The sequence below is a fragment of the Pinus tabuliformis genome, chromosome 3_1, assembly GCF_031772625.1.
Source record: "Pinus tabuliformis cultivar Carrire ecotype Pingquan chromosome 3_1, CPIR1, whole genome shotgun sequence".
Taxonomy (NCBI): domain Eukaryota; kingdom Viridiplantae; phylum Streptophyta; class Pinopsida; order Pinales; family Pinaceae; genus Pinus; species Pinus tabuliformis.
The window spans coordinates 89691185-89763273 of NC_142301.1; the positions used below are offsets into that span (position 1 = coordinate 89691185).

The 72089-nt window shown below is 35.6% G+C and overlaps 1 protein-coding gene and 2 pseudogenes across 1 annotated transcript; 1 reads left to right on the forward strand and 2 right to left on the reverse strand.

Annotated features, from left to right (window-relative positions):
- Positions 1-20193: 20193 nt before the first annotated feature.
- On the forward strand, positions 20194-22978 carry LOC149185925 (uncharacterized). Its single transcript, XM_089409177.1, has 4 exons — positions 20194-20251; positions 22141-22253; positions 22366-22489; positions 22815-22978. Exons 1-4 carry the CDS (start codon positions 20194-20196, stop codon positions 22976-22978), a joined length of 459 nt encoding a protein of 152 aa, XP_089265303.1.
- A 352-nt stretch (positions 22979-23330) lies between these two features.
- On the reverse strand, positions 23331-24259 carry LOC149185926 (germin-like protein 1-1 pseudogene; annotated as a pseudogene).
- Positions 24260-56717: 32458 nt separating this feature from the next.
- LOC149185927 (germin-like protein 1-1 pseudogene) lies at positions 56718-57878 on the reverse strand (annotated as a pseudogene).
- Positions 57879-72089: the final 14211 nt, after the last annotated feature.

A 72089-nucleotide genomic window follows, 5' to 3' on the forward strand; every position in this document is an offset into this window, starting at 1 on the left:
ATAAAAACAACTTCATCTTCACATCTTGATGAATGATGCCATGTTGCTCCATGCATTCATGAAACTCTTGGAGGTGCTGAGCTGGATCTTCATTTTCCTTTCTACAGAATTTTGGAAGATACTCATTCTAGGCATAAAATCCAGGCATATCATGAGGATAGCCGGTGATCCCAGTAAAATCAAATGGATCAAATTTATGTACTAAGAATGCAGGGAGAGCCATTAAAACCCAAAAAAGAAAATTTCAAAGTGCAATGGAGTCGCCAATCAATGTTGTAAGTGAAAATCACAAGTGTGGATGTACAACCAACTGCTGAAACTTGTCATTCTCAAGAATCAACTTCAAACTTAATAAACCCAAGGAAAAGTGCTCTTATTCAATTACTTTTATTCAAAATAGCCAAATATTCCCTCCTCACTGAACAACCAGAGGAAAATATTGAAAACCCAGGGAAAATTATTCTTGTCTTCTCTCCCCAACAATAGTGCCAATTAATCTTGTACCTTAAGAAACCAATTTCCTGGCTATGGAGAAATTGTGCTTAAGACATTAATGATTATTGTTTATTGTCACTTATTTGTCACTTTATTGTTTTTTGTATTCTTAAATGAAGGACCTAGAAAACTTGGTCTTTAACCCTTAATACATATGTGACCAGAAAGTCTCAAAATGCCATTTGTTGCTAGATATAAATGATGAATGAAAAAATCTTGAAGGAGAAGTTTAAGATAATATGATCCTTATCACAGAACCTACTATCTGTCACTTAGAAGAATTATGAAAATGAGAACTGAATCATAGGTAATATGTTGCTTAACACATAAACTATTATCTGCGACCCTTGGAGAAGTTGGAGAACAATTGATTTTTAATTGATTAAATTTTTGTAAGAGGTATTTTTCTTCTTATTCTTTTTCTTCTCTTTTTCTCCACTACTACTATTATTGATATCTCCTTCATGCAGGACCTACAACCTACCCCATATATCTTTTATAAATTTGAGATCTATTACCTTATCAAACTCCAGATTATGAAGTTTGTTGTAAGTTGTACATTTAACCTGGGTATTCCACTATTGAACTTATTTTGAAAGGGGATATTTACCATAACATTAGTAACTACATTTTAGGTTTCAAATCCATGAGTAATTAGTTTAGATTTTACTTTTTGTCTCCATTCATGAAAGTTTGTGGTACTGAGCACATGCACACCTTGATGACCCATCATTCAAACATGATTACCTTCCAATGTTCAAGATATACTTGAAGTAACTGCGCTATGATACTAATTATTGGAAGCTTGACTATATTGAGAGGGGGGGTGAACCAGTATAGTGCATTAATGGTCATCAATTACCGAGTTGTACTTTTCTATATGATAGTTATCCAAAATATAAGATAAGAATTATTACATCATATGAATAACATATATAACATATAAGCAACATTAAACCATAGCATAAGAATCAACGCAAAATAGAAACACATGTAGACACAAGATATGAGTGGAAACCCATAAAGGGAGAAAACAATGAATTTTATTCTTATAATGTAAATGCAAGCACCCACTCCAATTTTATATTAGCTTTTGTAGGCACCCAAAAACAAGAGGCTTCAAACACTCTTTTATTTTGCAAGATACAACTTGTTGAAACACCAAATCCCACTTTCTAGAAGCTCTAACTTGCTCATTTTTAGGCTACTACCTGAAAGGAGACACAATCCCCTAAACAGTAAAGTTTTATTTTTTTGGCTTACCTGGTCTTTAAATTTTGAATTTTGAATTCTCTTTGACTATGTTATGTACTCTATGTATTCCCCCTTTGTAGGTTTTTATCCCTTCTCCTCTTCCTCAATTGTGATTTACATCCACTCTTTTTCCTTTTTCTCTCTTTACCAGGAAATTCATGAACTAGGACTCACAAAAACAAATCCTCTAACAACTCTACATTCAAAAATCTATTTTTATATAATCCATTGTCTCTTTCTATTCCAACATAGGGATTTGAAATTGAAAATTTGTCTCTTTCTATTCCAAATGTATCTCTTTGTGGTTCACCCATTCGTTTCTCATTTTTTCTCAAAGTATTTGTCTTTTGACATAGTTCGAATCAATATCTGCATAAACAAATTCCTAGCAAGAAAATGAATAGTCTTCAACATTTGAAATTTGCAACTTTGATAGTTCCAGGATTGGATTTTCTTTCAAGTTAATAACAAAATAATCATACACTAAAGGAAAAGTAAAAGAGGATTTGCATTTGTCTAGCAACCTACCGTTGGATGTTTGTTGTACCAAATTCTACTTTCTATCCTTATCTCCATGACATGACTTCCTTCTCTTGTTTGCTTGCAATGCATGAACCACTCATCACATATCCATTGACTTCAAAAGGAGGTAAAGAATATTTGCTTTCAAGTTGCAACATTGTAACAAAAAGGGGGATCCTTTTTCATTGCATTTCATAAGGTTCATGAAGTGAATTTGTCACTAGAGAAACTCTGTGCTCCTTTTCTTTCTATGAACAACCAATGGCTAGCTTTTGATTTCATTTCTACAAAACCTTTATAATTTAATATTCAATATTTAGGTCACCATTTCCCATCCAGGCCCTATGGCTATTCTTGATTAAAAGAAATTGAATCTAGGTAAACAGGTTTGCTCTATCTCTAGACTAGCATCATCAGATTGGAATGTATTTGCAGCGGGGGCTTGGAATATAGGAACCTACTATGGATCCCATATTGAATACAATAATTTCTTGTAACATAATAAATTACAAGCTTTTGAAGATTGTCATGTCGAACCATTTCTTAGCTAGTTCTGGTTTAATAATGTAAACTTTGAAATGGGAAATGATACGATCACCCATTTTTTTGAGGTAGCAAAAAAATCAATCGATTTTTAAAGTGTTGATTCAGGAAAAATCTTTTTTCTTTTTTTTTTTACCATATTTCTGACACTTTAAATTTTTTTATGCATCAAATATGAACAATTTTTTTAAAACGTGGTGATTTTCATGTTGAATTTGAAAAGTGTTGATGCAACATCAACCACTTCTTTTATAGGGTTTATTTTTAAGACTTTAAATTTCTTAATGGATTAATTGTGGATAATTTTTTTAAATGTTGGAGATTTTCATGCGGATTTTGAAAAACATTCAACATAAGCATTCACATTTTTTAAGACATTTTTGACCCTTTAAATTTTCTTATATCCTCAGTATGCACAAAGTTTTTTTAAATGTTGATTATTTAACAATTTTTTAAGTTGTCTTATTTCTCTTCTTTTTTTTCGTCCTAGGATTTTAGTTTTTTAAAGGGTTTTCCAAACATGTGTTTTTTTTTCTTTCAATGTTATTTTATAATGAAATTTTAATTTATTTTTTCAAAATAACAAAAATAATAACATTAAAAATATATTAGAAAACAACAAATAGAAAAATATCTATAAAAAAAGACAAAAATCATAAAAGAAAAAACACAATTAAAAAAAAACATAATAAAAAATTTTAAAAACATTAAAAAAAACCATAATTAAAAAAAATAAAAATAAAAAAAATAAAAAAATTGAAGCCCTAGGCTTGGCAGCCCAATTTCGAGAATCGGCTTGGGCCCTAGGTCGATTCTCGAAATTAGTCTGCCAAGCCTTCTCGGAATTAGTCTGCCAAACCTAGGGCACGACATTGCCAGCTGAGCGTAGCAGCCAAGGCAGCCCAACCCAAGGCGCGACTTTGGCAGCTGAGCACAACTGTGAAGACAACCCAGCGCAGGGCCCCTCGGCCACTGGGTTGGGCCGCCTTGGGAGCTGAGCGCTCAGCTACCAAGGCCGCCCAGCCTAGCGGCCGAGCGACCCTAAGCTTTGTAGGTATATTCTGAGAATCGGCCAAGGGCCCTGGTCTATTTTTGGAATCGGCTTTCTAAGCCCAGGGCTTAAAATTTAATAATTTTTTTTTAATTATGTTTTTTTTAATGTTTTTGATTTTTTTTTTTAATTATGTTTTCTTTTCATGAATTGTGATTTTTTTTTTTTTTATGTTTTTTTGTTTCTTTGTAATGTTTTTCCTTTTTATTTTATCTTTCTAATTTATTTTTAATGTTTTATTTTTATTTTTTTGTTGTTTGTTTTTTAGTATTTTTTTTAATTATTATACATTTTTTCCTTTAACTGGTTATTAGTTTATCTTTGACCAAAAATTTATAATGCTTATCCATAGTTTAACATTAGGAATTCAATTTTTGTTATTTTTTATTATTATTTAAATTTATTTATTTGTAAGGTGATTGGTTGAGGTCTTATTATGGGTTGTTTAGTAACTTCCATTTCTATTAGTTACTATTTTTATTTTTTTTTCTTTTTTATGTTTTTTTTTGAATGATAATTTTTTCACAATATTTTCAGTTTAAAATGAATTATTATTATATTAAAAACATATTTTAATAAATTTAATTATAAACAATTTTATATATTAATAAAAATAAAACACACACGCAGAAAGAAATAAAGAAAATAATTTTAACTTCCATGAGGCTAAAGATAGCCTATGAGACAGATTGCTTCGTCATCTTGTTGATTTATTCAACCCTTTTCCTGTGAAGTCTCACAATAAATGCTCTCAACTTCTCGAAAATCTCCTCGTTAAATAGATTATCCCAAGAGCTAGCTGCAAGAATATCTACATGATTTTCCATGTTGTCTTTGAAGGCCTCACATTCTAAAATGAAATGCTTTTCTGTTTCTCCTTTTCCGAATGAACAAAAAATACATATTATTTCCTCCTACATTTCTTTTGGCCTTTTCTAGCACCTTGTTTCACAACGGAGTTGATGAGAATTAGTTCTTAACTGAGAAATAAGAATTTTGGCTCTCCAAGAAATATTGGCCTATATGTTCATTTTTTGTTGATGATTATGAGTGGGATTAAACACTTCAATATAGTACTCTTTCTTTCTCCCTAGCTCCCTATCCCAAGTACGCTTGTGAAACTTATCCAACAAAATTTTTTATCTCTTTACTGGTTATGAGACACGTGTGTAAGCAAATACCCCATTTACTAAACCATTTTTTATTTTGTTGCATCCATGTCTTTTTCCTTTTGCACAATATGTCATTAAAGACAACCTTAGGCATTATGCCCACTTCCATTTGCTCAATATTTTTTAAATACATTATGACACATGCCATAACAATTGCATCAATAGGAGCAACCCCTCTTCCACTTATCAAGATAGCATAAGGAACTGCACTTTCAATTTTGAATTTGTTTGTAATCAAACGCTTCCAAATATGTATGTTAATATAAACAATATTAGTTAATCATATTTCTTAATTTTTGGTGATGACATTCAACAATACAATATTTTATTAGTTATTTTATTTTTGTGATGAAACCTTTGTCTTTTTTATTTTTTTGTTTAATTAAGTTATATTTAAGCTAAGCGGCAGGTACTAGCTACTATGTAGTCTTTGTTTAAAATTGTTTTCGTTTTGGATTAAGTTTTTTATTTTTTAATTAAATTATGCATGTTTCGATTTTTTTTTTTTTTTTTTTTTTTTTATTTATTTATTTGTTTTCACAAGTTAATTTTGTTAATTTTTTATGTTTTTATATATATGATTTTATATTTGTGTTTTTTTTCTTCCATGTTTTTATATTTGTTTTTTTTCTAAGGTTTTTTTTTTTTTTTTTACTTGCTATTATTTTTTAAAATGTTTTGTATTAAGCAAAGTGTTTCCGTAGAAATTGCATAAGAGAATTTTTTTTTATTTGTTTGAATGTTTAATATTTTTGTTTTCTTTTTTTTCATGTTTTTTTAATTTTTTTATGGTTTAATATATACTATCTTTTACTTATTATTATTTTTTAAACTTTTTGTTTTTTTTTCAATGTTTTAACTTTTGTGTTCTTTTATATTTTTCATATATATATATATATATATATATATATATATATATATATATATATATTATTTTATTATATTTTATTTTTTCCTACAGGGTATCAATCCATGACTAGTCACCCAATCTCATTATATCTCAATTTGATTGTTGATTTTAAAGTTTTTATTATAAAGGATCGAGTCTGCCCTAACAATGTGTCAATTTTAGGGTTGGTATTTAAGTTTTCATTACAATGGGTCGAGTTTGCTTACACTGTCTGTAAATTTGATGGTTGACTTTTAAATTTTAGTTGTGATGTGTCAAGTTGTCTTAGGCTAATATTTTAAAGTTGTCATATTTTTAACATTTAGAAAAGAAATTAGTCCTAGTATAATGACTATTTCATTCAAGTTTTCATTTTTAGAGTTTTTTTAGTCACAATTTTTTTCCATAATGTCATGGTTGAATTTTTTTAAACTTTCCAACATTCCAGTATTCCACATCAAAATTTCTCATTTTTAGGTTGTTTTTTTATGTTTTTTGGGGTTTTCTTGCTAGAGTTCTCATTTTGACTTTATAGTTCCTGTCTCAAAGTTTACATTGTTTTTTCATGATAAACATTTTCAAGATCTACAATAAAAATACATTTGTGAAAAACCTACCTTAAGTGAAGGGAATAACCAAAAACACTTATGCACTTGGTATTAAACATTTAGATGTTGGTGTCTAGTAGTACAGACTTACCATCATATCAAAGTGAGAACAATTCCTCCAAGGCATAACAATAATGTTTTTGGGATTCATTTCTTTCGCTAAATGTACGAAGTATTGAAGATTTATATTTTCCCTCTCCTAAACGTAATCCTTATCAAGCAAAACTTCTAACTCTTGATAACTTACCTCAACAACATTCAACAAGTTTCTTCATTGTTGTAATTCATGTCCCTTTTTTGAAGTCTTTGATTTTTGTATTCTTCAAGTACCTAATCCACCCCACATGATATTCATCATGAAATGGAATGATACAAGCTAGCCATAATATTATTGTCCTAAAAATGTGATAAGCATTTTTCATGTCAATTGGATCCATATTAGATCATATGGAGAACAAGGTATAACTTGATCTTGTTGGCATATATTGGATGACCTGCACAAGTGATTACATAAACTCAGTAAAGGTGAGATGTGTCTTTGTCTTTTCTTTGCAACAATGTGGTGTCAAATTGGAACATGGATCCAACATTCCAAAAGATACGAAAACGTCCTCTTACCATTCATAGATAACATTGCTCCAAATGGATATGCCATATTTACCTCCTCAACAATGTTTTTCTCATTGAGATGAACTTCATGAGTTTCAAAATTACAAGAATAACAATGTAAAAATTAAATATGTTGTTTCTATCAGTTAGTTAATAGGTTAAGTAGCTTTAATTGGAGTTGTTGGAACAAATGCTCCCATATTCACTCCTCTGTGATGGCAAGAAAACTCATAATTTCCTTTCACAATAGAGGATATAATTAACTTCTTAATGGTCAAGTGCCCTAGCTCTGGTGTCCTCTATTTGCTTCATTTACTTGAAGTTTCATCAAGTCTACATAGTATTTCTGATAATGGGAGATCCTTTAGTTTACAAATTTGTAAGGTAACACAAGAATGTTTACGCAAGATTCCCTATAAAATTACATTGAACTTTATCATTCTACATGTGTCTTCAAAGCACTTCCTCCACCTTCTTTACAAAAAAAATATACCTTTGCAAATGATTACCCCTGAGAAACAAGCTTAATCTTTAGTTGGTTGAATGCTTGATCATTGTCTTCTTTCTAAACAATGTCAATTCTTCCTTTGACATCAATGGCGACATTACCAACAATTAATTGGATTGTAATTCAACAATTGTGATATTTTTTAGACATAGAGTGATCCAATGGTTAACATTCTCATCTATACTAATGTATATTGATCCATGGCTTAACACCCGATTGGTCCATGATCTCTATCTAATCATGGATAATGACTTATTATGAGAACTAACTTATTAAAAATATTTACTTTCGTATTAAGAAAAATTTCATCAAGTGGTCGCATTGGTTAGGGTCATGGATTGTTTCCCTCTTTGTGTATTTTAACTACATAAAAATATTGTTGTTGTGATCTTTGATCTAGTTGTATGAGTGGTTATCAAAGGTATTTGTTATGTATGGATTATCCTGTTTACTCTAATGTTCTTTAATACATGTGCTACATCACATATTCATTAATTGAAGACTCTGTATTAAGCATTAACATCTTTCCCTAATTACAAAACATCACATTGTGACTATATAACAATTAATAAACATGATTTTTATATCAAATGGACTTTGTAAACCTTCATTTACTTAGGAAATTAAACTCAATATGAACACCATGGTTCACCTACCAAAATAGGGTTTCCAAACCAATGAACTATATTTGATAGAGTACTCTCTACAATATTTTATCAAAAAATTAATATAAAAAATGTTATTAAAAAATAAAAAATAAATTAAAACATCTATATATATATATATAAACCATTATTATTTAAATTTATTTTAATGTCATATGTATATTATGATTTTTTTCTCAAAAATGATTTGAAACTTTATTAATAAATACAAAATTACAATATAAGAATTTGAATTGAAATGATGTATTATTTTTATTACTTTTTAATTTTTACTATTTCTTAATTGAATTGACATTATCATTCTTTTTTTGCATTTAACCCTTGATTTTACAATAATTAGAACATTTCACTCCTATTACTTTGTACAACATCTTTGATTTCAAATACTTTATATTTGTGGCACATCTTAGAGTCCATTATTAGGGAGAAGTGTAATTCCTTCCTAGATTAATACATGTACCTTTTAAAATAAGTATAAAATATTCACTAAATACTAAAAGACAAAAATAAATATACATATCAATATATTTTAGTTAAAAACAGAATTATTAAACAACAAATTCTTTACAACCTAATATGAAAAAGTTGTTGTAGTAATGCTTTAGATGAATATTAAAAAAATAAAAGATAAAAAATGTCTAGTGAGCAATGTATTATATTGTAATTTTTTTCTTATTAATAAAATGATAAACAATAAAAAAATTACAAAATGCATATCATAATAAAGTAAATTTAAATTATAATAATTCATCTTTATAATTATGATATTTCAAAACATATGATTAAAATACATATAAAATTTAATTAATAAATATATAATTAGAAACAAAAATATATTTATAAGTAAAAATATATACAATATATAAATAATAATTATAAACTAATAATTATTTTATCCCATACGAATATATCTTTCCCCAATTTTATATTTAGTTTTTTTTTACCTTCTATCGTGTAAGTAAAACTAAAATTAAATTAAATCTATGTTAATGTTAAATTATTATTATATTTTTTAATTCTTAATAACCTTTTTATACAACATATCAAAATTACACAACTCTCTAAAAACACCTTTCTTTTCCACCGACAAAAACTTCATATTATATATAGAAGTTTATAAAATAATTGCAATGATGTTTAAAATTTAATAGATTTTTGCATAGTTACCCAATAAATTTAATAGATTTTTGCATAGTTACCAAGATTGGCAGTACTGGCAAAAAAACATTTGGCAAATTCGCATATTCCGTTTGGTAAAGTTAATAATTCGGTACGGTTTGGTACCGTTAATAATTCGGCCAATTTGAATTCGGTACGGAGCATTTCTTTGACGGACGTAATTTTGGATAATTTTGGAAGCAATAAGTATGCCACAAACGTGGTCCGGTCTTGGGAAGATTACAAGTTTGGGCTGGACAATATATGGAAAGGGAATAATTTTTTTATCTGAAAAAATAATATAAAAAAATATTATATTAATAATTTTTATATAAAAATAGTAGAAATAAATTATAAAATGAGAAATTACAGTATAAAAATAATAAAATTATTTTAATAAAAAATAAAAAATAAATAATTGATTAATTTTTATGATGATGATGATGATGATGATTAACGTCCATTGAGACCAAATAATGGTCTATCGGACCTAAAGAAACAAATTATCTATGTTGATTTAAGATTTTATTCCTATGCTCAAAAAGCTTGGAGAGAAGCCTCCCGAGCTCACTATAATTGTGACATTGTAAAAGGTTAGGAAGGTCAGTATTGTAACAAAGATTGTGAAACTGAGATCTAATGTGGTTATACGCAGGGCATTCTATGAGGAAGTGGTTTTCATCCTCGATGTTCCTATTCTCACATATATGGCAAATCCTTTCCGTCCATGGCGTTTTAGGAACTGCCCAACGACCTGTTTCACTATGGAGCTCATGAGAATTCGTTCTAATCTTTGCTATATTAGTTTTCTTCTTTGAGCTAGTTAAAATAGAGAGATACTTTTGATCTTCTAGGGTGGGGTTGATGACTTTCTTATAATAACTTAATTTTCTTTTAGCCGCTAAGTCTTTCTCACACCACATTTTTTCTTTGAACTTAGAAGTAACAATATCTTTAATGTTATTTATGTTTTGCAATGCATCATTTTCGTTGATCTCCCAATAGTTTAACCAGGCCCTTGTGTCTTTATGCCACCCTCGATTGAGCCTTAGGTGGTTTTGGCTAGAATTTAAAGCTAGCTTAGGAAGTCTATGATCGTCTATGTTACTGATTTTGTGCTTGTACAACAGAAACCTAAGCATAGCTACGCTCTCAATAGGGGAAAGACCTGCTTCTATAAGGAGAATAGGATAGGGTGTATTACTTTTAATTTTCAGGTTATAAGTTATAAAACGCTTCTGGATTTGCTCAATCTTTCTCCATGATTCTCTGGAAATGCTGCAACCCCAAACCTCACAGCCATATAAGATAACAGGAGTGACTAAAGTTTCAAAGAGGAACTTCTTTTTATCCCACATTACAAGGTTTGCTATTTTACAATTATTTTCAAGACCAAAGTAAGCTTTCCACCCCCCATTAAACCTTTTCTCAATGCTATGGTTCCAGTTGAGCTTGTGATGAATATCAATTCCTAGGTACTTGTAAGAATACACTTCCTCCAAGTTATTATTGTCATACATAAAATTAGCATAAGTGTCCTTCTTGGATTTGATAATCATAACTTTTGTTTTGTCAGTGTTAACAGTCATACCCATGGTAGAGCAGAAATCCTCAAGAAGCCTGAGTTGCTTATTAAGATCAGACGGGCACCTTGCCAAAAGAACAATATCGTTAGCATAAAGAAGAAGGATGACGACTATCCCAGCTAAGATCGTGCCATCACATCCTGCTTCCTCTAAATAGCCTTCATTATATTAAAAAAGATTATAGAATAATTTAATTTTTATATTCAATTTAATTTTTTATCTATATTTCGATTTTATATTAAACTCTAGTTTTATGTTTTGTAGTTCAAATTATTAGGTTTTAGTTTTACATGTTTTTCTAGTTTACAATAATAAAAAATTTAATGTATTTTAATTTTTATTATTTCAAAACACTATGTAGTTTTATTTGTTGATTTTGATGCAAACACTATGAAAATTTCTACAATGCATGTATGGGTAAGATTCCATAATCTCTCTCTACATTTTTGGCATAACAAAGTTTTAAGAGCCATTGGCAATTCCTTGGGGAAATTCCTAAAAATTGATGAAAACAGAGTAAGCAGGGGAATTTTCACATTTGCCAGGATTTGCGTAGAAGTGGACCTGAGTCAGGGACTGCCTGAACACATCACATTGAACTACAACAATTCTCTGAGGATTCAACCACTCAACTATGAGAAGACTGCATTTAGATGCCGTAGCTGCATGCAAACTAGACATCTCCAATTCAACTGTCCACTGTCCAGAAAGGACCCCAAAGGAAAAAAGAAACAACAAAAAAGCCCAAAGGCTGGCAGCAGACTTATGGAAGAAGAGGACATGCAGACAGAACCTACAGAAAACCAAACAAAAACTAATATTTATCTGGGGCAGAAAAATACTCAAGAGGAAATTACCCCGTCTCTGGGGCCAAACAATATACAACAGCATCAAGAATCTCAGATGGAAGTAAGCGGCATAAAAAGAACTCACGGATCTGAAGGATCTGAATCCGACAAAGAACTTCCATTGAATGCACTGGAAAACTAGTTGGCCACTATTACACCCTCCCCCGACAAGGAACTTCCATTGAATGCACTGGAAAACTAGCTGGCCACTATTACACCCTCCCCAGACTCGGAAGGTTGCAGGAGGGTGGAGAAGAAGAAGGGTAGAAAAGCATAGGCCTACTAAATTTTATTTGTCATTTATTGTAACTTTTGTTCTCTTTATGAACAGCCTATCTACATATGCTTCTAGCGTCTACAACATGTAATTTTTTCATATAAATAAAATTACATCCTTTTTTCTAAGAAAAAAAGAAAGACATACTATAATTCTTAAATTTAAAATACAAAAATATATACATATATGTCTAAAATACATTTCTCTTATAACTTTTCCCATTTAACAAACCTATCCGTTCTCTTTCCACTCATTACGCCGTAAGGCGTTCCCTTATGAAATGAACTACCCAAACTGCTTGCGTGTAAAAATGTGTGCCATTCGATTTTGTTGTTAGACGATTAAGTAATCGTTAACCGTTGATCTGAATTGAACCATGCCAGCCGTGACGCTTGTTACTGGGTCGTTCAACATTCCACGATGTTTCGTCTCTCTGGCTCACTCTGTATCGGAATATGCAAGGAAAATTATAGGAAGACATCCATTCAACTCCTGTACCAGGGGTTGCCAATGGTCTGGGTAAATTGTTCTACTACCTCGGATTTTCTTTTGGGAGACGCTAGATGCATAGAAGATGGTTGGCTGTGGATAGAGCCCTCATCATTCAACCATTTTTATTCACCGTGTCACTGTGCAAGATTGTAAGGGCTTTAACCGTAGAGATAATGTTTTTTTTTGGGGCGGTTCTTGCTTGTTTGGTTTTGACGCGATTTTTATCCGTATCAATGTGTTGCAGTTACATATTCTGAAGGCATGCTTGTTTTGCCCTTGCGATTTTATTTTGTATTTTGTGGCTGTATGGAGGGCAGAAGAGTCGTTAGAGATAAATTCTGTGTAGCCCATTGTGAATGGAGGTGAAGATATGAATTTGTTTTTCAATTTATAATATATTCAGATATGTTAGCAGTGGCATTGTCCTGAAATCGATGCTGGGTGATTTCCTCTTTGGCCTGAACAAGTTTTCCCATTTCAAGGTTCAAACTGGAAGCTCCAGGATGGATGATTTGAACTATCTCGCCAAGGATGGCAAAATTGGCAGAGCTCTGCTCATTTTTTCCGGCCTTCTTGAAGTCATCGAGCTCTGCCAAGAGGGCAGATGCCCACGATTCAGCACAGCTCATTTCATCTTCGTTATTCTCATCCATATGTACAGTAGATGCCACGCTGCTGGCATTATCTACTGAATGGCGAGAATGGGAACGGCGGGGAGATTTCAAGGTGGGTAATTTTGATGCAGAGAGCTGGAGGAGGTCATGGTCCAACAAGTTTTTGCTTGAATCAGGTGAGGCTGGACACGGCTTGGTTAATGATGATCTGCTTGGCTGGGATATATTCTTGCCCTTCTTGCCCACTAATCCTCTCAGCCTCTGGCATTCTGATTGGAGCTGAGCAATCTTTCTGACATTCTCCAGGTATTGCATGTGGGAAACCTCTGCAGCTTTCATGGAGTGCTCCCTCTCTTCGCTCCGGATTTCAATTTCCTTGTTAAGCAAGTGAAGTTCATACTTCAAACGAGACTTTTCCTTTTCTGCAATCTCCAGTTTCATCTCCATGGTGCGTAATTCATCTTGGGATCTCCTTTTGGAGTGGAGGACGTCTTGGTATGATGTGAAGAGAAGATTCTTTTCGGATTTCACCTTATCGATCTCTTCCCTGCCCAATTGAAGTTCTATCTGGCATTCATTCAAGGATCTTTTCAGTTCAACCTTCTCTGCAATTGCGACCTCCAGCTCACGCTTTGAAGTTGCCGCTTCAGCTTGAGCAGTTTCCCATCCTACCTCGAAAACAAAAAGAAAAGAATGTATTATCAAATTTCAAGGATTGTTTTTTCACTGGGTGGGGTAATCTACAATAGAACGCCACTGGATGCATGAAATTGAGTATGATCCAAACAATCTGGGGCTCATAAAATACACCACAGGATAATTGGAACTTAGTGCCATGTGAAGTAATTGAAGGTTATGTGGAAATAAGCAATTGAAACCCACAAATTCTTAATTATTATTTATTCATGTGATGCAAAGGGGTTTTAGAGAAATAGGTTCGGTTTACCTGTATATTTTTATATGCATTAGATAATGCTCGTAATGTTGGTAGTGATAAATATACTTCATAATGTTGGTAGTGATAAATATACTTCATCTGTTATATAAGGTTTTCTCTATAGTCTAATTTGTTTAAAATTTAATAGAGATTTATTGAAATTATATTTTAAATTGTGAAATTTTTATAATCTAAGTACTTAAAATTTTTCAAAATACTGGATTTATATATACTATCACAAACTCATATTAAAAAATAAATATCAAAATTTAACATATTTTTTTTTTTCTAACCAAATTCTAACTAAAAACTTTAAATATTTAAATAACAAAATAATAATATGGTCGACCCAACTTACCTACATACAACCCATACCAGAGTAAGGCATTTGTCCAACATATTTGGTTAGCAATATCTTATGTTTTCTCTATTATTTCTTTTGCCTGCCCTCATATATATAAAAGAAAGTAGAATCGATTCAATTGGAAAAAAAAAGCATATGAAATTATTCAAAACCAACCTATATGATTTATCTATAACAGGTGAATTTATTTAAAGATATTATATATGATTTATCTAATTGTAATATTCAATATTATTCATATATTTATTCACAAAAGTTAATTAAACTTTTAGATTTATATGGTTTATGGTTTTAACTAAGTTAAATTGTGTAAAGTAGAATAAAACCTACCATGTTTAAGATGAACACTCTACCTATTATCAAAGATAAAAAAGCGTTTTTAGAAAAATGAGAAAGTGGATTGCTGAGAAATAAAATTTTATTCCTTAATACTCTCTATTCTCATCTTAAGCACTATCTATTTTTATTTGATACTCTCTATTCTCATCTTAAGCACTCTCTTAAATTTAACATGGAGAATCAAAGAAATTTCACAACTAGGCGAAGCATTTGTGTTGGTAAGTGAGACTCTTTCTAAGAAGCAATTCTGACAGCCAGGTGACAAACTACTGGGTCAAGGAGAAGATATACAAGGTCTATAATCTATTTTTCGAGGCATCAAACTTTGCCATCATATTCAAAAACACTCGCACATACTCACTGACAGAAACACGTTACACATTGTGGAGAAGAAAACTCAGAAAACATATATATTCAGCTCACAAGTAAACAACCACAAATCATCACCTAGAATGAATCTCAATCGAAGAAGTTACACAACCAGGTCAACCAATTTGATATTGACTAAACCATTTTGACACAATCTCTGGAACGTGCTTGCTTCTTCAGCTCACTGATCGCATAGTGAAATTGAAGATATAAACAATCCTGAGGTGTATCCTAACCCTGCCTGTAAATGGGTAGAAGATTGTTACCTGAAACTGCCTCTTCCAAAAGTTTTTCACGCTGCTTCACCATATCTTCTTTGCTTTCTGTTGCCAATTCTTCCTCCAAGTGCACTTCCTGCTACACCAATAATATAGAACATCAAAAATCATTTCAAAGCATTAAATCTATATAAAATGAGTTCTGATATATAAGAAATTAATGCCCCACCTCATGAGTCTGACCAGACGAGCAGGTAACATTAGGCTTCTCTTCTTCCCTTTCCTCCTGCTTCTTTTTCCATGGCCAATTTTTTCGACCCATCTGGTTATACAAACATGAAATACAAAAAAAGCTGGTTCATCTACCCAATTTCTTCAAGCTTTGTCACAATGAAACTTAACATAATAAAATTAAGGAAAGCCAAATTCCTTGTGCTTCGTTGCAGCTTTGTCTATCTAAATGTAATAAAGTGCATCATCCATAGTTACCTGCACTGCACCCTGATCAAGTACTGTTGCAGAATGTCAAATGACAGGACAGTATTGTTATTTTTGTTGGAAATATGTCATTATAGTTGGATTCGATTCATCTTCTTCAAGAAATGTGTAGGCAAAAGTTATTTATTCCCGGGCTGACGAACTTTCAAAGGATCGCTTCCTCTGGCTAAGGTTGGAAGAATATCATAAAACAAAAAAGCATGGAGGTCCAACACTAAAGTTGAAAAAAAAAAATCCAAAGATACGCTACCCACAGGGAAAAAATGGCAGGGGAACCAAACAGAAAGAGTTCATCACGCATCTGCCACCTTTTTATGACTTTACTTCATCTCAAGGGACCTGGAAGACAATACACATGGATACTTAACCAAAAGGCAAATCTTTGTTACTATTTTAATGGAAAGTTTGGAAGTTGGTTTAATCAAACCAAAATCTTAGAATGCAGTAAGAAGCACACTAGCTTACAATTAATTAATAAGCACAAAAAGAAAAAGAAAAAAAAGTATGTTATGTATTCTTCCTTTGCCGAAAGCAAAAATTGTGAGTTTTTCTCACAACAAAGCCCCCACATGTTATAAAATTTTTTGTTTGACATGAAATTTATGTCAACGGAAGTGGCTCACCATGCTCACAGTTTCTCCTGTGACATTTACAGACTGTCACAATAATTCTTCATACATAGCATCCATTAGAGCTTCTCCCATTATATATATCTTAAGTTTTGTCTTATTTTCATAGATTAAGATTTGAATTCAAGATTTCTAATTCGGTTTCGGTTTGGTTTCATTTTTACAGACATTGCCAATTAAACTACACCAAACTGACATTTTTATATTCAAATTTTCAACTTCACTCCAGTTTCATATTCTTTATAGCGTTATAAGGTATATATTTTTACACTTCTCTTCAGTTTCATATTCTTTATAGCGTTATAAGGTATATATTTTTACACTTCTCTTCAGTTTCATATTCTTTATAGCTTTATATTCTTTATAGCGTTATAAGGTATATATTTTTACACTTCTCTTCAGTTTCATATTCTTTATAGCTTTATAGGGTATATATTTTTACACTTCTCTTCATTTTCATACTCCGGTTTTCTTTCTTAGACAATGTGACACTCCGAAGTCAGTTTTCATATTCAGATTTGCATTCCTGTGACACTTTCACTTCAGTTTCATGTTCAAATGTGCACTGTCAACTCAGTTAATCAGATTTGCATGTTTAAATAAGGTTTGAGTTGTAATATTTATTGGTAAAGCATATAGAGTATCTTTGACTCACCTATATTTAACATTTCAATGAGCGCAATTCCAATTAATAGAGAAAGCATAAAACTTTAAGCATCTATCTTATTTCTATGTGTAATATTATAAAATGGTGAATCATTTTTTAAGTTTATTTATATGTTTATTTAATTACGCTATAAGGCGTTCTCTCTGAAAGGAACTCTCCTCCATGCCGCAGTGTCTCGTTATTGTTGGGACTCTGGACACCACATATCTCCACAATGGTATGATATTGTCCACTTTGGGCCTAAGCCCTTATGGGTTTGTTTTTGGGCTTTACCCCAAAAGGCCTCATACCAATGGAGATATTTGTTCATCCTTATATACCCATGATCCTTCCCACTTCTACCACTTCTAATCAATGTGGGACTTTGTTCGTATACCCAACAATCCTCCCCTCGAACAAAGGACCATCGAGCCTCCCCTCAAACCATCCGCAGGATTCTCCCCTCTCTACCAACCAGGATTCTCCGCTCCAATGCGTTGGAAGCACACGCCTTACATGGTAGCACCACCTGTCTCGAGAGCTTGCTCCATCCCAGGTCAACTCCTCTTCACCGTGTGTTCCCCAACACGTCCATGAAGAATCCGGAGCACACCGCCTGTTTAACCGAGCTCATCCACAGGCTTACGGGGGCTCACCATCTTTGTTCGGCATTCCGAGGATTCATCCACTTGGGTAACCTCGAACTTGGCTCTGATACCACTTGTTGGGACTCTGGACACCACATATCTCCACAATGGTATGATATTGTCCACTTTGGGCCTAAGCCCTTATGGGTTTGTTTTTGGGCTTTACCCCAAAAGGCCTCATACCAATGGAGATATTTGTTCATCCTTATATACCCATGATCCTTCCCACTTCTACCACTTCTAATCAATGTGGGACTTTGTTCGTATACCCAACAGTTATGAGCCCTTAGATCGATTGTTAGACGATGGAATAAACTCCAGCCATGAGATCATCAGTGAAAAATGTTGTAAACGGTTTAGTTTATTGGAATGTCGTCAATGACAATTGTCACTCAATGATGGGCCTTCCCATCAATTCTGCCATCCCTTCTTCATTTCCATTCCCCCTCTTCTTCCATTAATTCCCTCGCCGCTCTTTCCGCTTCCTCTCTCTTCACCAATGCATCTGCGCCCTTCTACGCTTCAATGCCCACCTTCATCTCCTTCACTAGAAGGAAGCCATTCATTTTCAGCCATTCATTCTCTGTTCAGCAAAGAGAGGCCAAGCGATCATCGGCACTCCATGTAAGATGCTTTCGATCGTTGAATTCCAACCGCAATGAAAAAAGAAACCGTCTGTGGATGGATGAGAGAGGACAACAATCTGAGGTGAGAGATCCAAGGTGAAGGCCTTGGAAGTTTTTTCATATTCCCAATAGCAGGATTACATACATAGAGATTATGCTCCGTGCAATTATGGTAACAACATAAGATTTCACTGACACAAACACAGCAAACCCCAGATTTAACAGCCATACCCAAGATATTATCACTGGAAGGAATCTCAGGGAAAAGATTAAAGTTCTTGAAACGAAATGGTTGAAACTCCATCGGAAGTTTGAACAAAACTGAATTTCTTTCCGCACACCACAGCTCTGCAGCCCTCCCACCATTGTAGCATTCACGTTTTATTAAAAAAACAGGGGCACGGAATACCTGGTTTTGGTTGGAGAGCAGATAATTCCAGCATTTGTACGTTTGAACAAAACTGAATTTCTTTCCGCACACCACAGCTCTGCAGCCCTCCCACCATTGTAGCATTCACGTTTTATTAAAAAAACAGGGGCACGGAATACCTGGTTTTGGTTGGAGAGCAGATAATTCCAGCGTTTACAAACAATCCTTAACCTGTTTATGCTCAGAAAAGGTAAGCGTGAAAAAATTTCACTCAACAAATCCTCCGGGAATTCTTTACCTGTATCTCCAGAAACAGTTAATTTTTCCTCCGGGAATTCTTTACCTGTATCTCCAGAAACAGACATTTTTCTCTCTGTATGTCTTATTTCAGAGTTGTTGTCCTTTTTCACCTCTTTTGCAATTGCAACTGTTAAACTATATAAAACTCTGATATTGCAAGGGTTACAATTATTAGTGTTTGACAAATGCAGAGAAAAAGCGTGGAGGTAATGCAATGGCAGTTTGTAGCCAATTGTAGCCATTCCGAATTGCAACAGAGAGATTATCTACAGCCAAGTCGCTTCCACCTTGCGTTAATTAGGCAGTTACGACTCAATTCGGCATGTTGTTCACCTGAGTTTTCTCCATGTTCATTTGAGGCGAAATCCAACATGGGTGTACCGTAAAAATCGATTATGAAAGCGCAGACAATAAATGAAAAGGATGTGAGAGCATCTTGCACTAATATTTTAGCTTTCTCCAATAGTAAGGGCATGCGTACAAAAATGTTCATCTCGGCATGATCCCCTTCGATCTGAACATCAGGGAGCTCTATGAAGCGGATCATGTCCCTTGACGAAGATGGTAGGGTGTGGTGAGGACAGCCGTCCATCCATATGGCGGTGAAGAAGGTGACAGAAAAGCCATGGTACACAGTCAGCCGCTTTGCAAGCTCGAGCAGTGGGATGTGATGGCCCGACCCAAACCCAGGGAAGATTGCGACATGAGGCTTTTGGCTCCGCTCTTGCGACTCCATGAATGTCTCTATATTCCAACAAGCAAATGCCAATATTTGAAGGGTGGGTTCTATAATGATGAAGCAGAATTTATAGTTATAAAACAAATGTATGACATTCACCCATTTTAGCACAACTTGTCATCTCATTTCAGGCCAAAAGTTTGGAGGTTTAATCCGAACTTGCAGGAGACCAGGAGGACGAAGAGGAGCATGAGGAGGACGAAGAGAAGCATTGAGGTCCATGGCGTCTGATTCATCTGCAACCTTCAAGCCTTTTGGAGTTCTCTTTGTTTGCCTTGGTGAGTATCATCCATCCAATGATTCAACGAGTGAGTTCGGTATCGGTCATTGTTCGAAATAATGATTCCATAACGTCTACCGTTATTGTCAGCCATCCAATTGTAGAAGCTTATAGTATATTGTACACTAAAGATCCAAAGCCTGAAGCCAAGCATAATTCTCTGTATCATGCCTGACTTGAGCTAACTAAATTTTTGTAGTCCTATTCAATTCAACTAAAGGAGCTAGGTTCTTTGTAGCTTCTATATTATTAAAAACCCAGACCCAATTTCTCATCTATGTTTCTATTAGAACAAATCATAATAAACTGGCACTCGAGATTTTTACAGTCATAAAATGCACCCAATGATTACAGAGAGAAAATTTTAAGGACCAACTGTTGACAAAATCCTGACATTTTTTTACGATAAAACCAGATCTGATCTGAGTAAAATTGCTAGAGAAATTAACATGGAGTCTAGGGGCTAAATGCCAACTCTTTATTGGGTGGAAGCTGCGGGGCAGCTGAGGTTGTTAGTTAGGGTACAACTTTTCCATGATGACACAAGATAAAGAAATGGTACATTAACGGGGATCTAGGTCCTCGTGAATAAGGAGGGCCTAATTACTATATACAAGAGATTATTATAGCCATTCTCACACAGTTGTGTATGATTTTTCAATATTTTGGTTATTAAGAGATATTTTCCTATTTCTAAAGAGATGTAGATGTGTCTCATCATTATTATACTTTTGAGCCACACTGCCTTTCTATATTTGATGTATTTAGTATTTTTCTAGTTATTTCTGGTAACTTGGAGCATTACATCAAGGCCCAACCTTGGATGTGGAAGAGAGGGGAAGGGAAATCTCACCTCAGAAAGGCCTTGGCTTTGTCTCAACTATTTTCCCCATCATACAACCCCTGAAAGTAGATGCTTTGATGATCAATCTTAATGGACTAGGGCTTATCCTTTATCAAATAAGCCTTCTGCTTCTAAGGAAGAAATCAAATCAAAGGCTGTCGTGTGCGGAGGGCCATTGAAACAAGGGTCCGACTCTTGACATGATCACTTTGTTTGCTACTTCCAATTGCCTGAACTTTCTAAGTTCAATGGTCAATTTACTGCTTCCATAAGGTCTCTCCATAGTATGTATTTTCTAGATTATTTTTGTGTGTTTCTGGTTGTCATTTTCATGTCAAAACAGAGCTGGTCACCAAGGAGTGTGGCTCATTATGCTCTCTGCACTCAATGTTTGTGTCTCTAGTCATTAAATCTAGCTGAAACATTTTAGTGGAATCCAGGGCCAAGGATTTGGTTTCCATCTTTTTGTTTTTAGTGCTGAGTGATGCATTTCAGTTTTATTTAAACACGTGAGCCTGCTTCATGTTTACATAAGTTGTTGAGTTTATAATGATACACATTTTTTAATATTTAATCATGAGTTCAACTTACCAGTAGAAAATGGAACAAAAAGAACAATCACATGAGATAGTATCCACTATAAACTTCTTCATAAAAACTTTGTAGAATAATTACCAATTCATGGTAACTAAATATTTCATGTAGAGTTATGCATTACTTCAGTCCTTTAAAAGCAGAAATTCTAGATGCATTACTTCATTCCTTTACAAAGCAGAAATTCTAGTAACCAGTTACCGTTGATATCTCAATGCTCATGATTGCTTTTTCAGGGCCGTGATGCATATCAATGTCAAGAAGGATAATGATTATTAGCTGTGGAAAAATTATTATCTGATTTGTCAAGGATAATGATTTGTTATCGGCTCCTATTGTTGCAATTGGGGATGATAAAAGCATTGCAAGTTTAGATATCTTAAGTAGTTGAAAAAATATTTGCTAATCTCTCCAGGAAAATAATCTCTTTTTATTCTTGTTCTTGGAAGGCAACATTTGTCGGAGTCTCATTGCAGAGGCTGTATTTCGTGATGCTATGCAGAAAAGGGGATTGACATCAGCATTCAAAATTGACTCTGCTGCAACTATTGACTACAATGAAGTAGGTTCCAGCTTATCATGGGTCAAGGCTAATTGAATTGGTATTTTAAATTTTTTTGTATTATACTGCAATAAATAGGTATCACGTATTAATATGTTGAAATTATTTGAAGGGTGATCCTGCAGATCCCAAGATGAAGAATGTAGCCAAGAAACGTGGAATAGAGATAACTTCTATATCACCTACAGACTTTAAAGAGTTTGATCTAATACTTGCAATGCACAAGCAGAACAAAGGTAAATAAAAAGCATAAACCAATCCTTGATGTTGATGGATGCCATGAGTGTTAATTTTGTGCTAGATTGGATTAGATGACTGAAATAGCAAAATATGGGAGGATCCATACCTGCAAATTTAACCAATCCATGATGTTGATGGATGCCATGAGTGTTAATTTTGTGCTAGATTGGATTAGATGACTGATTTACTTCTCAATAATTGAAATCATTTTTACTGCTTCTGCCAACATGAGATGATAGAGACTCTGCACCTATATCTAATATGTGTATTGCATTTAATGGCGTTCATAGAGACTGAATTGTTTTTCCATGTGAATTCCAGTGGTGATTCTGGTTATACCGGAAATGAAGGAAAATACAATGAAACGTGCTCTCCTGGACAGCTGGTATCCAAACTGGGTGTACGCCATGAAAACAGTTTTAACTCAAACAGAAACAAAGAATTTTTCTAGGTGGCTCTTTGTTGTCAACGCAATCCTGAACTGAAATTTGGTACAAGTTGTATAGGCTTGCATGTGCACCATCGTGACAGAGCTTTTATTAAAGGAGGTGCGACGTGGGGACAAATGTCCCCAGATGTTGATTGTTACATTTCTGCATCTTTTTTAGATTTGCCTATCCCTATGTCGCCATTGCTCTTCAATTTATGCACATTTCTGCATCTTATTTAGATTTTCATATTCCTATGTCACTATTGCTCCTCAATTTATGCACATTTCTGCATTTTATTCAGATTTTCCTATTCCTATGTTGCCATTGCTCCTCAATTTATGCCTTACGGCGTTTCCTTTGCAACATTTGGTGCAAATGCTAGTTGTAATAATTGCTAGTTTATTAAATCAAATGAGACATTAAACGATTCATGGCAAAGGCGTCAGGCGTTACATGTTTGTCAGCTAATTTCTGTATTCAAACGCATAATTCAGATGCATAATTCAAACGTCTTATCCCAACGAAAATAATCATATGATCCCACACCAACCTACACGGCACACTGCGATTATTATTCTTATTGTTATATATCACTGCTTCAGTTGCCTCCAAGGAGCTTTCTGATCTGCTCCACCTCCTGTGAACTGATGGCGAATGACTTGGCCAGCACTTCCTGGGGAACGGCGGGACTGGAAGCGAAAGTGGCCAACGGGATGTTAAGAATACCCGGATTTTGACTGTTGAGTGCATTGATCGTAATTGCGGGCTTCTCTCCAATGTTTTGAGCGAAGTGCAGTGTTCCCTTGGGGAACACAAACACATCGCCAGCTTCCAGATTATGAGAGAAGAGTTTGTTGGTATCTGAACCTACGAAACCAACGGAGAGTTTCCCTTCCATTACGTACAGTATTTCACTGGCTCTGGGATGGATATGAGGAGGTACTACCCCTCCCACAGCCATGTCTATGCGAGCCATGAGTATTCCGAGCGTGTTGAGGCCTGGCATGTTCTGTGTATTAGCCGCAACGATGCTGGCTCCCAGTGGATTGGCTGATGTGTTCCCTGGCGTGCGCAGAACCGATGTCATGAAGTGTTTAGGAGAAGCTTCATTGGGTTTAAGGCAAGGCAACCCGTTCATAAAAACAGAAGAATTGGCGTCAGCCACACAGAAATCCTGCAACGCATCTGGATCTCCATTGATGCTCTCCGTTGCCATCAGAAAAGCTACGAGGAAGAGGAGGGGGAAGCAAGAGGGGATATTGAGGGCCATTGCAACGATTCTAACGATCGTTTGATAATGCTCTGTTTTCTAAAAGGCAGTAAAGTCCAGGTGAACCAAAAAGATTGCATAGTCGGTTGTTACAACATTTCGCTATTTTCAATTGCATGACCCTCACATGCGAGTTTTGGTTGACGGGCTCTGCTTTCAAAAAAGGCGGTAACATCGAGGTGAATCGAAAATGATTGGACGAAATTCATGCTTAATTTCACATGAAAGAAGCATTTTTCTCGGGGAATTCACATGAAAGAAGCATTTTTCCAGGGATTTCACATGAAAGAAGCATTTTTCTCGGGGAATTCACATGAAAGAAGCATTTTTCCAGGGATTTCACATGAAAGAAGCATGTTTTCAGGGAAGAAAGGATTTCACATGAAAGAAGCATGTTTTCAGGGAAGAAAAAACACAGGTTATCCTATTAAAATAGGAAAACAAGCTAAATAAGTTCAGATGTTGACGGTTCACGTAGCATCTCTTACATGTTTAGAATCATAATTGATAGAGGATTCATCATTACATATCCATCTAAATGAAACAAAACTCTCATGTAAATTATACTTAGTTTGTAACATTTATTTACTGGTTATACATAAACTAGAAAGAAAAAGTGCGGATAGTAGCAAAACTACTTGTTTAGCAGTGCCATTCCGTAAAAAAAACTGCAACATAAAAGCTAGGAATGACATGTAAAAAAAAAAAAAAAATATTGATAGAAACGACTCAACATTCCGCAACAAACCGTGGCTTGGAATGTTGGTAGAGACATCGAAGTGAGGCCCTCTTTAGAAAGAGCATCTATTTTCCCTGTAAACACGTTGAAAAGATATATTATGAAATGAAGTCTTCAATACTTTAATCCTGAGCATCTAGTTGGACAGACAAGGGAGGCCAAGGAGGACTTGTCATTGATCTAATCAATGAAGATCCGAGAATCGTCAAAGATATGAATAGGATCAATATTAAGTCTCTCAGCATAGTATAAAAGCCCCACAGTGCAACCACCTCTGCTTTTCTGTTCATACCAACGCCACTGCTCCGAAAGAAATGGTACTGGGTAACTGTGACACCTCGCTGAGGGCACTTCATCCGAATTGCTCACATTGAGCATCTCATAAAAAAACCAGTTGAAAATAGATCATTTGGAACACCAACCAGGGATCTGTTTGGTTTGGTTTTTCCTTGGTTTTTTCAGCCATATTCTCTATATGGTGCATAATCTACATGAAATGTCAAAATGATATTCCTAAAAATAAAAGCATTTGTATACTTCCATAGGCCCCAAATAAAAAAAAGCAAGAGTCCATTGTTCTCTTCATTGAAACATCCATTTGCAACGCTCCTCTATAGAAATAAAAAACCATCATGCTTTTACATTTAGACATTGTAAATCAGGGATCCAAGAGGGCACCCTTATAGAGATAACATGCCCTCTTATAGAGATAACATCTCTTAGGATCTTCAAAACCTCTCTTACACAGGTTTTCCCAAGTGAGGATCTTGTTTTTCCAAACAAGTCATCCAAAAATTTTAATCTTTAAAGGCATATTCCAAGACCAAACACACCTACACCAACATAGTTCCTTTCCGAGAGAGAGTGATATGACTATATGCCTCTAAGACCACTAATTATCCTTGTCCAAAAACACCATTCCAACTAAGATTATGAGAAATCCCCTCCATTTCTAAATCTTTTTCCAGACAAGCCATCCAAAAATTTTAATCTTTAAAAGAATATTCCAAGACCAAGCATAGTCGAACCAACATAGTTCCTTTTAGAGAGAGAGTGATATGATTGTATATCTCTGGGACCACTAATTATCCCTGTTGAAGGACACCCTTCCAACTAAGAGTATCGTCATCATCACTATAAGAAATCCCCTCCATTTGTAAATCCATTATATATCGCTCCCAACATATGCATCCCAGACCCAACCCTCCAACATCTTTTAAAATGGGATATAGTTGCATAAAACCTTAGTCTTCTAAGATCTAAGATATGAAAAAAATGTCCTCGTCATGTTATAATTTGATAATTGTGATAGGCAAGATGTGGTCTCCTCTCATCCTGTTGATGGGATGGATTCCCACTAAAACCTTTGAACCAATCTCAATCTCCCAATGGATATTTCCCAATAGCCATTGTTTTTACTTCATAAATCTATTTCAAATGTATGATTCATTATGTTTGGGAAATTGTCCAAGCCTAAACCATTCCAAGGAAGTCATATTGTTCATATAGTTTTCCTTTAAAATGATATGGCAAATGGCACATCCAAATATGAATCTCCAGAAACTCTTTTCCTATAGTGCCAACCCGAAAATATTGATATCTGTTAATCCTCATCCACAATAATCTTTCAGATTTATAATATCATCCAACCATAGCAAATAATTTTTATTCCCACCCACCGCCCTAGACCAAATGAAATTCGCCATAATAACTTTGTTTTATGGATGATTTGGCTGTACAACAAGACTAAATGCATCCAATAAATTAAAATGCTCTGTAGCACGGATTTCACAAGAATTAATATCCTACACATAGTTAGTCATTAGCCATATGTGAACCTTGTAAACCCTGTGAGATAGTGTGCATTCAAATTTGTTAATAAGCCATTGCTTGTTTATTATAAAATAAGCGTTTGGCTTCGTTTTGAAACCAAGGTAGGTGAAACCTTTTTTCAAGAGTGATTAATCCAACCATAAAGATGTTTTCGCAACTGCTAGAATATCTGATTTGTTGAAAGCATGTATAAATAAAGACGGGCTCTTATTGCATGTTTATACATGTAGAAGCACTTGCAAGTTGTATATCCGTTCTGTCTGTGACTGGATCATAATTGTCCAATGATCGATTGATGAATTTCCTCAAAACATAGGGATCCCTCTAATGAGTACTTAATAGCTAGTAATTGAGTTAATTTGTTTCATCTCAACGAATTATTTTAACATTGTAAAATAGATCTAGATCATCTCAACGAATTATTTTAACATTGTAAAATAGATCTAGATCATCTCAACGAAGGTTAATATGCGTAATAGGCGTAGGTCATTGTGGGTGACCTTTAAAAAATTTGAACGGTTATAATTATAGAAAAATTTCTAGATTTTTTATTTATTTTTTTAAGTCAAAAACTTTGAACTTAATTGTGAACATTAATATATAATTCTTCTCTCTAGAGTATGCTCCTTTTATTGCAATGGATGACGTTGATAGACCACTTCCACGTAATTGTGTCGGAACACGGCAAATACACTGTTGCACCTAAGAAGATGACAAATGCATACTCAATTGAGAAATGAAAGCACTGTCCAGCTACTTGTATTGTAACCATTCTAAGCAACGATCCCTTGATAACGCTATAATTGAAATGGAATGTCATCGACTACGTGAGTAGTGATTTTATAGAGACAGATACGTGCACATAATTTCCTGACTCGATTCCCCACGTCAATAGGGATATTCAAACTTTCAGTCGCAACTCGCCACATAAATTATTAAAAGTCTGCTAACTTGGCGGACTCCGCCTTTGAAATGGTGGTGGTAAGGTCCAGGTGAACCCAAAAGGATTGTGGAGTCTATCGTTACAATATTTGAATGGCATAATTTTCAATTGCGTGAGCCTCACATGCGAGTTTTTATTGATATATGACGAATTGAACCTAAATATAAAAAAGTATGCAGATATATGACGAATTGAACGCATTCAAACCATATTAAATGGGAATTATTAATATTTCATACATTTCAAATTTATTTTAAACTTAAATTCATAATAATTTAAACTTTATTTATAGCGGAAAAACTAAAATATTTCTAAATATAAATTAGAAAAGATAAACAAGGATAAACTTTATTTATGGCGGAAAATGTTTGAGGTTATACATTTTGACAAGGATGTAATCTATTTTATCTATATATTATACTAGCAATTGTTTCAAAATTGTGCAATAAGATTGTTAAATTGGAATAAATTGTAGTTTGGTTTCATAACCATGTCACAATTCTTAAATGCATCGAAGATTTAAATTATTTCACAAAAATGAAATCTACTAAATAATTTTCAGAAAAAAAAAATAGAAAATACTACAAAGTTTCTAAATTTATAGTCTAATAAGAAAATGAAATTGGTTTCATATTCAAGCAAATGATATTGATATATTAAATTTATATATATATATATATATATATATATATAATAAAAAAAAAAAACCAAACAAACAAACAAACTATAAATATAATATTGAAAATGTACTTTTCAAAACTCTCATATTTTATGAAATAAAAACCATAAATAATGCTGTGAGAATAATGCAGAAATAGTTAGTTATGAGTGGTTGAACTGAATTAGTTGTAGGTGGTTGAACATAATTAGTTATGAGTGGTTAGGAATTAGTTTGTGTTATTTCCTATATAAGTGTGATGTAATTGAGCAAAGAGATTAATGAAGTTATGTGAGTTTTTTGTTTTAAGTTGGTATCAGAGCATCAGGCAAGCAGTGGATTGTGCATATGTGTTGAGGTCGTGTAACAGAGAGCTTGTGCGCTGCTATGCGTGTGAGGCCGCTGAGTCAGGCCGACTAGTGAGACTGTGTGATGTTGCCTTAACTGTATTGAACACTGCCAATTGAAGACTGCTCCAAGTGCGTGTGCTGTCAAGAATCGTCGACTGGTGTGCTGTCAAGAACCGTGAAGCGAGACAGTGAGGATCGTGAGCAGTCGTTGGTGTGCTGTCGAGAACCGTTGCTGGTGCTGTGTGCTGTCGAGAACCGTAACCGTCGCCCTGTCCAGAACTCTGCGTGGATCGTGCTGCCAGAACTTTGCTGGTGTGTTTGCAAGCTTCCGCCGTTTATACTGCCGTGGTCATATTTTTTTTCAGTCGGCCCGGTTTTCTTTGTTTTGTTATAATTCCTATCTCCGCTTCTTGACCCTTGACGTTACACAACTAGTTTCTTTGGTATTCTGTTGAAGCATTTCTCAGGCAGTGAGGCCTGCGGTATTCTTGTAATTTGCAGAGCATTTCTCAGGCAGTGAGGCCTGCGGTATTCTTGTAATTTGCAGAGTTTTATTTATTAACCAGTTTTCCAACTTTAAGAAGCTTGAAATTTTTTGTTTGAATTTGGTCATTGGTGGAGAGATGGCTAATCCCCTTGCATATTCATATTTAAATGAGTCTTCAAGACTTGATGGAGAAAATTATGTCAATTGGAAATTTAAGATCATAACAGTACTAGAGGCATACAATCTCTGGCCGATTGTCAAAGGTGACGAGACCAAGCCTCAACCTCCTACTAATACTCAAGATTGGGAGAAGCGTGAAATGAAAGCAAGGGTGCTGCTACGCATGTCAGTGAAGGACAATATTATTCCTCACATTCGGGACTGTGAAACTTCGAAGGCGACATGGGACACTCTCAAAGGTTTGTATGAGACTACTAATGCAAACCGTATTTTATTTTTAAAAACAAAGCTGCTATCTATCAAAATGGATACCAATGAAAGCATTAGCAACTTTGTTTCCCGAATTAAAGACTTTAGTGATAAGCTTGGTGATATTGGTGAAAAGTTTTCTAATACAGACTTGGTAACTGTTACTTTAAAGGGGTTAGTCCCAGACTATAAAGTCTTTATTTCAGCTCTCTCAGCTAGACCGACACCTCCTACATTTGAAGACTTGGCTGGAATTCTTCTTCAAGAAGAAGAGCGCATGAAAACTTTTGAACTGGAGTCAAATGGTTCTGATTTGGCTTTGACTGCAAGAGGCCAAAGACCATTCCGAGGGAGACCATGGGACAGAAACAGAGGCCGTTTTCAAGCAAAGCAGAAAGGTATGGCACCTCCTGATTCTTATGTTAAAAGGAACATTGAATGTCATTATTGTGGAAAACCTGGACATCTGGCTAAAGATTGCTATAGGAGAAAGAATAATGAATCAAATCAAAGACATAGCAGGCATAATGGAAATTACATAAACAGAGACACCTCAGTGAATGATGGATTTAAAAATCTTAAGTTATTTCTTTCTGATGCTGCATTGTCTGCTGAAACTGATGATGAGAATGCTTGGTTTATAGATTCTGGTGCCTCGGCACACATGACTTGTAATAAAGAATGGTATGCTAAATATTATGAGAAATCTGATGGTACACACATTTACCTAGGAGATGATAGGTCACTTAAAGTTCAAGGCTATGGCATAATAAATGTGTACTTACCTAATGGACAAATGCGACAGATTCATAATGTGATGTATGTACCTGCTCTCAAAAAGAATTTGCTATCTGTTTCCACTATCACTGATAATCATTTAAAAGTAGAATTTGGTAAATTGGGGTGTATAGTGAAAGATGTTCAGGACCACTACAAGGTTGTTTCTACAGGTACCAGGGTTGGAGGATTGTATAGATTGGATGTGACAGTCAAGCGCCATGTTGCATTGACATCTCAAGAGACATCGACAGCAGAATTATGGCATCACAGGTATGGGCACCTAAATTACAATGATTTATCATTGTTACAAAGGAAATCAATGGTTGAAGGTCTTCCTGTTATGAAGTGTGAACATTTACCATGTGAAGCTTGTGCACTTGGTAAGCAGCATAGAGAAGAGTTTCCTGTTCATACTGAGAAACGAAAGTATGATATACTTGAATTAATTCACACTGATGTATGTGGACCTATGCAAACTAGGTCTCTTGGTGGTGCTTCATACTTTGTTATTTTTATTGATGATAGATCTAGATATACCTGGGTCTATTTCATTAGAAGGAAAAGTGACATATTTGAGTATTTTAAAGAGTTTCGAAATATGGTTGAAAAACAAACAGGAAAGTGCATCAAAATACTCAGATCTGATCAAGGGTTGAATATAAATCAAAAGCATTTAACACCTATTGTAAATCTAATGGAATTCAACAACAGTTCACAGTTCACAGTGCCACATACCCCTCAGCAAAATGGTGTTGCTGAGCGATGGAATAGAACCTTGGTGGAATCTGCTCGTAGTATGCTGCAAGGTAAGAACATCTCTAATGGTTTCTGGGCAGAAGCCATTAACACTGTTGTTTATCTGAAGAATCGATGTCCCACTAAGAAATTAGTTTTTCAAACCTTTTGAGGTTCTTTATGGTTATAAACCTGATGTGAGTCATTTCAAAGTCTTTGGATGTACTGCTTTTGCTCATATTCCTAAGGTTAACAGAAGCAAACTTGATGCCAAGTCCATCAAGTGTGTTTTCATTGGATATTGTACGAATCAAAAAGCCTATAAATTGTTTGATCCAAGTTCCCATAAACTATTTGCAAGTCGTGATGTATTGTTTCATGAGCAGACTGATAAAAGTAACACAAAGAATGATACATGGCATATTTCTAATGATGCACATCTCAAGCTTGATACTTTGATTAAGCAGGAACAGGAACAGGTCCAGGTACAGGTACAGGATCAGGATGATAGCAGTAGTATGAGCACATCTAGCAGCAGTGAGTCATCACAAGGAGGTGATACACCTCAAAGCCAACGAATCATGGATGGAACACCCACACCAAGAAGGTCGTCCCGACAGACTCGGCTTCCTGAAAGGTATAGAGACTATGCCTTAATGTCTAATATAATGAATGTTGAAGAACCAATTGATTATGAGCAGGCTAAACAACATGAACCATGGATTAATGCTATGAATGATGAGTATGCTTCTATTATGAAAAATCAAACATGGGAATTAGTGGAACTTCCTGAAAATAAAGTTCCAATTGGAAGCAAATGGTTGTACAAAACAAAATTTAAAGCAGATGGTACAATTGATAAATTTAAGGCAAGATTAGTAGCAAAAGGATATGCTCAACAAGAGGGAATTGATTATGAAGACACTTTTGCACCAGTAGCTAAGTTGAATACAATTAGATTACTGATTGCCTTAGCCACAAAACATAATTGGAATATACATCAATTGGATGTCAAATCTGCTTTTCTAAATGGTGATTTAAAGGAAGAAGTTTATTTGGTTCAACCTGAAGGGTTTGTCAAACAGGGACAGGAGCATCTGGTTTGCAGGTTAAGAAAGGCATTGTATGGTTTGAAACAGGCACCAAGATCATGGTATGTAAAGATTGATACCTTCTTTCTTCAGAATGGATTTGTGAAAAGCAAAAATGATCCTAACTTGTATTTTAAGAAAGATGAAAAAGGAAATGTTGCTTTAATATCTTTGTATGTGGATGATCTCATTATAACAGGCAGTGCTCACAAGTTAATTGAAGAAATTAAAGTTCAGTTGTCACAGGAATTTGAAATGAAAGATTTGGGTGAAATGCATTACTGCTTAGGAATTGAGGTATGGAGAGAACCTGGTAAAACTTTGATCACTCAAAGCAAATATACAAAGGAGATTCTTAAAAAGTTCAATATGACAGATTGCAAAGCTATGTCAACTCCCTTAGAACAGAATGCAAAGTTGTACAAAGAAGATGGATCGAAAGAGGCAGATGGAACATTATATCGTCAGTTAGTGGGAAGTTTGAACTATCTCACCACTACCAGACCAGACATTGCATACTCAGTCAGTATCCTTAGTCAATTCATGGCTAAGCCTTCAGGAAATCACTGGATTGCTGCAAAGAAAGTTCTCCGATACTTAAAGGGAACAGTGAATCTTGGTATTATGTATACTGATGTATCTGATGTTGCACTGACAAGTTTTTCTGATTCAGATTGGGCAGGAAATCCAGATGACAGACGATCTACCTCTGGCTATGCATTTCATATTGGATCAGGGGTCGTATCTTGGAGTAGTAAGAAACAGCCAACTGTTTTTTTATCATCAACAGAATCAGAGTACAAAGCTTTGACCAATGCCACCTGTGAAGCTATTTGGTTGTGGAGAATTCTTGCAGATCTTGAAGAAGCACAAAGTGGTGCAACATGTATCAATTGTGATAATCAGAGTGCTATCAAATTAGCACATAATCCAGTTTACCATGCTAGAACAAAACACGTTGAGTTACAGTACCACTTTGTACGTGAGAAAATTGAGTCAAATGAAATTGGATTGATATTTTGTAACACCAAGGATAATGTGGCTGATATATTTACTAAGCCCCTTGGTAAAATCAAATTTGAAGTTTTTAGAAGTCAGTTAGGTATTGTAGAAAATCCATTTCTCCATTAAGGGAGGATGTGAGAATAATGCAGAAATAGTTAGTTATGAGTGGTTGAACTGAATTAGTTGTAGGTGGTTGAACAGAATTAGTTATGAGTGGTTAGGAATTAGTTTGTGTTATTTCCTATATAAGTGTGATGTAATTGAGCAAAGAGATTAATGAAATTATGTGAGTTTTTTGTTTTAAGTAATGCAATATCATAAAACCATTCCTCATTCCTCATGACATAAAAATCATAAATAATACAATATCATAAAACCATTCCTCAAGACAGTGATCTTAATACATTCATAAAACCATTCCTCATGACAGTGATCTTAATACATTCATATTGTGTGAAATATAAACCATCAATATTAACTACTATTTGAATATGCAACATCATAGAACCATTCCTCATAACATTGATTTTAATCTATTTACTTGCTTTCATATCTTACCAGTATAACATTCGAGTGGACATTATTTTCAACAATAAAATGGTGTTGATTTTAATCTATTTACTTGCTTTCATATCTTACCAGTATAACATTCGAGTGGACATTATTTTCAACAATAAAATGGTGTTATAAGATTACTTTATGCCTCCTAATATGGTATGTGTGAACTTTCCGCGCATTCCCAACAACAAAATGTTACTTTGTACCTCTTAAAATGCTGTGTCAAAACTTTACAGTAACTTTATGGTTAAGTTCTTTCGCCGGATGATACATTGGAAACTATAAGATCATTTGTTTTCCAAAATAGATTTTACGGTGAGAACTTATATCCATGCAGAACAAAACAAAATAGATTTTACGGTGAGAACTTATATCCATGCAGAACAAAGTCTTGATATGTTGTAATCCCATATCAAAACATATCAAATCAACATTAAAATGTTAAAAAATTAATGACAAAAATGAATATACAATAAATTTTTACAGCACATATTACACTCAGGAAAGTCCCAAAATATCGACAATAATAATAACTACACTGGATCAAACAGAAATTATTCACCATATGCTTTTAGAGCTACATTAGTCAATCATCATTCTTTTCTTCAAATTGTCCCTATTTTATTGTATTTAAGCATATGAATGACACATGAATACAGAAAATATATGTTTCTGGTATGTGCTTGGAAACCCCTCCATAATTTGATTCGACTAATTTGAAGATTTTATGGTAGATATTTTTGAGTATTCACACTTATTTGGAAAATTTTAGCTTCGTTTCTAGTTTAATCCATTCATTAGTTAGGAGATTTTTATAGAATTTAGAGATTTGCACATTTTGACACATTTTCAGGAATTTAATGTTTATTTTAATTGGTTTAATTTTAAATTTTAAATTCGCTGTTATAATGTTACGATAGAGAAGGTTTATATAATTATTTTAATACATTTAAACCATTCCTAATTTTTAATATATATTATATTGAGATATTATATATATAGATTTATATATTTTGAATTTATAAAAATAAATTGTAAATTCAAGAGTATATATATATATATATATATATGTGTATATATATATATATATCTATATATATATATATATATATATATATATAATAATCTTAATTATAACTATTTGTTTTTCTGTTAAGTTGTATTTAATTTCAAAAAGCATATTACACAAAGTAACATTTTCCCTTTAAATAAAGGCATATTACGATTTGGTTTTCCGTTAACTTATATTCAATTTGAAAAGATATTACACAAAGTTGTCAACAATTGCATATGGAAGACATGAATTGGCAAACAATGCAGGAAGATTTCACAGGTGTGGATCACCAGGAGCTCCTACCAGCAAATAAACCACTTCGGTTTCACATTAAACTCTCATAATAAATAGATACACTTAGTTAGGGATAGTAAATCAAATCCCTGAATGATAGAAACTAAATGTCCAAGAAAAGCACAATCATAATTATGTAACAATAATTACTTAATCTCCATTAATTCTAACACTCCCCCTTAATGGAGAAAGGGTTCTTAAACACACCTAATATGTCCCTAAACAAATCAAACTTCAGTCTTCCCAGAGGCTTAGTAAATATATCAGCCATATTATCACAAGAATTACAATATTAAACACAAATCTCTTTGGACTACACCTTCTCCCTGACAAAATGAAATTGAGTGTCTATGTGCTCAGTGTTTTTATGAAACAAAGAATTGTAGGCGAGTTTGATGAAACTTTGATTATCGCAATTGATAACTGTAGCTTCTATTTGTTCTTCTCCTGCATCTTGGAGAAGTCTGCGCAACCAAACTGCCTCACATGCTGCTGCACACATAGCTTGATATTCTGCTTCTGCTGAGGATAAGGCTATAGTATGCTGCTTCTTGCTGCACCAAGAGATGACTTTAGACCCAATGCTGAAGGCATAACCTGTAATTGATGTTCTATCAACTAAATTTCCTGCCTAATCAGAGTCTGTATAACCTGTCAAACTAACATCAAATGAGTCAGAATACAAAATACCAAGGTCTGAAGTTCCTTGCAGATACCTCAACACTCCTTTCGCTACAATCCAATGGTTCTCATGAGATCGAGTCATGAACTGACTCAAAACACTCACTACATAGGCTAGATCTGGTCTCATTGTAGTCAAATAGATAACGCTACCAACCAACTGTCTGTACAATGTTGCATCTGCATATTTCGAACCATCATCCACCTCAAGTTAGTTGTTCTATTGTAAAGGCACAAATGCAGCCTTGCACTCATCCATTTTGAATTTAGTTAACAAACTCTTAGCATACTTACCCTGGGACAAGAAAGTTTGGCTTGAATCTCTCCAAACTTCTAGACCCAAACAGTAATGCATTTCTCCGAGGTCCTTCATCTCAAATTTTTGTGATGACTGCTGCTTGATTTCTTCAATGAGATTGTCTGCACTCCCTGTCATGATCAGATCATCTACATATAATGAAATCAACCCTATCTGTCCCTCATCATTAAACACAGTATACAAATTGGTATCATTTTTGCTCCGTTTATAACCATGCATGAGGAAAAATGAGTCAATTTTTTCGTACCAGGATCTAGGAGTCTGCTTTAAACCATATAAAGCTTTCTTTAAATCTACATACTAAGTGCTCTTCTCCCTTCTTAACAAACCCCTCAGGTTGCACTAAGTATACTTCTTATTTTAAATCACCATTTAAGAAAGCATATTTAACATCTAATTGATGTATTTTCCAATGATTCTTAGAGGCTAAAGCAATAATTAGTCTAATGGTATTTAGTTTTGCGACAGTGGCAAATGTTTCTTCAAAATCAATACGTTCTTTCTGGGAATACCCCTTTGCCACCAACCTTGCTTTATGCTTATCAATAGACCCATCTGCTTTAAATTTCAACTTAAATAACCATCTGCAACTTATGGATTGTTTATCATTAGGAAGCTTTACTAGATCCCAAGTATTGTTCTTAATAATAGATTCATATTCCTCTTTCATTGCTTCCTTCCATTCAAAACTCTTACTAGCTTCATAAAAATTATAATGTTCTGCAATGTTTAACAAACTAGTCATGAGCGCATAATCCTTATATCGAGCTAGTAACTGTTTCGGCCTGTTAGATCTCCTGAGCAGTGGGGGTTCAATTATTTTGCTGTGTTCTTCTCTTTGTGGATTGAACTCGATTTCTTCCTCTTTATCCTGCTGCTGCTACTGCTATTCCTGTTGACTAATCCCTGATTCACTATTCTCATCTGAAAGTAAGGGTACATGCCATTCTTCATTGTTTTGAACAAGATTTCCATCATCAACCTGTTCATGGAATACTATGTCTCTACTAACAAACACCTTGTGAGTAGAAGGATCAAACATTTTATAAGCCTTATACTCATTGCAGTATCCAATGAAGGTACATTTAATGGCCTTTGAATCTAACTTCTTCCTGTTCTCTTTGGGAACACGCGTAAAAGCTTTACAACCAAATACTCTAAGGTGACTTATTGTAGGCTTGAAGGCAAACAATACTTCAAAAGGAGTTTTATAATAAAGACTTTTAGTAGGACTCCCATAATATACTGCAGTATTGACAACTTTTTCCCAAAACCATTAGTTAGATTCTTACCTTTCAACATACTACGAGCACACTCCACCAATGTTTTGTTTTTCCTCTCAACTACTCCATTTTGTTGAGGAGTGTAAGGTGTTGTAAATTGCTGCTGTATCCCATGCTCATTGCAGTATTTGATGAAAACCCCTTTCTTGAATTCTCCGCCTTGATCTGATCGAAGAATCCTAATGAACTTTCCTGTCTGCTTCTCAATCATGTTTCCGAATTGCTTGAAATATTCAAAAGCATGACTCTTATGTTTAAGAAAATATACCCATGTGAATCTTGTATAGTCATCAACAAAGATTAAAAAGTAGTAGGCCCCACCTAACGATCTTGTCTGCATTGGGCCACATAAGTCAGTGTGTACAAGTTCGAGTATATCCCTCTGTTTCCTATCTTTAATAGCAGGAAATTCATCTCTATGTTGTTTACCGAATGCACATGCCTCACAATCAATATGCAACTTTTTCAAAACAAGAAGACCATCTACCATACCTTTGTTCTGCAATAGAAGAAGGTCACTGAAATTGATATGCACAAGTTGCTGATGCCACAAATTTTCAGCAGACTTATCCGATGACATCAAGGCTCGCTATGGCATATTCTTCACATCCAATTTGTAGAGTCCTCCTATGCGAATACCTGTAGCAATAGGCTTCATCTGGTCCAGCAAGTCTTTTATAATACAATAAGATTTAAATAATTCTACCTTGAGATCTTGATCTGTAATCTTTGATACAGAAATCAGATTCTTCTTAATACTAGGAACATACCACACATCAGATATATTCCTGATCTTTCCATCAGGCAGAGTAACAAGAACATGACCATGTCCCTTGATCTCATACCCTCTAAAATCTCCAAGGTATACTTTTACTCCAGTGTTGGATTCTCTAAAATTTCTGAACCATTGCTTTTTACCTGTCATATGTGAGGAGGCTCCAGACTCTACGAACCAAATATTTGATTCATCCTCCTCAGTAGCTAAAGCAGTCTCAGCCTTAGCCATAAACAATCTGACATCCAGATTCTGATCTACATCTGCATCAGCCAAATGCCCTGCATGTCTTCTCTGCTTGTACCTCTCCCCATCTACCTTTTTCTTATGGAAAAATTTAGCAATATGGCCTATCTTACCACAATAAAATCATTTAGGAGCAGACTCATGTTTATGTGATGTCATACCTTGGTGTCCTTTTTCTTGATGTGCTACCTCTTGGTGATCAGCCACTGCTTTCCCTTTTGGCTTGAAATTTGTCATCAATGCAAGATCTAGATTTTGAGGTTTGAGAGACAACCTCCTTTCCTCTTCTTGTAGCAAAATCCCAGTGAGCTCTTCAAAGCTTGGAGGCTTTTCTCTTGCATTCAATCCAGTTATAAACATCTGATAATCATCCGTCATGCCGTTCATGGTAATTGTCACCAGATCATCATTTGCCACGGTCTAACTGATATCAGTTAGTTTATCTTTAACTTCCTTTATCCGGGATATGAATGAAGAAACAGACTCATTCTCCTCCATCTTGATTGAGAGAATCTTCTTCCTGAGGTACAAGGTTCGACTGGTGTTCTTGATCTCATACATCTCTTTGAGAATTGTCCAGATGTCATTCGCTGTCTTGCAATCCTGAATGTGAGGGATGATGCAATCTTTGACTGATAACTTAAGTAGCACCTTTGCCTTCATCTCCCTTTTCTCCCAGTCTTGAATTGTTGTATTCGATCCACCAGTTGTAGTAGTTAGCTTGACTTCATCATCGGTGGCAATGCTATAGGCATTTTGTCCCTCAAGCAGAGTCTGAAGCTTAAATTTCCAATTTGTGTAATTGGAACCGTCAAGCTTATTACTCTCATTGAGATAAGGTTCAGCAATTTGATTATTCATCTTGAATGAATAAGACCTTCAACAATTTGAGCAAACCTCAAATGTTAAAAAAATACTGTGTTCACTGCAAATTTCCTTCACAAAAAAAAAAATTACCCTCCAATTTCACTTAAAATAATTCCAGATCCTCTTTTTCTTTTTTAAAAAATGATCACTCCAAAATACACACCCCTTTTTTTAAAATAAGGATCCCTTCAAAAAATAATGAAATTCCTTTTTGTTTTTAATTAAAGAATTAAAATATTTAATTAAAAAAATTCCCAAATTCAGAAATCCACATGAATGTGAAGCTTTAATGTAAAAAAAAAGTGGCTTTTAAAAATTCCACGTGAAGCTTTAAAGTAAAGAGTGGCTTTAAGAAAAATGGATAAATACTTTACAGTTTAAAAAAAAACTTCACGTGTGGCAATGTGCTGTGAAAACACAACCATCGTTAATCTCCTTCAAACGCAGCCACAGATTTAATCTCCTCTCCTCAAATTTAACGCAGCAAACAAATGCAGTCTTTAACCACCATAGCCACTGCTTTTCCACGCTTAGATAACACAATCATCACGATTGTTCACCTCTTTTTCGTGACTAGTCACAAGTGTACACCAGAAACCTGCAACGATGTCGGAATATAAAAAATTACGTAGTCTCAAAGAGCATTGTCATGATTACTCTTCATTCAACCTGCGATGACATTGTGATTTTATATTCCTCAACTCAACTTATAGGCCTCTCCTTCTTGCAGCTCTGATACCATGTCAACAGTTTCATATGGAAGACATGAATTTGCAAACAACACAGGAAGAGCTCATAGGTGCGGATCACCAGGATCTCCTACCAGCAAATACACCACTTCAACTTCACATTAAACTCTCATAATAAATAGATACACTTAGTTAGGGATAGTAAATCAAATCCCTGAGGCACTGAATGTCCAAGAAAAGCACAATCATAACTACGTAACAATAATTACCTAATCTCCATTAATTCTAGCAAAAGTAACATTTTTCCATTGAAGATAGTTACACATAAAATGACAGTTTTACATTCAAGTAATTGAAGGATCGGGTCCCGTACACACTAGTTTGTCATGATGAAAGTTAAAAGGTGGAAATCCACCACCCTCCACATGCATGATGCACATGGAGCGGTGCACTCGTGCATGCAACCATTTAATGTTAATAAGGTGGAAGGGTGATAACAAAGGTGAGGTTCTCTAGATTTTTCACTGGTGAGGTAAGTAAGTCTCATGTCTGCAAAGGTAATTCAGAAAGGGTGTGGTATAAGACAAGGTGCGACTCTGGTTAGGCACTCCGCATGGTCCTTCACCAGGTGTTGGTCGATGTATAGTCTTCTCTGGTCACTTTTTTTGGGTATGTTCTTCATCCCAATTCTTGTTACCCTGCACCAATGGATAACTACTTAATACTGCTTATTTCCTGGAGGACCGACTACGTTTTGAAATGGAAGGTTTGGAAATACATGATCGAGATTTTTTCATGGCAACTAAGGATTTTTATGAGGGTTTCTTTGTCTTCTGTACTCCTGTCTCTGTGTTATATGGTATTTTGTTATCTCACGTGGGCGATATCTGGGAAGGGAAGATATTTTATTCTCGGTCTTCCTTTTGCTACTGTCTCTTGTGCCATGACTTTGTTTCTTTTCTGACAGCCTGGTATTATGGCTCTAAGTTTACCCAATTCTGGAATGTGCGTGGCTTGTTTCAATCCTCCACCCTCATCCATTCATGCTAGGGTCGAGAATATGTGTTAGAGCTTTGGGACTAGCCTCATTCTTGGTCTGTTGTCTACAACAAGGTAACACGATGGTTTATTTATAAGTTTTGGCACTCATACATTTATAATTTGAGAGGTCCTTTGTGTTGAAATATAATTCCAACTGCAGTGTTTATTTCAGAAAACCACCTGTTTCTTTTCTTTCTTGCGACGCGATCTGATCGCAGATCGCAAATCGCATTTATACCCACTGCCTCCGTCTGTTCCCTTGAAGTCTTCCGACGCGACGTTGCGATGCGATACTATCACATATCGCAAATCGCGTCCGCACCCAGTTGCCTCTGCTACGTCCTGTGTTTTCTGCCGATTGCGATCCCGCGATGCGATTTGTTCGCAAATCGCAGATCGCATCCATATGTGTTATGTCTCCGCCATTTGGTCTTCCGCCGACGCGATATTGCGATGCGCTCTGATCGCATCGCACATTGCCTCACCTGCAAACAATCTCCGCCGTCCATTCATTTGATCCGACGGCCCATATTTGTTCCCATCATATTCACGCCTCCACCATACGGTCTTTACGCCTTAACCTGTTTTGTGTTCCCGAAGAAGGAAGAATGCTAGAACCAGCACTTTGCACCATTACTATGGAATATAGTAATGAATATAGAGTGATCCAATGGTTAACATTCTCATCAATACTAATGTATATTGATCCATGGCTTAACACTCGATTGGTCCATGATCTCTATCTAATCATGGATAATGACTTGTTATGAGAACTAACTTATTAAAAATATTTACTTTCGTATTAAGAAAAATTTCCTCAAGTGGTCGCATTGGTTAGGGTCATTGATTGTTTCCCTCTTTGTGTATTTTAACTACATAAAAATATTATTGTTGTGATCTTTGATCTAGCTATATGAGTGGTTATCAAAGGTATTTGTTATGTATGGATTATCCTGTTTACTCTAATGTTCTTTAATACATGTGCTACATCACATATTCATTAATTGAAGACTCTGTATTAAGCATTAACCTCTTTCCCTAATTACAAAACATCACATTGTGACTATATAACAATTAATAAACATGACTTTTATATCAAATGGACTTTGTAAACCTTCATTTACTTAGGAACTTAAACTCAATATGAACACCATGGTTCACCTACCAAAATAGGGTTTCCAAACCACTGAACTATATTTGATAGAGTACTCTCTACAATATTTTATCAAAAAATTAATATAAAAAATGTTATATTAAAAAATAAAAAATAAATTAAAACATCTATATATATATAAATCATTATTATTTAAATTTATTTTAATGTCATATGTATATTATGATTTTTTTCTCAAAAATGATTTGAAACTTTATTAATAAATACAAAATTACAATATAAGAATCTGAATTGAATTGATGTATTATTTTTATTACTTTTTAATTTTTACTATTTCTTAATTGAATTGGCATTATTATTATTTTTTCATTTAACCCTTGATTTTACAACAATTAGAACATTTCACTCCTATTAATTTGTACAACATCTTTCATTTCAAATACTTTATATTTGTGGCACATCTTAGAGTCGATTATTAGGAAGAAATGTAATTCCTTCCTAGCTTAATACATGTACCTTTTAAAATAAGTATAAAATATTCACTAAATAATAAAAGACAAAAATAAATGTACATATCAATATATTTTAGTTAAAAAAAGAATTATTAAACAACAAATTCTTTACAACCTAATATAGGAAAGTTGTTGTAGTAATGCTTTAGATGAATATTAAAAAAATAAAAGATAAAAAAATGTCTAATCAATTGAAAAAAGAAATAATGGATTCAGTTCAATGTGTTATATTGTATTTTTTTCTTATTAATAAAATGATAAACAATAAAAAAAAAAATTACAAGATGCATATCATAATAAAGTAAATTTAAATTATAATAATTCATCTTTATAATTATAATATTTCAAAACATATAATTAAAATACATATAAAATTTAATTAATAAATATATAATTAGAAACAAAAATATTTTTATAAGTAAAAATATATAAAATATATAAATAATAGTTATAAACTAACCATTATTTTATCTGGTAAATTAAAATAATTATTCATATTTGAAAATTTTATATTTAAATCTAATCAATAATTATAAAAAATTTATACGAATATATCTTTTCCCCAATTTTATATTTAATTTTCTTTTCCCCAATTTTATATTTATGTTTTTTTTGTTACATTCTATCGTGTAAGTAAAACTAAAATTAAATTAAATCTATATGTTAATGTTAAATTATTATTATATTTTTTAATTCTTAATAACCTTTCTATACATCACATCAAAATTACACACCTTTCTAAAAACACCGACAAAAACTTCATATTATATATAGAAGTTTATAAAATAATTGCAATGATGTTTAAAATTTAATAGATTTTTGCATAGTTACCCAATAAATTTAATAGATTTTTGCATAGTTACCAAGTTTGGCAGCACTGGCAAAAAAACATTTGGCAAATTCGCATATTCCGTTTGGTACAGTTAATAATTCGGTACGGTTTGGTACTATTAATAATTCGGCCAATTTGAATTCGGTACGGAGCATTTCTTTGACGGACGTAATTTTGGAAGCAATAACATTGTTGAGGCCGTCAGAGTGTGAAAGATCCAAGTAGGTTCATCACTGGTTCATCAGGAGTTGGCCACCAGAGAAATACGAAGAGACACAGAGAAAGAGCAAGCTCGTGACAGGAGCCCCTGCTAGAAATTGGTATCAGAGCCAGTAACGTCTGGTTCTAAAGGTTGGTACTCAGATCTATACTGTTTTAAGTAAGAATGGAGTCATTCAGAAAGTCTGTTTCATTTCGAGAGCTTGAAGAAAATGATTCCCATCCAGAAGAAAATCCTCTTAAAGAAATGTTTGAAAATAGTTCAAGTAGAACCTTAAACTCTGCTGAACTTACTTATGAGGAATTTCAGCCCTCTGCAAGATGGGCTTTACCAGATATAACACCCTCTGAAGTCTATAGTGATTTAGCTCCTTTCCATTTAATTGTTGCATCTAGAATTAGCATTAAAGAGTCTGTTAGTCAAGTTCAGGAGAACTCTGAGAGTATTCAGGCAATACCACTGCTAAATCCTCAGGCCTTACAAGCAGAAGCAAAAAGGTTAAAGACAAATTATCTACATCTTGGTTGCATTCGGGTTGGCATCAATCCTTTGGTCCATAAAGTATTAAAAACATTTTTGCTTGCTACTGTGAGAGATCTAATGCACAACAGATATACAGATTCTATAATCGGTGGGATTGTAGCCCCTTTGTCTGATGGCCCTGTATACTTTGATTGTTTCCCAAACTTTTCCATATATGTGTTTGATGAAACCATTAAAGATATCTTACAGCTGCAAATCCATACTACGGGTTTTGTTATGAAGAGAAAGAGGAACAATATAGCCATCCAGACCAAAGCCTGTTTCAGACATACCAACACTTTATGGCCAGCAATCCATCATACTCCCAGTCGAGATTCCAAATCAAGTGTGGTAGTCAAAACTGACCCAAAGAACCAAAAGATTGAACATCTATTGATAAAATGGGAAGATCTGCAATTCCCTGAAAATTGGGTTGTAAATCACTCCAGGCCACAAATTCCCCGAAATATCACTTCTGCCAACATAACTGAAAATGCTTCCAATGCAGTCATATCCTTTCCTCGCAGGTCAACCATTGATCGAAGAAGAATAGACGCTGCTTGTAAAAAATCCAAATACTACAGAGATCCTTCCACTGTCGATACCGCCTGTTCATCATCATCCTTTTCTTCTTGTAAACATCCACAGCTTTTCAAATTAGCTCAGCTTGTTAATTTTTCTTCTTTAGAAGTAAAATGTCCAGATTGTACAAATGTCATAAATCTGCTTACCCTAGCCGAACATAATGTTCATCTGCACCATAATCCTCGCACTGGTGTTGCTCCTCCATCCACTTCTATCAGCTCATGCTCGAATCCTAAATGTTCTGATATTCCTTTCCCACATGAGCCTGAGCCCGATTCAAATCATGTTCTCATGATCCATTCAATAGAAGAAGAAGACCCTAGACTTACTCAGATGATTTGCTTAATGAGACCAGCAAAGCCGAGGTATGGGTTGGGGAAAATTGAGCAATCAGAACTGATTCCAGAATGCAGATTCAAACAGATTCCTTCTGACTGTAAAAAGCATGCAGTCATGGAAATGCATAAGTTTTTTGCACTTATGGATGGATGCTTAAAATCACAAATCAGTTCTAAATGGATGAAAGAAATGTCGAATTGGGATTTGTATACAAATCCTCAAGCAGATGAATTTGACCAAGGATATACCCTAGATCAGAAAAGAAAGTTAGCAACAGACTGGAAACATTATATGGAAGTAAATAATGTTTGGATATCTTTCTGCTCATGGAAAGATAAAATTGCTCCTATAAATGTTTTAACTGGTGCTACTTCTAGCAGTATGACTGATAAGCATGGATGGACCGCAATTGATGGATCCACAGTTGAAACCCCTACTACGTTTCCCCCATATAAAGGAATCATCTTGGGAGAAAAGACAAATGCAGCCAAAGCCATTCCCCTGGTTCAAAAAGATGATAATGCCTTAGGAATTGATGGTAGAATTCAAAAGGCTAGTGAACAGTTAAATTGGACCAATACTGCTATAAAGGGTCTGGAAATGAATGTGGCTAAAGCAGAAGATGTAAAGAAGCAAGTAGATGTTGTACAGTCCTCACTTAATAGTGTAAATTCTTGTTTGAATAATTTACAATTTGATTCCAGCATGACTTGTTCTTACACCAAGGAATCATTGAATAAGATTGATGAAATAGGAGAAAACTTAGTTGGACATATTGATGTAACTAAGACACTCCTTACTGGCTTGAATGAGAAATTTGAAAGGATGCAGATCACAAAAGTTGAGAAGCCAGTTCCAAATTCTTTCTTGGTGAAAAGAAATATAAAGATTGAGAATCCAATAAGAAATGTACAGAAATTCCCTCTGCTGTTCCCCAAAGAAACCACCTCAAAGACTGATGAGTCTGAACACATCAGTATTGCTTCCTTATTTAGGGAACTAGAAGCAGAAGAACAAAAGTCTCAGGAAACACAAATCCTCCCAATCTATGAGCCTCTTGAACATAGATTCTCCAGATATTCTGCTCCTGACATTGAAGGGAAGGGAAAATTGCCTGAAGCCCATACTTTCTTCCCTGATTCCCATAGAGAGTGGAACATAGACAACATGAACATTGGCCAAATTCACCAGATGATTGATTTATTGTATACTGAATATAAACTCATGTGTCTTAGAGGAAAATCAAAAGTAGATGCTTGCAGAACCATCATCCAATGTTTTACAGGTACTCTTCTCAGATGGTGGGAAACTGAATCTTCTCCTAAACTTATTGAGACCATGGAAGCAGAAGTTCTCAAGGATGAAAAAGGAGATGTTATTCATAATCCTGATGGTACTGTAATAAGCAATATGATTGGTGCGCTAACATCAATGATTCTGGAACATTGGTGTGGCAGTGAGACAGAAATTGCCAACAAGCATGAGGTCATTTTGATGAACCTCAAATGTCATAAGATGTCTCAATTTGATGATTTTCATAGAGATTGGATGCAGCGAATCTATGAGGTGAAAGATTCCAAAAACTTGCTTTGGAAGCAGGTATATCTAGCTGCTCTACCCTCTAGATTTGTTGACTATATTAGATTGCAAGAAATTTTTCAGTTGCCTTTTGAGTCTTATACATGGGGAGAAATTTATTCCCATATTACAAAGACACTGGTAAGTCTTTGTACCAGTTCAAAGGTGAACAAGTCTTTGGAAAAATTGTCCAGACTACCAGATAGAAAGTCCATTTGCAGCAAATATGGACTGACAATAGATGACCCATTGGTCAAAAAGAGAAAGTCTAGGAAAAGGGCCAAAAGAGAATTCAAAGAGACTTTCTACAAGAATAGAAGGAATTATCCAAAAAATAAAAGGAAGTATTCTACAAGGGATAAAAGCCATAAAAAGAAGGGTCACTACAAATATATCCCAAAAACCCATTATTATACTCCTTCTGACATCCATTTGCATACATCCAAGCAAGAAAAATGGAACAAAATTACTTGCTGGTTGTGTGGCCAGACTGGGCATACAGCTTCAAGATGTCCCCAAGGGGAAGAATCAAAGCTTAATAAGGGAAAAAAGACAGTTGTTTATGCTCAAAAAGCTAAACAGGTTAAGAAAGAGCATTCAGGCCCAATCTTTTGCCTGAGATGTAAATCAAAGACCCATGTTACAGAAAGGTGCCCAAATCTTATTATCAAAGACTCAGCCCAGCAGCACCAATTAGAGGAATCATCTCTTGATTCTTTTAGCACTTCAGAAGAAGAATTTCAAGTTAATATGGGCCAGTATTCTGATTCTGAATCATCTGAATGTTCTTGCTCTAATTCAGAAGAATGTGCATGTCATATATTTTATGAAGATGACTCTGAATTTTTGTACAGTTCCAGCGAAGAGGAAGAAAGGACAAAGCCTCCTAAAGAAAAAGTCCTAATGGCATCTGCTGAAGAAGAGGCAGAAATGAAGATTTTATCTCATATCAGGACAATGGAAGATGGAGCCATGAAGAACCGCCTGATAGAAGCATTCACAGATCAGCTTAAATCAAAAGCTTCAAAAGAATCAGGTAAGAAACCTTTGTTTGTCGATGCATCCTATGAAAGGAACACTAAATCTTTCCAAATGCATCACCAGAAACCAGGGAAAGTAAGATCCCTGACTTTGGGAGAAGTGAGTGGTGAAATTCACCAACTCAAAGCAGAGATTTCTGCAATCAAAGCTCAAATTGCAGAAATTAAGAAAGGCAAGGAGATTAAAGAAGAAAAAGAAGAAGAATCCTGGAACACAACAGCCTATAGTCAAGAAATTCAAGTTGCTGAAGGAAGGTCAGACCCAAATTTTGGCTTTCAAGATATGAGACTGTTTACCATCACATATCAGCAACATCATGTCAAGGTAAAAATCTGTATCCAAGGCCAGATATTTTTCATGACTGCATTATTAGATTCTGGTGCAGATATTAATATTATTAACATCAAAAATGTTCCAGCGAAATATTGGGTCTCTGCTGAAAGAGAAGTTGTAGGCCTAGGAAATAAGAAACTCAAATATGAAATTCCTAGAGCTTCACTATGTTTTGATACCCACTATGTATACATGAAGTTTGCCATAGCAGACATCCCTGTTGATTGTATATTAGGGAATGTCTTTTTAGCTGCAGTAGAACCTCATGGCTCAGCCAGGTTGAAGGGAAGTAGAGCTGGTTATTTTATTTCTGTACCCACATCTAAAGGTAGAAGAAAAAGAATTGAGCTTCCTTATGTTTCAACCCCAAGAGTTTCTACAATGGTTCAAGCCATGCAGAAATTAGACAAAGCAGAATCTTTGCTATCAGATCTTAAAGATCTAAAAAGCACATTGAGAGTAGAAGAACAGCTGAAACTACCCCAAATCAAAAGAAGAATCCAAGAACTGAAAGGAAAACTGGAAGAAAAATGTTGTTCAGAAGAGCCAAATGCTTTTTGGCACAGAAAGAAACATACCATTAAGTTTCCCTATAAAGAAGGATACACAGGAAAGCCCTGTAAAAGCAGAGCAATCCCTATGAGCCAAGAATACCGAGAACTATGCCAAAAATAAATTCAGCAGTTTCTCAACAGAGGATTGATCAGAGAATCCACTAGCCCCTGGAATTGCTATGGATTCTATGTAAACAAAAGAGCTGAATAAATTAGAGGTATCCCTAGACTTGTGATAAATTACAAGCCTCTAAAGTCAGTCTTGGCCGATGATACTTATCCCAATCCACATAAAGGAGATTTGATCAGAAGAATTGCAGGAGCCAGAATATTTTCAAAGTTCAATTTAAAAGCAGGATTTTGGAAAGTTTCCATTGATGAGGAAGATAAGTTCAAAACTGCTTTTAGTATTCCTGCAGGGCACTATGAATGGAATGTCATGCCATTCGGTCTTAAAAATGCTCCTTCAAAGTTTCAAAAGGTCATGGATGATATTTTTAAGCCATATTTTGATTGGCTACTTGTATATATTGATGATGTTTTAATTTTTTCCAAAAATATTGATGATCACTTCAAACATGTAAATATTTTCATGAAGTTGGTCAAGAAAAATGGGGTGGTGCTTAGCAAAAAGAAAATAGAAGTATTTCAGACTTCTATAAAGTTCTTAGGCCACCAGATTTCTAATGGACAAATCTCTCTGCAACAACATGCCATTGACTTTGCAGACAAATTTACAGATGTCTTAAAAGACAAGACACAATTGCAAAGGTTCCTTGGCTGCCTAAATTATGTAAGCAGTTTTTATCAAGACTATGCTAGTGACAGGAAAGTGCTCAATAAGCGGCTTGGCAAAAATCCCCCTCAATGGTCAGATGCCCATACCAAAGCAGTGCAAGAAATCAAAGCAAAGGTAAAATCTTTGCCTATACTGTATATAGCAAATGATGAGGCATTCAAGATAGTTGAATCCGATGCCAGTGACATAGGCTGGGGAGGGATTCTGAAACAAAAAGTCGGCAAAGAAGAACAAGTGGTACAGTTTGCCTCAGGGGTATGGAACCCAGCAGAACATAATTATTCTGTTATTGAAAGAGAAGTGAAAGCTGCATGGAATTGCATCAGCAAGTTTGCAGTATATCTAATAAACAAGCCTTTTCTTCTCAGAACAGATGCGTCAGCAATGAAGAAAGTCCTATCCAAGGACATCAAGAAACCAGAAGAAGCAAAGTTTGCCAGATGGCAGGCACTCTTTGCAAATTTTGATTTTTCCATAGAGCACATCAAAGGAGAGGACAATTGTCTTCCTGACTTCCTCAGCAGGGAATACCTTGAACAAAACGCAGCACATGTCATGATGATTATTACTGAGTGGGACCAGCACCAAAAACGAGAGGTCTTGAGAACCATTCCAGATAATCAAGACTGGGATACATACAGAGACAACTAGAGACCCACATGGCAATTAAGGAACACAAAAGTCCTTGATGCCAACTTACAGCCTCACACTGATCTCCAGCACTATGTACCTGAAAGAAAGGTGTACCCAAAGGGTAGAAAATGGATCCATGATATGATGTATGACAAAGCAAAAGCAGATGCTGGAACCGCAAGGCGGGCCCTGGAAATGAATTTTCATGACATTGCCGGTATCTGGTACCATGGAGGCCGTGACACAGGAATCTATGAAAGCTATTATTGCATCTACCGAACCAGAGACTTGTGGATCAACCACCCTCAAGTCCAACCATGTGCTCGATGGCCCAGAAATGATCCCAAGGTAATGTTCCCCGACACAGTTTATGATTTTTCAGATTATAAAAAACTGTGGTGGGACTTCATGAATGTTGATGACAGAGAAGAAACCCATTACACAAAGTTGAAATTTAGCACAATGGCAGCATCCCAGAAAAATCTACAATGTGAATGGTTTCAGAACTGGTGGACAGATTACGGAGTCAGCAGAACAGCCATGGACCCAGTATATCATGAAAGATATGAAAGAAAATACTGTCACAGATGTTTTGAGTACAACATTGGGGAATGTTTTCATCGCATATACAACACAGTCAAAGAAATGACAGTTCAAGAGTGGGATCCTTTTCACATGACAAATTATTCCCTCCAGGAATACATGAGAGAGCACTTAGAATGGTATGTCTTAACCAAAGTCCAGCATCAAATCATACTGGGCAAACCCATGATAGTCCGGAGGATTTATACAAAGGCATGTGATGATCTACTTTATAAAAGAGGCAGATTCCCTGATCTGACTGTATTTTGATTACGTACCAGTCACAAGGGCTTAATTGTGACCAGAGTTCCCGTGGGCTTTACTGTTTAAAAGCTTCCACAGTGTAAATATTCTCATCTAGTCTTTTCTCGTGGGCTTTTTGTACAAAAGTATCCACTGTGTAGATAGCCATAATGTCTGATTTGTTTTAGGTACATGAATCTACTTTACAGACTATATCTCATGCGTTACCCGAAAGCAATTATTCGGTCTGCTTTATGGACCCGAATATTTGTGCGGACGTCGCTCTGGTAAAGACTGAAAAGTAATGATTCTTTAAGCTTTAAGTCATTTCTGTCCGACCAACAGTAATGTTTGTCCCCCCCTCTCATCCTATATAAGAAGGGTAAGGTTCATTTGTTGGGCATCGGCATTTTGAGAGTTTTGTGTGTGTTTGAGTCGAGTGTTCTCCTGCTCTGCATCTGCGGACATCTAGTCTGATCTGCTTGCAACACGAGAAATCACTCAAAGTCCTTAGTTGGTTTGAGAAGCCTGCGTATCAGTGTGCTCGGCACTGGTAAGAACCTAAAGTGGCCGAACCATTAGAAGAGTCAAGTGTTTGGGTGTTAAGTCTGATTCTGAGACAGAGTCTATACCTCGCCAGGTAGCCTCCGGTAGTAACTTGTTCAATTTTTGAGCTGTGAAAAGTCCGGTAAATGCGAGATTAGTCTATCTCTGTATAGAATCCATTTCTGTAAAAGCTCTGTGAGCATCCTGTAAGAATTTTCTCCATTCTGAAATAAAATGAGTATGCCATTCTGTTATTGAGTACCTCTGTGTATTTATAAGTCCGCTGTGGTAGTAGTTTTCTCTGTGCTTTCATCCCAAGTTCGCAGGAAGTTCGCCAAAAGATCGAAGGGACACCAAGGCCGTTTGAAGGCGTGGATGCCATTGTTGAGGCCGTCAGAGTGTGAAAGATCCAAGTAGGTTCATCACTGGTTCATCAGGAGTTGGCCACCAGAGAAATACGAAGAGACATAGAGAAAGAGCAAGCTTGCTCGTGACAGGAGCCCCTGCTAAAAATTGGTATCCGGGCTTTGGAAGATTACAAGTTTGGGCCTCGACAATGTATGGAAAGGAAACAATTTTTTTATATAAAAAAATAATTTAAAAAAATATTGTATTAATAATTTTTATATAAAAATAGTAGAAATAAATTATAAAATGAGAAATCACGATATAAAAATAATAAAATTATTTTAATAAAAAATAAAAAATAATTAATTGGTTAATTTTTATATAAAAAAATAGTTTTTATATTAGAAAAAGATTATAGAATAATTTAATTTTTATATTCAATTTAATTTTTTATCTATATTTCAATGTTATATTAAACTCTAGCTTTATGTTTTGTAGTTCAAATTATTAGGTTTTAGTTTTACATGTTTTTCTAGTTTACAATAATAAAAAATTTAATGTATTTTAATTTTTATTATTTCAAAATTATAATAAATTTAATGGGTTTTGACCTTCATTATTTCAAAAACCATTTTAGAGAAAAAAGTCTATAACATTTTAGATAGGAGAAATTAATATTGGAAATAAGTTAATAGAAAAATTATAATTAAAAATAAAAAACAAAAATACTTTTGTTAAAAAAAATATTAATAAATTTTCATTAAAATTTCGAATATAATGATTCTTCATTTAAAATTTTAAATATTAAAAAAAAAAAAATTAAGTATTTGTAAAATGTAAACTGCCCCTTTTTTCCCTATTAGATTTTATAGGGTCGAATTAATTGAATTCGAATTTAGGTAACTACGGATGGTTGGGCCAGGTTCATAATTTGTTAGGTCACATCGTTAAAGTATATTTAGTTCTTTCAAGGAGTTTGTAATTTTTTTATGTGATATTGTTAATTATATTTAGTTTAAGATATCTTGTAGAATTTTGAAACAAAATAATTAAGCCGATAAGCTTTTCTTTTGAATCAAGGCACCTCCCATTTTCATGTACCCTTCTCCTCTCCTGCTGACACCTGTGCAAAAGCTTTGTGCTCACCCTCCTCTCCGCGTAACAGCAGCTGTGCACCAATATCTTACGGCTAATTAAGCGCTCCATATTTACGCCAGTGTTCCAGCGACGCCACGATAGAAGTGACGCCTGCCATTTCAATAACATAATATGATTCCTTCATAACATAATATAACAAGTTGTACTCTGTCGTTTAATTGTTAGCGGTATTTCGTCTGACATGCTCATACCTACTTCAATTGACCAAAAATAAATTCATATTTTTATAAACAAAATATTTATTATTTAGAAATTCCGTGAATTGCTGCGGACGTAATTTGACTTTTTTTTATTAATTAAAGCAGAAGCCATTCTATTTCAATTTTTTTTTTGGGGTCACACAGCAGTGCTTTGAACTTATTGCTCTATTTATAAACCTATACATACATAGTATTTAATCCGAAAGTGGTTACCTATATATCTATATCTGAATTGTTGTAATATAATTCAAAAGTGAAAATAGATATAGATAGAGAGGTTTTTTTTTTTTTTTTTTCAGCATGAAAAAAGCTAAATTTCTATATGCATACCAGATTGATAGCCAGGTGAAGAGAGAGTTAAGTATCTGGCATGATAAATTCTTGTATCTGGTGATTTTTGTTGTTCATTGTAATACTCATTATCCAGACTTCATGTTGAGAGGAAAGTCCTTTCTTGGATAGAGCATCAGCCACCTTGTTTTTTTCCCTATCAATATGGGCTATAGAGTAATCCTTTTTGTAGTTCCATATTGCCTCGATCCTGTTCAGCCATCCCGATAAGTTGATGTTTTTTATGACGTGAATAGACCGAACATGATCAATAATCACCTTTGAATCCCCAAAAATTTGCAGCTCTTGAATGTTGAAAAAATCACAAAAGGATAGTAGGCCAGCCAGCACCATAACCTCAGCTTTGTTATTGGATCCAACACCACCGTTCCAACATATTTCAATTTGCTGCCCCTCCATAGAAATGATATAGACACCACATGCACAGTATCTTTTTTACCCTCCATTTTCCACCCTAAACAATTTTCTGCTATTAATGTTGTGTCTCTCCGAACGTATTGGTAGTTAAAAACCATGAATTGGATTGTTTATTAGTCTAACATTGTGGCAACGTTGACAAAATATATCTTACCCAGTGATTATATAAGCAAAGATTACCTTAATCGAGGTTAATATCTCATGAACATAGTAAATGTAAGAGGAGAAGCTAAGAAAACTGCAGATTTACATATCTTTGTATGAAATGACTAATATTTTTAGAATTCTAATTCCACCTAGAGATTTAATTCTCACTTAACCGTTGTATATACAAATAAACATGTAGAAGAAAACCACTTACACTAAGAAAAAGGGTCGCCTTGATTTTCAAAATATTTGAATCCATCTGTAGTTTTTGGAGGATATCCCTATCGCAGCAAAAAGCTTTAAAACAGTTTGTTTCATAGGTTTTCAAATAGGTTAGATGTAGTATTTGAGGAGAGAAAGTAAGTTTACATGCACCATCAAGGTTGCTAATAGGATTTGCTTAAAAAAAGCTATTAGTGATAGCCACAAAATAAGACATAAGAAATATCAATGTGCAGATCATGGAACCAGGTATGCATGTTTTGGTAGCTCTAAAACGAAAAGGAGACTAATTGAGAGCCGCAAACAGAGTTCAAGATTGAATAAGTGTGGGAACATGATTGGGTATTTATGAAATGAAGATCCGGACTTCTCATCAAGCCATCCAAATTTGGATAACTATAGGTTGTATGCCACGCTAAACTTCCAAATTTGGATAACTATAGGTTGTATGCCACGCTAAACTTGCTCGAGCAGGCCTTTGCATCGGAGCAGTAGAATTTACAAGTGAAGTTTCATTAATTTTTTATACTTTCCTTAAAATCAGTATAAAATCTCATGGAAAATGAAATCAGCCTTTACCAAAAACAAGGGAATGCTTCACACAAAATAATAAAAACCACTATAACAAAATTTACTACCATTAACTCTTGTTTATCGTCAAATCTAATGATCGTTCCATATTTCCCAATGGAAATAAAGCTTGCATCAACTGGTAACATAGGCAGGCATTACTGTATATAGTTGATTGGGATCTAGTTTACGCTCATAAGTATGTCTGATATATATTCAAGTATCATAATGGCTCTCTTTTTGTTGTTATTGGACTCAGATTAGTTGATGATAACCAGAGCGATTATAAACTAACACCACCAGAACAATCATAAACTAACATCAGCATCTTTTGAAAATGCTAAAAGTAATCTTTCAGTTTCTAATAGTTTGGTAACAATTAATAGTATTTAGAAAGAAAATACTTTAACGGTTATACTAGCAAAATATTGGAATAATAAATTTGTAACCCTAAATTAAGCAGGAATTGTCAAATTAACAAAAATGAGAAGATAAAGTTGTCAAATTAACCAAAACTAAAAGATTAAAGAATTTCCATGACAAGTTTTTCTTTTTTTTTTTTATATCAAATGTCAATATACTAATAAAACCCAAAAATATCATAAACTAAAATTATCATCATTGCAAAAATGATGATAGGCTTATTGAAATTTCTATTATTTGAAAAATACCTGCAATTCTTTCCCATAACCCTTTCCATGACCTTGTATCTACAAAAAGAAGTAACAAAATCACAACATAAAAAGAGTTTCCTATCACTTCCCATACCACGCTATATTACAAACATCGAAATTGAATTTAAGATAATGTAAAAGGAAATGGCCATTATACATATGGTTATGTGGGATATCCTATGAAATTAAATTGGGTTTCCATGATGGCTTTGATGTGTATATCAAAACCCTTTAGACCGCTAAAGGCTTCTCTCTTGTATAGTGATTCACTATTACAAGTATAATTCTAGTTGTGAGTAATTTTTTCCACTAGTGGTAATAGATCTAAAAGTGCTTTTTAGTTCAATTCAAATTTTTTCGCTCTCCCGTTTATATGTTTATAATTGAATGTTTACTTGTTTATCTATTCATGTCATCATCCCATGACGCTCGAAAAAAACCTAGAAATTTGATTATATAGATATTTGAGGTTACAATAACTTATATTTAGACAAGATTCTTGTTCAATAATTCCAAAATAGGTATGTTTACCCATTTAAAGTTTATATAGCCTACCTATCAGCATTCATAGCTCTAGCTATTATCCATGTTTGCTTTGTATATTTCATTTTATGTTGTTAAACTTGTATTTGACCTACTAAGTTGTTTATATTTATATGTAAATCATAGTTTGATTTGCAATCAATCAACATCAGCTTTGCCATTAAGATCATGGAGCCTCTCAAACACAAGTCCAAAATATTTCTATTATATCAAATTGAAAAACAAATTATTATATTGTCGTCAAACACAAGATCTAAGGTAAAATTCTAGATAGAACCAAATAATGGAATGACATGTTGAGAAAACCCCTTGAATTCTTCCGGTGGATTATTTGAAATTTCTTGCTAAATGTTAATTTCAAAATATTATTGCATAATCATCTATGATGGTATGGATTCATATTATAATGAAATATGATGCAATGAATCCCATTTTTTAATGCTCAATATGTTTTTAATAAGTAGTTAATGTGTAATATGCCCAATATGACATACTATAATTCCTAAATTTAAAAAACAAATATATAAAAAAAAAAAAACCACAAATACATTTCTCTTATAACTTTTCCAATTTAACAAACCTATCCGTTCTCTTTCCACCCATTGTAATAATTGCTTGCTGGTTTATTAAATCAAATGAGACATTAAACGATTCATGGTAAAGGCGTCAGGCGTTACATGTTTGTCAGCTAATTTCGGTATTCAAACGCATAATTCAGATGCATAATTCAAACGTCTTATCCCAACGAAAATAATCATATGATCCCACACCAACCTACACGGCACAGTGCGATTATTATTCTTATTGTTATATATCACTGCTTCAGTTGCCTCCAAGGAGCTTTCTGATCTGCTCCACCTCCTGTGAACTGATGGCGAATGACTTGGCCAGCACTTCCTGGGGAACGGCGGGACTGGAAGCGAAAGTGGCCAACGGGATGTTAAGAATACCCGGATTTTGACTATTGAGTGCGTTGATCGTAATTGCGGGCTTCTCTCCAATGTTTTGAACGAAGTGCAGTGTTCCCTTGGGGAACACAAACACATCGCCAGCTTCCAGATTATGAGAGAAGAGTTTGTTGGTATCTGAACCTACGAAACCAACGGAGAGTTTCCCTTCCATTACGTACAGTACTTCACTGGCTCTGGGATGGATATGAGGAGGTACTACCCCTCCCACAGCCATGTCTATGCGAGCCATGAGTATTCCGAGCGTGTTGAGGCCTGGCATGTTCTGTGTATTAGCCGCAACGATGCTGGCTCCCAGTGGATTGGCTGATGTGTTCCCTGGCGTGCGCAGAGCCGATGTCATGAAGTGTTTAGGAGAAGCTTCATTGGGTTTAAGGCAAGGCAACCCGTTCATAAAAACAGAAGACTTGGCGTCAGCCACACAGAAATCCTGCAACGCATCTGGATCTCCATTGATGCTCTCCGTTGCCATCAGAAAAACTACGAGGAAGAGGAGGGGGAAGCAAGAGGGGATATTGAGGGCCATTGCAACGATTCTAACGATCGTTTGGTAATGCTGCACGAAATGGAATGACATCTATTGCGTGAGTAGGGAATTTATAGAGATAGATACGTGCACATGAAATGAAAGTTTAATCATCGTCCAAATATTCAAACTTTCAGTCTCAATTCCGCACGTAAATTATTCATCTTAGCCGTGGAACTATCCAGACATTCAGTACGCACGTAAATTATTAAAAGTCTGATAACGAGGGCTCTGCACTCAATTAATTCAGTGTTGATCCTTCTCCTCCTTCTCCTTCGAAACCGCACTCTGCTATTATTATTCCTCTCTTTCTTTACTTTATTCTTTTCTTCATATTGTTGAAACTTGAAAGTCCGAGGTGGGACAGACAGATTTACATGTGAAGGAAGGAAGGAAGGCATCTAATTCTTTTTGACCTTTACGTCTTCATCCTTCAATGGCCATCGATCACTGGTTCGATGCTCATACCTTCGTTTATCTTTTTCCTTTCAGTGAATAGAAATGCAAAAGATAGAATTCCGTTAGCGGAACCATCTCGAAACAGGAATTCTTTTTGGAATACAAAAAGGGTCAAAATTAGCATCATCTGAAATCAAGTTCTATCATTTGAATTCCATATCATTTTAATGGTTTGAGTTGATCAAAAGAACGCTTTTTCTTTTTCTTAATCATATATTTTTAATAATTTGATTAAATTCTTGGGTCCGCATATTCCGTCACCAGAATCTTCAAAAAGTAGCATTATAGACAACCCCCTTCTTCTTTGGAGTTGTCTATAACGCGACTTTTTGAAAGCCTTTTCGGCGGATTTTTCCGGTCGAAATCCGGCAGGAATTATTGGAATCGCAAGTTTGATAGCTAGTTTCTGCACAATGAAAGTGTCCCAGGGGTTTTTCAGGGTGGTGAATCCAAATATGCAGTTAAAAAACCATTTTAACTGCAAGAAATCAAGATTTGACCTCAATTTCTTCGCCGGATTCCGTCACCGGAATCTTCAAAAAGTCGCATTATAGACAACCCTGCTATAAAAGCCATCCGGTTCCTTACCGGTTACAAGGCATGCGGGTCCTTGAGATAAATGCAGTGTCCACCAGCGTGCATCTTTTCATTATTTTGCAGGTCATAGATGAGATTGTTATGCACGTACTGCTGGGTCTGCATGTCAATTAAAACTTTTTAATGAATTGTGTGTGAGACACACGAAATGTTTAAAGATGACTTTTTGCTTGCACGGGTTTGGGTGGGATATATAGGGAATAGCGTGTTCCGGGTTTATGCATATTGGTAGGCTGTTCCAGTTCCAGGTCCATCCTCGCCATTGATCCAGAAGCATCAGTAACGTAGGCAAGGGCATATGTAGCAGTTGGTTCTACAGTTGGTTCTGTCGGTGAAGCAGATGAGTAAGAAGCATCGGTAGAGGGCAGAGTCCAAACGCACAGTACAGTAAGACACGAGCCCTGTCTAATCACAGTACAGTAAGACACGAGCCCTGTCTAATCTTTATCCTTTTGCGGGCCCATGTATGAAGGAAAGCATTTTCTTTTCCTTTCTTGTGCATTTGATTCAATTTAATTTAAAGATGCCCAACAAAACTTAGGTAAATATTGATTTTATGGTGAACCAAAAGGATTGGATAGTCGGTTGTTACAATATTTCGCTATTTCAATTGCATGACCCTCATATGCGAGTTTTGATTGACGGGCTCTGTTTTCAAAAAGACGGTAACGTCGAGATGAACCGATGATTAGAGTGTCTCGCCTGATTAATTGTCGACGAAATTCATGCTTAATCTCAAATGAAAGAAGCACCTTTTTAGGGGCACAAAAACAAGTTATCAATATGAAAACCAGTTAAACAAGGAGGCCTGCGATGCAGCAAGTCCCTGTCGCCAGATTTACGTATTTTATTAGAAAGGCCGTATGCCCCAAAGCTGGGGTATTTTGATCTGATATAAAGGTGTTCGCTTGCAGCGTTTCCAACAGAACCTATTACGCTATCGTCATGTGGCCTTGGCACAGGTATATAAAAGTGCTCGTACCTTCTCAGCCTACCCGGAAATTAAGCCCCTATATTTTTTATTCTGGAAAATTTTCTTCTTTTACACCTAATATTCGGCTCTTGCCAAGAGTACATGGAGTCCGTAATTGTATAATGTTTTATTTCTTATATAAGGTGGATTCATGACATGGACTTTGTCCATCTATAAGACATTATGTCAGTGGCCAGGAATCGTGATCATACTCTTACATGCATAGTCGAATATTTTAGTGATAACTTTTTTATGTAACATGCAAAAGCAGCTAGACTAGCCTCATAAGATATCATTCTTTTGACATGCATGGCTCCTTTTATGTAACATGCAAACGCAGCTAGACTAGACTTATAGGATATCATTCTTTTGACATGCATGGTGTAGAAAACATTGAATCTTTGACTATGATATTTAGGAGCATTGTCCCCTAACTGGTTTTGCATGTATCCACATATCATGTTATTAGTTATTTTACACTTTAATTTATATATGACCATCCCATAGAGTTAATTTCTTAATAACATTACTGAAATCATTGACATAACACCCTACCATTATCGTACTAATGCTAACATTTTTCTTATGTAAAATGGTCACATGTAAATTCTAGTAAAGTAAAAATGGCTCCATGGCCCAGGTAATACAACTACTAACTAAGTCCCCAGAAAGCAATAAAAATCATATGCATTTAATTCAAACTCAACTCCTAAAAACATAAGCACACATAAGTCCACTTATGTATAGTTACCACAAGTAACTCATTTAATTATTCTCATGCTTACACAGATACACATATAAGCTAACACTTTAACCACACAAACATGTCAAGAGTAACCATTCACCATTTTTCATGCAATTAACCATAATGGTGGAGAACATCAGTAAATCTACTCATGTATAAGCATACCATACAATTCATTTAGTCCTTCTTATGGCGAGGAAATTTGAGCAAACCTTCTCTTAGACAACTGGAATTATAATAGAGAGGGGAAGAAAACAGCATACAGACATTCCATGCATCATGAAACCAACTAAAACATCACTTGGAGAGCAGAGAACCACCACCCAACCATGAATCACCTCTGATTCTCCCCAAGTTGAGGTTCTTGCCATGGATCAACTGCCTCCAATTGATCTATGCAATGGGTATTTAATACCCTCTTTCATGATTTAGTTTCCATTAGTGGCGTCTCGCTTTTATGGATTTCTCCATTTTCCTAGGTCTTTTTTGGAAAAGCTCGCCTTTATATCCCACGAGGCTTTTCCTCATAAAAGCTTGCCTTTATCTCCCACAAAGCTTTTATGTTTTCTTCCTTGATGGATATTTATCTCCAATCCATCCAAGATTATTTAGAATCACATCTAGAAGCTTTATCATAAAAGATTATCCCTATCCCATTCCTCAATGAGATTTGGCAAGAATCTCATCTCTTGTTGTCTCGCTTTTCCAAGTGATTTATTTATTAATTTATTTAATAACATATTTGTTTTCCAATATTACATATCACACCTAGCTTTTTCTCATCATAGGTTTACATAGTCTAACACACAAGGGAGGGCTGTTACACTCGCTATAGCATTTCCAACCAAAGCTATTAAGCCATTGCCATGTGACTAAAGCTCGTTAAAAAGCCAGTAGTCGCATATGAATATTCATAGCTTATTCCTGCTATTCGCATAGATATATAGAAGCATGAAAATAAGGACAATAAAAGTCAAAGAGGCACATTAATAAGAGTTGCATGAGAGCCTCGTTGTTCCCCAATCGTTGCAGTGATGGATGTGTTTCCAGGCTTATGCTTCGGTTCTTCGATACGAGAGGTTTACAAAAGTCCCAAGTATAGCCAATGCATTATATATCCTAGATAGTGAGCATAATTCTTATGTGCCAGTGCCGGCACAAGCCATTAAATGAGTTAGCCAAACCCCGAGTTGTCCCATTAGTACTTCGATTGCCCAATCAAGAAATTGAATCAGTTGCTTCTGCTTGTTTGGTAAGCTATTAACTCACTAGCATTCGTGGGGAAGGTAATATTACATCGCTATGAAAGGATGTTCTTTCACTTCACGAATCTGATTTGTTTGGTAAGAAAACTAGTGATGCTAACAAATGGTGACTTGCACTACGACCCAAGTGGAGTAGCGGCTGCTGTTGATTCAGTTGCCATCATTATTGCTTTATCTGCCATAATTTTGAAAACAAAAATATTGCCAAAATTCGTGACCTATATATTGCTTCTATATATTTCTTCTTCGCTTATGCTCAGGGGACACAACGGTACGGACAAAAACCTTAACCTTCTTAAATTATGAATTGTGCATGAAATATGTTAACACAGTTTCTTAAAGCTAACACAATTTCTTAAATTTCGAGAAGATGACATGCGTTTGTTCGTTGCGATGGGAAAAAGTAAGAAAGACATGATAGAGCTTACATCTCATGGTCGCCACTTGTGGCTTCTCCTTCCCTTACCCTTAGAATTTGAAGATATACTTTCATCGTGTACTTATACAATTTTCTTAATGCAAAATCAAGGATGAAAACACCATGTTTCCTTCAAGTGAACCGTCAAGGCGGAGGAAAAAGCCTCAACAACTCCACTTGGTTCGATTCTTGGTTTGATCCCAGCGCCCCTTGGTTCGATTCCTGCGGACTGCAAACTCAATGCTAAATCTAGACAATTCCCATAATGGCTTCCGGTTTGGAACCCCTTTTCTACATAATAAGGCACTTTTTAGTTTTTTGAACTAGAGCCGAGGCGATTGATCCTGTTTTCTTCCCATGCTCGCTACATGGACCAAGAGGGAACAACAATGGAATAGATGCTTGCTCACATTAAGATATGTTGCGTAGAGTACATAGTATCTGATGGAGATGGATGTTGTTAGGGTCCAACACTAACTCCCTTATTTATGTAATAGGGTTGAGTCATAGTTATAGTTAGTTAAAGAGTCAATAAAGCCCATATTAATAATTGTAAGTGGTTGACCCTCAATTAAAGAAAGGAACCATAGTTAGTTGCAAATGGGCCATGGTATTAGATAGATGGTATTAATAGAAACATGGCACTGACCCATGGTATTGCATGTATGAATCATATATAAAGGATAGCGACTCCCCATTGAGGACCGTGGTGTCTTATTCTATAATCAAGCCCTGCTCTATTGGAGGTTGCCCCCTTGAAGAGGCAATTGAACATTGCTTTCATCTCTAAATAATAAAATACATGTTGTTATTTCTCATTTTGTTATGTGTTCCGTGTTGTATTTCTTCGCATATTTGGTATTCTTGCATCTTCTCGCAGGACAAGAGCATAACAATTGGTATCAGAGCTCTTTCTAGGGCTGGTGGTATCTCCATTTGTAGCAAAACTTTTTTTTTCTAGAGACGTGTTCCGACGTCTTTAAACCACTGGATCTGTCGTTGAGCGCATAAACCTGTGGATTTGGGGAGGCACACATGCAGAAAATACAAGAGGTGGTCACGCTTGTTGGACTCCCTTGTAACCCTTGTGGGTAACCCGTCGAGTAGTAGCACATTAGACACAACTACGCACGGAATATCTTCCATGTACCCTTTGGGTATATCAGAGGACCCCTAGGCTCATCTAAAACCTTGTCGTAGATAAAACGTCGGCCATCTTCCTGCTACAATACACCGAGAATAGCACTCGGGGAGATTACTCGTGTGTACAATAGGGTAGTCAGGTAGTACGGCTAAGGGTACTATTGATCCTCCTTAGTTAGTGCCCTGAAATATTGGGTCAAGTACTACTATTGGACCCTTATGTATATTGCGATCTGTAGCACCTGACACTCCTTAAGACCATAGTTCCCTTGTCTCTTTGGAGATCAACCATCATCTTCTTTGCCAGATCAGATCTAGCAGGCTGGGTTCTGCGCTGCCGCAACAATTAGATCCACCAGAATACCATTCAGATCTAGCAAGTTGGGTTTTGCACTGCCACAACAATCAGATCCACCAGAATATCATTCAGCTCTAGCAGCGGGGGTTCGGTCGCTGTCGCATTCCTACTCACACTCTACAGTTGAGGGTTTCGCGGACAGATCTGACCATTTGTGCAGGGAGGCTTATGGCTCTTATACCTTGGGGTGATTCTCGCAGGACATTGGGCAGGATTAACTTTTCTAGGAATTGGCTACTGTCGTATTGATAATCGAGAAGTAAACCTCCTTTTGAAGTTATAAAAAATAAAAATAAAGAAAAAATAAAAATAAAAAAATCTGAGGCCCTCCCGGGAGGCTTATAGGAGACTTAGCCCATAAGAATCAGGACGACAGGCTAAGCGAGGTGGTACCATTCACTTGTCAGCTTCAATTTTCGGGCAGTCCCAAATTTTTTCACAGTGATGACAAGTGAACCAGATCTGTGTAAGGTAGAAACCAAAGCTCAAGCTATGGCCAATGAGAAGATGGAATCCCTTGAAAATAGGTTGGAGGAATTATCAAATCAGATCCAGACATTGAACGACACATTCACAAAGGGCAAGTCGGTGGTACAATTAGAGGCATATGCTTTTAATGAAGACCATGAAGGAGAATCTAGTCATTCTATTCACTTCCATGGAAACCACCAACATTCCCACCCTCGACCACCCAAGTTGGACATGTACAAATTTGATGGCTCTAATCTGGTAATATGGTTATCACAAATGGACCAATATTTCACACTGAATCACATCAGAGATGATGAGACTAAGCTACATGTGGGAGGCCTTTACTTGGACCAAGAAAGATGGCAATGGTGGCAGTGGCATAAAAAATTCTATGCAAGGCCAATTAATTGGCAGGCGTTCTCAAAATCCCTTTGTGAACGCTTTGAATGTGAATCCAATTTTTTGGGTCATCTTACTAAGCTCAAACAGATAGGTATAGTACACGACTATATTACAGCCTTTGAGAAATTAGCCTTCGGCACAGGTGGTTTGGCAAATGAATTCTACTTGGAATGTTTTATTAGTGGTCTCAAAGACGCCATCCAAGCTCACTTCCAGATGCACCAACCACCCACATGGCTGGAAGCTTGAACAACGGTTCGCGAATGGGAACGCGCGTTAGCGGCCCAGTCGCCTCGTCCAAATTTCATAGCCAAGGGACGCCCCACCCAAGCTTCGAGCACTACCCAAACACTTAAGGTTCAAAAGGTGTCACCAGCAGAAATGGCGGAAAGAATAAAGCAAGGATTGTGTTACTACTGTGATGACAAATACTCCCCGGGGCATAAATGCAAGGAACCCAAATTCTTTCAAATTGATGGTACTGATTACAGTTCATCTGAGGAAGCCCCATCCTTTGAGGGACCAGAGGAGGAAGATGAGAACAACCAGTAGGACGATGAGCTCCTAGCTACACCAGAAGAACCAGTTATCTCGCTCCATGCTTTGGCAGGCATTTCTTCTCCCCAAACTCTCAAAATTAGAGGTTTTATTAAACATCGCCCTGTAATAGTCTTGATTGATAGTGGTGATCCAGGAGGATCCATTGATTCAAATTGCACAGATGTTCAAAGTGTCATTGTCAGTGTTCATGGGTATCATTCATTGTCTTCGTCACTTCAGTTTAGTTTCAACAGTGTTGGTTATGATCAGGTTGTTCAGGTAATGTTCATAGTTTTTCATGGCGTTTAGTTGATGTGGTGTTGTACCTGGCTGTCGACTTATGTTCATCTACAGTTCTCCCAAGATTTGTCGACGACATGTGTTTTGTCATTTGAATTTGCAGGTTTGATGTGTCGACATGGGTGTCATCCGTGGCATAGATTCCTCACCTGGGTTGTTGTTGCAAAGACAGTTGGAGTTAATGATGTGCGTGGGTTTTGTCGTTGCAAGTGGTTTTATGTCACATTGTGACGAAAGATTGTAAAAGGGTTTTTAAATTCTACACCTAAACCCTAGTCCTACATCTAAAACCCAAAAAACATAATTCTAGTTCTAAAGATCAAATCCATGCCTTACAAACCATAATCCTATGCTAAAACACTAAACCCTAGCATTAAACCTGTTGGAAATAATACTGAGAGGGGGGGTGAATCAGTATTATCTAGCAATTTACCAAATCTTCCTTATTTGATCTTTTGAAATATTCTTGCATATCAGTACCATAAAACAATGAGCATGAATAAAGAAAATAGACAGTCACACCGAAGAACACAAGATGTAAGGTGGAAACCCAATGCGGGAGAAAAACCACCTGCTGCAATAATGTCTCTATCTTCTTTCAAGAAATTCTTTTTACAATGATTTTGTACTGGTGCAGTCCTTTACCAGCACGCAGGCTGCAACCTGCAAAGAGCTACAACTCTTTCTCGTTTTCCAGACTTCTCCTGGAAGGGAGCTACAACCCCCTACTTCTTTTCATGAAGAATCAAATGATCAACAAGTATACAACAGATACAGTCTACTACAGATATCAGATCAGTTATTACAGAAACAACCCAGAACACCTTATGAACAGAAATATACAGTTAACAGATCATCTTAAGACAGGGACGCATATTTTCTTTCTGTGGCCTGCGACTGGACGCAATATACCTTATGCTGTTCTGCGTGCAGACGCACTGTTCCTTTTTGCTTGTCTGCGACCGACGCACACATCAACACTATCGCGCCGCGTCTTTCGCTTCAGAGACGCACCCAATACCACAGTCGCGCCGCGTCCTTCGCTTCAGAGACGCACCTGATCCTTTACTTTACTGCGTCCCGGCGCACTTTCCCTTCACTGAATCTGCGTCCCTTTAGATATAGAAGATAAGAGGACTTCAGAACCAACCCAAACACTCAGATCCACAGATCTGATCATGCGCCATATAGATCGTAGTCCATTAGAAGATTTACCCTTAAAGATATGGACTAGATCTCACCAAGAGATGATCAACCAAGATGATGCATAATCCAAATGAACTCCTTTGCTTTATATAGGCAAGCTTCTCCCCAAAGCGTGGAACAATACCATGAGCCGACACCATAGAAACACACAACCGTCGGCTAGATACCACACAAGAAACCCCCACGAGCTTTTCTCTACCTTGAAATGTGTGCACTGGGCGGACGCACCTTCTGAACGGCTGGCCAGCGTCCCTGGACGCGGGTTCTGTATGGTATACCTGCGGGGACGCACTTGCTGAACAAATTGCCTGCGTCCTTCTTGATTTACCACCTGAAAGAGTTTTCCATCAAGGACAACACCTGAATCATAATGCCAACAAACTCCCCCTTTGGACTTGATGGCAACCACATAATCTTCAGCTTCATCATTCCACATAATCTTCAGCTTCATCATTCTCCCCCTTTGACATCAAGGGCAAAGGGTATGCTCCCCCTATGCTCATGCTTCTCCAGATCTGTAACCAGAAATCCATCATGAAGGAGACAGAGACATATTGCAGCTTATTTCAAAGATCTCCTACTCCATAATGCCAACAATGCATTATGTGCTCCCCCTGAGCCAATACCATCAATAGGAAGATGATCAATAGTGAGATGATGCATCAACAACCCCCAGCTTTTGCCTGAGGTATTCAAAAGTGTCCCTGGGCAATGGTTTGGTGAAAATATCAGCAACTTGTTCCTTAGAAGGAACATACTCCAACTTGACCTTCTGTTCAAGTACTTGTTCCCGGAGAAAATGGTACTTGATTGGTATGTGCTTGGTTTTTGAATGCATAACCGGATTCTTTGAGATGCTGATTGCACTTGTGTTGTCACATAAGATAGGAATAGGAGGTGTACAAGTGATTTGATAATCCTGCAAAGTCTGCATCATCCAAAGAAGTTGGGTGCAACAAGATGCAGCCGCAACATATTCCGCTTCAGCTGTAGACAAGGCAATTGAACTCTGTTTCTTGCTGAACCAAGATACCAGTCTGGGACCCATAAAGAATGCACCACCACTTGTGCTTTTCCTGTCATCCACGCTTCCGGCCCAATCTGCATCTGTATAAGCATGAAGAGTGAGATCTGTATCTCTAGGATACCATAGGCCATAATTTTGAGTCCCTTGAAGATATTTGAAGATTCTCTTTACTGCTTGAAGATGAGTCTCCTTTGGATTTGCCTGAAACCTTCCAACTATTCCAACTGCATGCATGATGTCTGGTCGGGTACCTGTCAAATATAGAAGACTTCCAATCATAGATCTGTAGGTTGGTTGATGAACTGCTGCAGATTCGTCATTTGCACTGAGACTACATCCTGTAACCATGGGTGTACATACTGGTTTTGCATCTTCCATGCCATATTTCTTCAAAATCTGCTTGAGATACTTGGTTTGAGATAAAAGGATTCCTCCTTTCTTTTGTTGGATTTGCAAACCAAGGAAGTATGTCAGTTCTCCTAGCAAGGACATCTCAAATTCTTTTTGCATGACTGAGGCAAAGCTTTGACTCATAGCTTCTTCATTACTGCCAAAAATAATGTCATCTACATACACAACAAGTATTAGTAATTTGTCATTTTCAACTTTTATATAAAGATTGCTATCTGCTGAACCTTTTGAAAAACCTTGTTGATGAAGATATTTGTCCAACCGGTAGTACCAAGCCCTTGGAGCTTGTTTGAGACCATAGAGAGCCTTTTTTAATCGGCATACAAGATTTGGATCGTTTCCAAGAATGAAACCATCTGGCTGTTCAATGTACACTTCTTCATCCAAATCTCCATTCAGAAAAGCTGATTTCACATCCATTTGAAATACTTTGAAGTTCTGACAACTTGAGAGAGCAAGAAACATTCGGATGGCCTCAAGTCTTGCAACAGGAGCAAAAGTTTCTTCAAAGTCTATTCCTTCTTGCTGTGCATACCCTTTACAAACAAGTCTGGCTTTGTTTCTAATTACTTCTCCATTTTCATTCAATTTATTTTTGAAAACCCATTTTGTTCCGATAACATTCTTATCCTTTGGTCTAGGAACCAGCTCCCAAGTGTTGTTCTTTTCGATTTGCTCAAGTTCTTCATCCATTGCTTTCACCCAACATTCATCTTTGCATGCTTCTTTCACATTTTGTGGTTCAGTAGAGGAGAGTAATGCCAAATAACTTGAAGCTTCTGCAACAGTTCTTCTAGTTTGTATACCTGCTTCTTTTTGTCCCATGATCTGAGATTCTGGATGGTTCTTTTGAACATATCTGGATGGAGTCTTTTCTTCTATTCTTGTTCTTTCTTCTGCTTCTTCGTGAGGTCCGTCTTGAAATTGTTCTTGCGGTTCTTCTTCTTCATCATTCTGTCTTTGAGGGTAGCTTTCATCTTCTTCAATGTCTTCACGATGTATTTGCCTAGGAATGTATCCTTTCTCATCAACCACTACATCAATGCTTTCAACAATTCTGCCAAGTCTTTTATTGTAGCATTTGTATGCTTTGCTATGTGGAGAGTAGCCAAGAAGAATTCCTTCATCTGCTCTAGGATCAAGTTTGCCAAGCTGCTCCTCAGTATTTTTGATATAGCATTTGCTCCCAAAGATTTTGAAGTGCTTTACCGAAGGAGTTTTACCACTCCAGAGCTCATGAGGAGTTTGAGTGCTGTTCACTCGGACATTTGTCTTGTTGAGAATAATAACTGCCGCATGTGCAGCTTCACCCCAGAAGGTTGCAGGAGTTCCTGATTCATCAAGCATAGCACGAGCCATTTGCTGGATTGTTCTGTTCATTCTTTCCACTACTCCATTTTGCTGAGGAGTTCTAGCTGTAGAAAATTCTCTCCTTATTCCATGTTCATCACAGAAATCGAAAAATTCATTTGAAGTAAATTCTCCACCTCTGTCGGATCTGAGGCACTTAATCTTGTGACCTGATTCATTTTCAGCCAAGGCTTTGAAGGATTTGAATTTTTCGAAAGCTTCATCTTTGTGCTTCATAAGTCCTAACCAAACAAACCTGGAGAAATCGTCAATAAATAATATCAAGTATTCCTCTCCTCTAGGTGTTCTTTTTCTGAATGGTCCACATACATCTGTATGAACTAGCTCAAGAGGCATGCTGGCTGATCCTTCTTTTTCTGGAAAGTTAGTTCTAGTCTGTTTTCCAAACTGACATGATCTGCACATGGTGTTGTCAGGAATTTTGATATCTGGAAGATCGCGAACTGCCTGATATTTGCAAGCTTTCCTTATTTGTGAGAAGCTTAGATGTCCCAACCTTCGATGCCATAACCAGTGCTCTTCATCCTTGCTTAGATAGCATTGTTGTTGTTCTTCATCAAAAATGTATAGATTATTTGAAGTTCTTTTTCCTTTGAGAACTGTTTTACCTGTATCAAGATCACGAACAAGACATCCATTTGATCTGAATATAACCTCGGTTCTTTGATCACACATCTGGCTTACACTTAGAAGATTATGCTTTAGTCCATCAACAAACAAAACATTTCCAGCCTTAACATCTTCTTTTAAAGGAGCAATACCTTTTCCTTTTATAGTTGCAGGAGTATCATTTCCAAAAGAGACTTTCTTTCCCTTTTCTAAATTAGAATAAGATTCAAGTTTTTCTTTATCACCTGTCATGTGCTTTGAACATCCACTGTCAATGTACCATAGATTTTCTTGTCCTTCTGCATAGAATGCTATCCCACATCTTTCTGTTTGAGGTTCCTTTATTTTCCATGTTTTGGTGCCTGAGGTTTGTTCCCTTTTTTGTTCTTGTACCTTTTTTTTCGGAAACCTGCTTCTGCATTCAACATCTTCATGTCCAAAATTATTGCAAATAGAGCATTCAACTTCATTTTCAAGAGCTAAAAAATTGTTATAGGTCCTTTTTGTAATCCCTGTCATGCTTCTTTGTTTTTGAGCTTCCCTAGTCATGATTGTTTTATACGCAACACATTGGGCTGCTTTGTGACCAAAGTTATGGCAAGAAAAGCATTGTCCATTGAAGAAGTTTCTGCGATTATTGAATCTACCAGCCGACTGATTGTAATTTCTATTTTCATCTATTCTTGAACCAAATTGAGAAGATTTTACCTGTGGCTGGCTTTTGTTCACCCTTAAGCTGGATTGCCCCTGATAGTTTGAAGTTTGTCCCTGCTTTACCTGATGATCTTCCTTGTGTTCTTGCTCATTTCTTCTTGCAGCATCAAGATAACTTTTTGAAGTGGAAGCTTGAGAAGTTTCTCCATTGTAGCCCAGACCTGTCTTATTTAGTGGAGACCGCTGCACACTGATAATCTCATTCAACGTTTCAGATCCTTTGACAAACTTGAGATTAATAGTTTTTGTTTTCTCAATTTCTTTTCTAAGACCAACAATTTCACCTTCTAATTTTTCAAGATGTTTTTCCTTTTCATCAATCTGAAATTGTAGAGTATCAATAATCATGTTCTTTTCTTCTATACATCTCTTGAGTCTAGTAATTTCATCATAAAGGTTATCCACATCTATAGCATCCTCATAATTATCATCTTCAAATGCCATTAACAATCTATATTTGTTACCTTGTTCATCTTCATCACTGTTTGATAAGCCATCGCTATCTTCATGGGTGTAGTAGCTTTTCTTATTTGTACCCTGTTTCTTGTTCCATCTAACTGGTTCCTTTCCTTTATCCTTATAAGAGCATTTTGCAGCATAATGACCTACTCTTCCACAAGCAAAACATTTGAAAGGTAGCTTACCTCTGAACCTTCCAGAACCCCTTTGAAGATTTCTGACAAAGTTTGATTCTTCTTCTTCTTCTTCTGGAACATGACTTGCTTCATAGTGATCTTCTTTGCCTGATGCTTTAAAAGCAGCTTCCCTTCTGTCTGATGGCCCTCCCTTTCTCATTTCATAAGCAGTTAGAATTCCATGCAGCTGAGACATAGTGAGAACACGGAGATTTTCCTTTTCTTCTACTGCAGATACTTTAGATTCAAACTTGGGAGATAAAGATCTTAGAATCTTTTGAACTACTATAGTCTCTTTTATTTCTTCACCCAAATTTTTCATACAATTAACAATCTCATCTACCCGAAGAAAATAATTAGCCACACTTTCATCATTATACATCTTGAGAGTCTCATATTGAATCCTGAGAGTTTGAAGTTTAGCTTCTTTTACCTGTTCATCTCCTTCATAGCTGGTGATCATTTTGTCCCATATCTCTTTTGCTGATTTGAAGTGCATGACCTTCATGAACTCTGTTTGAGATATACTTCCTAATAGAGTACTGACTGCTTTTGCATTTGTTTCATACTGCTTTTTCTCAGCTGGATCTGTAGGAGTAACTGAAGGAAAGGCATAGCCTGATTCTACAATGTTCCAAACTTCTGTACCAAGAGATTGAAGATATGCAGTAACTCTTACCTTCCAATAATTGAAGTTTGTTCCATCAAAGACGGGTGGCCTGATTGATGCTTCTCTCTCGTAGTTGCTCATGATGATCGATCTACCTTCAAGCGATCAAGCTGTTCTGAAGGACCTGCTCTGATACCAATTGTTGGAAATAATACTGAGAGGGGGGG

What these genes read in the sequence shown, in the direction of transcription:
- LOC149185925 (XM_089409177.1), top strand. Translation starts at nt 20,194, where the DNA reads ATGGCGTCTGATTCATCTGCAACCTTCAAGCCTTTTGGAGTTCTCTTT. An exon ending in AGTTCTCTTTGTTTGCCTTG is followed by an intron (nt 20,252 to 22,140) that starts GTGAGTATCATC and finishes TGTTCTTGGAAG; the next exon opens with GCAACATTTGTCGGAGTCTC. An exon ending in AATGCACAAGCAGAACAAAG is followed by an intron (nt 22,490 to 22,814) that starts GTAAATAAAAAG and finishes TGTGAATTCCAG; the next exon opens with TGGTGATTCTGGTTATACCG.